Below are 72,089 nucleotides of genomic sequence, written 5' to 3' on the forward strand. Positions count from 1 at the left end.
ACAACGTTTCTTACCGGCTAAGGGCTGAATCACGCAATGTCTTGGTGAAATTTAACTAAAAACAAATTGACACAATCGTAAAAGACTGTAATTGAAAATTATCTGGACATTATAATGTACATATATAAGTAGTTTTTATACAATGCACAGATATTTATTTAAAGTTCAAAGTTATAATGACTAAATTTGTGGAACTAACTTTGTTTTCAAGAGTGATTATTCAATTTATTTGTTAGCAAGAAACAAATAAGACTGACGGCCGTAGTAGCGCAGTAGTAAAGGTGGTCGCCACGCTAATGCGACGAGAGTTCGTGAGTTCGATACCGACACGAAAATAAAAATTGTGCAATCCACATTTTTTTTTCGGGTTGATTTTACTTTGTGTCCCTCGTTTCTTTGTTAGTAGGTAATAGTCCCCGGGACAGTAAAGCAATCCTTAGTCTTATTAAATAAATAAATAATTAAAAAAACGATTTTATGGACGCGAAATTAATAGATACTTATGTCAGGCCTATCGTTTCAGTATACATTATCTCTTAAAGCGTCAGTCGCCTGACCAAGCCAGAACTGACCCTAACGTTGCTTAGAAAAGCGACGTTATAATTTAATTTCAGTTAACGTTCCAACAATGTCCCATAATCGTTGGATTTAGTATTTTAATTACGGATCATGATACAAACGCGACTCGCAACGCTCTATGAAATGGCTTTTATAATAGAATCGGATACAGGCGCGCGGCCCGGCTTCCACTGCCAAAGTGCTAACGGATATAGTGTTTAGCTTTATTTTCAGTTACTGTAAACACTATTTGAGAGTGTATTAGCACTTCAAGCTATATTCATAGTGTAGGCATGAGTATAAATTGTATATAGTGTAGTAATTTGAATTTACTATATTTACGTGAATGTGGCAAGGGAAGTTCGAAAGGTGGCGTCCTTTGTCTTTGCCTAGTCTTGTGGTATTTAATGGTGGTGTGTATTGGTGATTGTATGTAATTATTTTGATTATTGAATAAAGCAAACATCTGCCTCTGTGTTGAGGTCGGTAGTGTTTCCTAGGTCGATTCCTAGGTCCTACAGGTCTTCTATAATTTCAGTTAGATTATTCTCAATAGTAATCTGGAGTTTGGGACATGCCTATTACATTGGACTAACATTGGTAATAACGAGCACCTTCGGGTATAACAGGCGTGATATTATGTATGAATAATAGAGTAAATCAAAATTTTATCACAGTGTATATTTTAGCTCACTTTTGTAAATATATATTGTTCGACTTAATTGTGTTGTTTTAAAACTCGCTTGTAAAATTGTCTGCGAATTGTTTATTACAAAGTCCTAAGAGCCATCGGCGTGGGATTTCAAAATTAAAATTAAAAATACTTTCAAAATAATTAAAATTCATATATGAAAGTAAACATTGTGAATGAAAACTTTAAATACGTTTGAAACTTTTATTTAGTGTAAATAATTGTTAGAATAGTTAATGAAAATATAATAAAATGTTGGAGTAAGATAATAGATTGTTTTGTGAAGTGATCGAGTACTTGAATGAGTCAGACACTTGAGATCGTTCGATGATCGCTATTTGTTTCATTATTATTTATTGTATTGTATTGACCTTTCACCTTGAGGGTCTTCGGACATTTGAAATACAAAAATAGTGAAATTGAAAATAGCAATTATGTCGATACACAAATAAATATTCTTTTAAAATAATTGAAATATGTATGTGAGACAATTTTGCGTGTCGTTATGATATTAGATTGAAGGCTTTCATGATACCCACCACACAAGGTATCGTCGGGTACTTATATACGTAGATTGTTTTATGTTCAAAAATAGTTTAAGTATTTTTGTTACTAAGATATTACAGAATTGTGTACCTTTTTGTCATTTAAAAGGCATTTTTGTAGGTGCAATTTCATTTTTTCTCCTCTTACATTAAAGTTTAGTAGTTTCTGTTAGAACCAAAGGCTGATCCGTAAAAATATTTGTAAAACAATTATAATTAATCAGTAAAATAAACTTATTGTGATTACGGACGAAAAAGATTTGAACAGAATAGGGATACGTATTGATTTTTTTGTAAGTCTTTATTATTGCTTTACTACTAGTATTCAACTTATATTAAAATAATGAACCAACAGATTTTGTCATAAGATTACAAAATCATTTCCAGCCTAGCCACGGATAAGTCGTTTGTATTCTGAACACGTGTCGAATTACGTTTCAATTAATTTGCATTTCTTCGCACAACATTGTCAACTGCTGAGCTTTGTAATCTTTAACAAGATTTTAGTACAAAACATCTTGCGGGGTTTAAATCTATGGTTTTAGAAATATAGGGGTTGAAATTGGATCTTTGATTCTTTAAATTTAAATAAATTTAACGTCCCACTTTAATGTCCCACTGCTGGGCAGGGGTCTCCTCCCGTAATGAGGAAGGGGTTAGGCCTTGAGTCCACCACGCTGGCTAATTGCGGGTTTCTTTAGGGGGCTTTAATTTTCATTTTGTTTAACAGCTGAGAGTCTTGGCTTTGGTTTCCGAGTAAAACGGTATTACGATTACCCGTTTCCTTGGAAATTTTTATTCCACTTTACCCTGAATTTAAAATGTCCGTTACTTCTATATTAATTTTCAAAATAATCAACTGTTTTATACGAAATGTTTTTAAACAAAGGGTCTTAAGAAAAGAAGCATTTTTAAATTATTTTTCAACATTTGCAATAGCACTGATCGTATTGCAGGATGACTCATGTTTAAACAAAAGCATAACAATAAAATTTTGAATCCCAAAACGGTCTACACGTCCTTAATATTGTAAAAAAATATACTAGAGGCAATCTCGTTGCACGCTACATTAAGCCTAACATCGATCTAACTGTCGTAACGTCACAGTTACCTGCACTACAGAGAAATTTCGACAAACACCGCTCCACAAATTTCTACGGCAGCGCCTCCCGAGCCACAGCCGCTCCTAGCATTTGCATCTCATTTGGAATGCAACCACTCTATGTACTAGATACATAACCTGTGGATACGGTAATACACGTAATGGAACACTTTTTGGGGTGGAAAATGGGTTAGATTGGGTGAAAAGGGAGCGATGGTGGGTATTAGAGCTGAAATTATTGATAGGTGTAGGGAGAAAATGCTTTGGACTGTTATTATTTAGTTTTTAATTTTTTAATATGCTTATAAAATGCATGGATACATTCTAAAATAAATAAATGATTGCATTTATTCCTACATAGTTTGATAGTTTTCGAGAAAAAGAGGAAAGAAAGAAAATAAATGTTTGTATAAATTAACGCCTCGGTTACTTTTAGCTTATGCGAATAAAATATTTTATAAAAATAATATTTACAAAAGACGATGCCAAAAATATCAAAAGATCTTTCTTTTAAACCATAACAAATGATAAGATACCCGGCAATTTCTGTAACAATATAAATAGAATCATACCCCGGTATTCACCATAATTATTATTATAATACGGTCCACAAACACAACAACAAAAACAGTTCTGATTTACAACATCACAAAGCTACACCGTGAACAGTACGACAATAGAAACAAATTAACTACCACATCCACAAAACGGAAGCTCGTTAATGCTATTATACGTCTAGGTCGAGATTTTGCAAGCAATTTCCGCCTTAGCGACGAATGCAAATACAAATGAAATGTGTTATTTATCGCGTGAATTACAACCCGTGGTGTTAACTACTAGTAGATGCCTTTGAGTCCACATTTGCATAGCCAAATTATGGATTCGACATTGCTTCATAATGTTACGATTATGTGTGCGGCCAAGCAAGAATGAGCTTTGTGTTCTTGGCACTGCTTAGTACGTTTAGTGGATTAAACGGGTTCGGACTTTTGGAATTGATGAGTTTGGTTTTAGTTGCATTGGAACTGTTTACAGTTGCGGGTTTTATTTAAAGTCGAATGTTTGTTTTTGTGACTTACTTTTTATAATCTACTAGGCTATACTTTAACGTGTAATAAGGTAAAAGTAATGACATTCAGTAATTATGTAAATAAACTTAAGTATTATAGGATCCATCACAATTTATTAAAACGTTAGTAAACGCCACTAAAAAGCTACCAACACTGTCCGTCCCGGGTGACCTCAAGCCCTCTTGATTATGAAAAACAAACGTAGTGCTTTTGATTAAACGTAGTGCAAATTATATTCAAACCCCATTTCAAACACAATCCCCCACAATCCACACAACTACTAACATTCAACTCATAAATCTTCCACCCCGAAACATCACATGGTTGAGTTTAAAGCAACATCTTAACCGTGTCCAGCTCCTTCGGGTCGTTCCACATAATTAGGCCAAGTGGCGTGGAAAATTACACTCAGACGGGCTCGCCTAGTGTAATTGCTGAAGGGTTGGACACCAAGCTACGTGAGGGGGGTACTTGATTGATATTTTTGGGGTTGAAAAATTATTATTGGAAAATGGATCGGTAATTTTGGAAGATAACATTATGGGACACCATTTGAAGGGCGTTAATCCGTGTTCGATATTAAGATTGCGAAAGACTGTCTGCCTGTTAAATTGTCGACAAACAGCTGGACCGATTTTGTAGAAGTTTTGAAAGTAGACAGTTATTGACCCGAGTTGAAATAAAAGGCTACTAACTCTCCTAGTAGATTATATTTGTTTCGTATTTCGATAACCGTGTCAGTCGAGACTTGGGCGAGTGAATACGTCTCATGTCCCGTCGGTTTTTTTGCAACAAAGATACTAGTGAAAAAAATATTGTAAACAAAATACTACAAAAATATTATTTTTCACCGCTTAAAAAGTAAAATACAAAAGTTATCAATACATCATTAACCAATTTCTTAATGAGGTACCATCAGAAATAATTGCTATTGAAATTAAATCGTAGCAAGCAATATAAGCGTAAATATTTTCATATAAATGTTTATCAAAAGCATCTCGGCGAGAGCTTTCACTGATGTTCTAGGAAAACTGAAGTGTGCACTCAAAATTATATTTATTATTTATTTAATTGCTTAATGTCTGAGAGTTCTACAAATTACTTCAGAAAATTATTTGAGATGACAATCTGAACTTGGTCAGTGAAAACATTTCTCGTATCGGTAAAGTCGATGTATGTTTTTGTTCTGCTCTGTGGCATGGCTGGTAGTGTCAGGCGGTCGGACAAAGTGCTATTAGGTTTTTTTTTATTTATATCACATTATTCTTAATAGTAATCTGGATTTTGGTAACGTGGACGCGGTGAATGGCAATAGATTCGCTCTCTATTACATAAGGCTAACTTTGTAATGGCGAAACGCGAGTGTATTTCGTTTATTTTTACATACACTTTTGGGTATAACAGACGTAATGTTTGCTCTTCTTTCGTGTCAAAGTGACTGAAGTAAAACGAAAATAATTTGGGTTTTGGATGATAGACTAGCAGTCTGGTAGTACTAGACTTGCTTAATAGGGATGGCGGTATGGTTAAGCTACGTTTTTAGAAATATGACTACAAGAGAGGCTTTTGCCCAGCACTGGGATAGTAATGTAGGCAAAGAATATTAATTAATGATATTCTGGGAAAGGTCGTCTCTCGCTAGTCTATGTAATGTTTAATGTTTTATTACTTTCCTATATACTTAGAACTAGAAAAGCAGGTAAATAGCCCAGATAATCTATTTTAGCAGTAGTTTCCTCGTAAAAGCTAGTACATTTTTATTCTAGTTGGTTTCCAGGTAGCGTTGTGTGAGAGGTTTAATTAAAACCCTAGTAATTACTTGTAAAAGCGTCGCCTCGCGTTGTATGACAAGTGTTGGGTCGTAGCACACAGATTTACTCGGAAAAGTATAGCGGGCTAATCAAATTTGGCCTCACTTTTCACTAAATGTGAAATAATATAAGCACAAAAGAGAGATTTTCTACAAAATTTGACGGTCTAATATTAAGTACTCACTCAAGGTTTTGGATAAATAGCATACCTGCATTAACGTGAACAAGAAACAACAATTATCAAGGTAAAATACCTTGAAAATTATAATATATTAAAAATGCAACGCCGAATTTTGAAAGTTATAAATTAGGATACATTTTATTGGCCGCAGTTTACATATTACAATGAAACTGAAGATCTTTATGTTTTAACTAGGTAAGTCTCCCTGGTTACAAGCTGTTGATGAGGTAATACCTTGTCAAGTCGTTAGGTCTTCATTACAATGTAGAACAAAAAAATAAATACCAAACTGTTCGAGGTGATGCGCTTTCGCATTTACTAGTTAATATGTGTGCTGCAAGCTCTAGTTGCAAAGAGAGTATTTGACAAGATTGTAGCGTCTGTTCGTAATCAGACATCTGACCGTTTATTCAGTTTATAGCTCTTTAAAATACATGTCAAATAGAATGACTGTGTTTGTTTTAACTACTTGTATTATGATGCAAATCAACTTTTTATGTACTGTTATTTAAGTAACGAGCTTATTCTACTACTCTTTTGAAGTAGTTAAGCGAGTAGTTAAGATTTCATGAATTTCTGATGAATGATGTATGATGAATGATGAATGATGAATGATGAATGATGAATGATGAATGATGAATGATGAATGATGAATGATGAATGATGAATGATGAATGATGAATGATGAATGATGAATGATGAATGATGAATGATGAATGATGAATGATGAATGATGAATGATGAATGATGAATGATGAATGATGAATGATGAATGATGAATGATGAATGATGAATGATGAATGATGAATGATGAATGATGAATGATGAATGATGAATGATGAATGATGAATGATGAATGATGAATGATGAATGATGAATGATGAATGATGAATGATGAATGATGAATGATGAATGATGAATGATGAATGATGAATGATGAATGATGAATGATGAATGATGAATGATGAATGATGAATGATGAATGATGAATGATGAATGATGAATGATGTACGATGAACGATGAACGATGAACGATGAACGATGAAAGATGAATGATGAATGATGAATGATGAATGATGAATGACGAATGACGAATGACGAATGACGAATGACGAATGACGGATGACGGATGACGAATGACGAATGACGAATGACGAATGACGAATGACGAATGACGAATGACGAATGACGAATGACGAATGACGAATGACGAATGACGAATGACGAATGACGAATGACGAATGACGAATGACGAATGACGAATGACGAATGACGAATGACGAATGACGAATGACGAATGGCGAATGGCGAATGGCGAATGGCGAATGGCGAATGGCGAATGGCGAATGGCGAATGGCGAATGGCGAATGGCGAATGACGAATGACGAATGACGAATGACGAGTGATGAACGATGAATTATGAATGCATAATCGAATTTCAGCAAATTATGTTATATTTTCAGTAAATTATTATGCCTCTATGACTCGGTCGCGAATTATTGTGTTTGATTCCCGGTAATTTCAGTAATGAGTAGCTCTAGGCTACTAAACACTACAATAAAAATTTAAATATCACATTTTCAAAACTATATTACATATGTGCGATATGTAATATAGTTTACTTATTGCTTTCAATTATTCTACAAGCTGCTTGTAACAATACCTTTAGTAACTAAAGCCTACATTCCTGTCATGTAATGTTTAGTACCCGTATAGTCACACCATTTCGTCTGTCATATTATCTCGAGCCCCTACTACGAAATGATTTAAGGGTGGCAAACTTTCGATGGGTCGAATTAGTTACTTTTTATGATCCCTTCCGTGACCGTTTCCGTTTATGGGGCGAATCGACGCGTTAATTTGGTAATAAAGAACACGCTCTTGTGCGTTTTTGTGACTATTAACTTATATAGTTATTGCTGTTTAATTGTGAATGATATTTAAATTTGTATTTGTTTTGGTTTATATATTAGTTTTAGGGTTATGAGGAGATACAACATTAGGGTTCTATATAGTTGTTTTGAGTAATTAGGTATTTGTCAATGTAATTTGATAGTCATACTATGACTAAAACCAACTGATATACCTACTGATGAGGTATAAGATTTATTTAATAAGGAAGAAAACAGCAGCTCACCGATGATATAAGCCTATGATAATTAATTATAATAATAAAGAAAAAGAGATTACTAACTGTAACTCCATTTGGTTTTGCACCAGCTTGCCTCACATATTAAACCAACTCATGCTTCTTACTATGAATGTCTACCAGTTAGTTACTCTTTGACATCGGTCTTACTCGACCAATAATTACGAAATAAAAATAATAAATATAAGTCGGGAACAAAGCAGAAGATAGGTAAGTGTACCCTAAAACTGCTGACAAAATCTTGACTACTCCAAATACGTAATAGTGCTAATGATATTACAATTAATCCGGTAACATTTAGTGAAGGTGGTAGATCCTCGAGTAATTGCGCAGGGAGGACTCGAATGACATCTAGGATTAAACTTGCAAAGCTCTGGGGTGCATAATTCAGTGTCGGATACAGCCGCGTTGTGATTCCACTGCTACTAAATGTACTGTATCTTGCTTATTAATAGCTATTTTAGTTAGGAGATAAACGTAGATTAGGCATATATCAATTACAGTCTTGGTTACTGTTGGTTAAGGCTTGTGACGTAACAATCATGTAGAGCAAATTGATAGACTTATCAATCAAAGAGTAAATTTTCAAGTTCCTTCAAATATTTTTTTAACTTTTAAACTATTTTTATGTATTTTTCCTTTTTTTGGCGATTTTTGGTCCCTGCCTTTCTCTAAGAGAAAAAGGCGTGATATTACTTGTTTTAATATTACTCAAATGTGAGTTCTTAAAGTTGTCAAAGCCTTTGTTCTAGACTTTCGAAACTAGTCTTAAAACCACTTTTAAACTACTAAAACATGAGACCACCCTACGTGTTTTGATCCATACATTACTATTCCACACAAAAATGTGAATAAAACACAATTATAAGGAACGTAGATAATATCAGTCCCCAATAACGACAACAGAAGGGACCAGAGTCACATTATCGTATAATTATCGAAAACCTATAGTAATATCCTACACAATATCCTAAAAATCAATCAGACTCGACTCGTTGGAGCCACGGGCTACGGGAAAAAATTGGAAATCAATCTATTTCTATATCCAGGCGTCGCCCAAGTGTCCATTATCATAATGCGATGGGGACCCAATACTATAATCAGATAGCTGAAACCTTCACTGTTATGTTTTATATATGTATATTTTTATTACATAAGAGTACGAACGCGTTTCGTTTCGCAAATGCTTCGAGTATTTTTGTTAGAATTATTATTATATGTATACGGTATATGTTGATCTCGCTTTATGAATTTCATTGTCGATAACAAAAATGTATGCGACTTTTTTGTGTATTGATTTTTGTCGAGAAAAAGTTATAGGCCTCTTTTTGTAGTTAAAAATGATATTTGTCATACGTCAATGGTTAATTAGTATAATTAGAATATTTAGGATAGTATAGTACATATAGTATAGTCTTCTAAAAAAACAGGGTTCCTGTAATGTTATTATGGTTTTCTGTTCGTAGATAAATATTAAGTTAAAGGGTTTTCTGTGGCAAGTTTTGGAAATGTGTTATTTTACTTTAGGTACATCTTATTAGCATGTCTACTTTAAAACTGAATACATTAGGAAAGTTAATTTATATAATATATGAATGAATAAACATACATTTAAAAATAAATATATTTTATTTTATCGTATGGTTTGTGATTGCTACTCGTAGTGGTTCAAGCCGCCCAAAAGGCCTTTGACATGGCTTAACGACCGCTATATTAATACACAACAAGCGGGATCGACTTTTAACGTGCCCTCCAAATTAGGGAGGCACCCAGTTCAAATACCAGCGGTCGCCCATCTATGGAAAGACAGTGCGAATGGTTGCTTAACCCACAGATCGACCGACCAACTCACATACAAACATACCAGTTTTAATCAAGTTGATCCCTACACTATATCGTACCTTTTAGCCCTTTAGTTGTACGCATATACGTTTGTTCGTACCATTCGGCCAGCACCGATTAGTTAATGAAATTGTAATTGTGATTTAAGGTACGACCTTAGTTCACTTTGAATTATGAAACTTTAGAGAGTATAAATTTTGTGTGGTGTACGGATAAATGATTTCGGTCCGGTTATGTTTCTGTTTTATTAAAATTTAAAGCCTGTAGTCTGGGTTATTGTAAATTATGGAAGTATTTCAGGTTGTTGTATGAAAATACAGTCATTTTGCGGTAGTCAGTGATTCCGAGTAGCGATTTTCAATACTATTGAGTAACTATCAGAAAAAAAATTATAAATTGATCTGAAACGTAAGTTAGTTATTTAATATTAAAAAATTAAAATTTTGAAATATGTAACGCTAGTGATGCGTCCTTTTAATAATAGTTAATAGGATAATATCAAAACACTTCTTACTTTGGTGCGATGAATTATAGTAATAACATAAAAAAAAACTGCTTAAAAATACTAATTCTAACTAAACAAAAAGTTTCTCCTCGGGATAGAAAAATACTCAAAAAACTGTTCTAAAACACGAATATTCACAATTACGTATCTGTAACATAATGTTCCACAATCCAGCTGCATCAGATGGTGAGATTACTTCGCAATTGGAAATAAATAAAAACGACAATACCCACCGAGATGAGTTCCGCGGGACGTGAAATGAAACGCGCTTGGTGTGCATGCTCCGTGGATAGTGCGAGCAGATGCCGTATGCCTTCATCAACGAACAATCATGGAAGATATTTATACACTGTATCTGCTAATCGTAAAACAGTTGTTTTCTTTTTTCAAGAATATTATGATAGTTTCTTGGGTGATATGTATTCGTGCTTCTATCACATTATATGACGGGAGAAATTAGATGATAGCATGCTAGTTTTGGTCGTGTGCTCTTGAAATGAGTAAACGCTTTAATGTTTATAATTAACTAGCTGACCCGCGCAACTTCGCTTGAGTCACATAAGAGAGAACGGGTGAAATTTTTCCCCGTTTTTGTAACATTTTTCGTTGCTACTCCGCTCCTATTGGTCGTAGTGTGATGATATATAGCCTATAACCTTCCTCGATAAATGGGCTATCTAAAACTGAAAGAATTTTTCAATTCGGAACAGTAGTTCCTGAGATTAGCGCGTTCAAACAAACAAACAAACAAACAAACTCTTCAGCTTTATAATATTATATAGCCTATAACCTTCCTCGATAAATGGGCTATCTAAAACTGAAAGAATTTTTCAATTCGGAACAGTAGTTCCTGAGATTAGCGCGTTCAAACAAACAAACAAACAAACAAACTCTTCAGCTTTATAATATTAGTATAGATTAATTTAAAACATTGATACGGATTCGGCCTGATATGCTAGCTTTTGCCCAGCACTAGGAGGACACAGGCTCGTAGGTAGCATCTAGCAGATGCTCACTAAATTGTCACCAGTGTTTCGTTTCACCCGACAAATAGAAAATGTAAAGAAAAATGTACCTACAGTAAGATTTAAAATCGCAAACTTGCGAGCATAAAGATCTATTTCATCACTATCCGTCGTGACACCGTCACCTACTCTGAGACCCATCACCTATTCACATTTTTAGTCAGAATATTATTTACAGTTGCGTATACGCACACGTCACGCAACCGCCACGCACACGCCACGTCTATCCATCCCCACTCACCTTTACATGCACGTGTCTCACAATTCACTGAAATAATAACCCTAAACTATAATATTCCAAGTAACCAGCTACCACGTGCAAAGGCCGAACGAAATGGCTTGTATCCGTTTCAGCCACTTCCTGCAAGCACAGCCTTCCTTTAATATAACCACTTAAACGGCCGCGATTCAATCACTTTGAACATGCATCGACGATGTTGTAAACTAATTGTTTTTGTGCACTATATTTTGTTTAGTGTAAAATAATTTTGCTTTGTGTTGGCGAGAATTATATTAAAAATAAATTGAAATTTACTGCATATTGAATTAGAATTATACTAGTATGTTGTACGTTAACGCAACTGTTCCAATATTCTGCTTGAATTTGTTTAATTTTCTTAATGTTTTTATAGTTTTTTTCCGTACGCTGCATGCGTTAAAGGTGTTTAGCGACGGGTCTCCGAATTTTCCTGATGGATTTGTGAAATCCCCTAATCAATTGGCATGGTTGAAAATCATAATGCCTATAAGCTTTTATAATAATCATTATCGATTAATTTATGATCAGATCAAACAACTATTGTGTATCTTATTAAGGACTTACTACTATTTTAGTTTTCTGCTGTATTTCTTCATCAAAAGATAAACATATTTATTTTTGTTTTTCGTTTTATACAAAGTTATTTACATCTAGCCAGCATAAATACAGTTATCAAAATGAAATTCAAAATAGAATATCTGAGATAGCCGTGTACGCCAGCCGCAGGAACTATCCGTCATCGTGAAACTTCGTAAGATTTATAGTTGGCAATTACACTCGTAATGACGGAGAGATGTGGCCTTTCTACTTGCTATTATTATACGAATTCTGCTTTGAGGAGGAATTCTGTTATAATCTGAGACGTTTTGAGGTATTAGGGATATAGAATTAGTTACGTTTTTGAACTGTAGTGATTCTTGTATTCATATGACTGGACAAAACGACCTTTTACGCGATGAAAATTTAAGTTTACCGTCGTTTTGACTAAGTTATTTTGTTTTTTGATATATCATTTTCAGATGTTATTCATGACAATATAATATTTTTTTCAGTTAGTGCGAAAAAAATGATGTTTAGTCATTAATCGCCTGTCTGTTTAGTTAATAATTAGACTTACATAAAATCACGCCTTCTTCCCATTGGGGTAGGCAGAGACCAGAAAACGCCACTTGGTACAATATGAATGTTTAGAGCAGGAATTAAATCTACACTATAATATAAGGTTTACTAACAGTGGAGTCAAGGCCTACCCCTCCCTCATTGCGGGAGGAGTCCCTTGCCTAGAAGTGGTACCTTTATTAAGGGGTTTACTTTATTTTATTACATTCCTACACTTTAATTTAAAAAAGGACTAACAAACTCTAAAAAGCAATTCAGCAACATTGATCAGTGGGACTATCATGTATCTCAGTTGACAACTACTTGAAAGCCACCATGCTGTACATTGTTTTCTCCCTTAGATTAAAGTGATTAACACGTTATGTCAGAACAGCAATGTAGAGAATAGCGACCATCAATTTGACGTACAGTAGTTGTCAACTGAGATACGTGATAAGCCTGCTGACCTACCACAAAGTAGGAAGTGAACTACACAAGTATTGTAACGAGATGAGCTCACGAAACACTATTGTATTCAACAACCAGAATATTAACTTTCCTACTGTCTTTAAGTCCCAACTCGCAATTGGCCAGCGTGGTGGACTCAATGCCTAATTCCTCCCTCATTGCGGGAAGAGACTCTTGCCCAGCAGTGGGACTTCCCACACTTCAATTTAAAAAAGGACTATCAAACTTTAAAAATCAATTTAGCAACATCGACCCGGTCACAGTATTCAGCGATCAGCTTATAGCTATAAGTAGGAAGTGAACTACACAAGTATTGTAACGAGATGAGTTCACGAAACACTATTGTATTCAACAAGCAGAATATTAACGTTCAAGTACTGCACAATATCCAACTCTTTGTCACAGACAGATATTGCCACTTTTGTTTTATTTATTGTTGGATTCTTCCTGATTATTATGTAGGGAAGGTGTTAATGTATGAATTGCTTTTTTACTAAGTAATTACCGTACAGTAGGGTGAATTGATTAGAATTCCTAGTAATCAAACAGTGAGTAGTAACCAATAAACTATTTATAGTGTTCATAAAGTGGTGTCGTGTCTTCACATGTCTTCTTCTGAATAGGTGAAAATGATGAGATCAACAGTAGTACCACATTTTTATTATCTCAATGAATAAATAAGGATAACTTACACAGGTTCTCAACAACAATAAGCTCAATTTAAAAACGGCGGATTTTTTTGAAGATTTAAGCTAGCGTTGCAAGTTTAACAGTTATAATCACTTTTTTTTTTAATTTATTTTATTAAAAAAGACAACTCCCGCACTTAGAATTGCTCTTGTGTCGCGGGGACTTTTACAAACATACAAGCAACGGACATAATGCACAACCAGACCCGAAACAAGTTGTAGATCGCACAAATAATTGTCCTGTGTGGGAATCGAACCCACGACCTCCCGACGCAATGGTTGCGGCGTGGTGACCTAAACCACTGCGCCACGGAGGCAGTCATACTGGATAATAAGTTTCTGCGGAATAGGTACGCTTGAAACGCTGAACAGATTTTTTAACGCAATTGCTAAATTGTCAATAGTAGTAGAAAACTTCCATGTAATTTTGTATAATATCCTACAAAATCTAAAATAAGTATAACCCTTCTAAAGTAAAAAGCGATATATATGGTGCAGCACGTTTTATTCGCGAAGCTGTGTAAATCGTGCGGTTATACTGGTGAACGGTGCAACGGCTTGAGGTGATGTATGGCGACGCTACGCATTGAAGCCCAGATTCCTTTGATTTTATTACCCGTGAATATACTAGGTAACTTAGAAATAAAGTTTTATTTCGTAAAAATGAATAGTTATTTAGTTGTTAGATTTTACTTTGAGGTCATTGACCTCAATTTCTTAATACTGAACAGCGACTGATGTTTTTTGGATCCTTGCGAACTGTCATTGCGATGAAGAGGCAGATAAAAATAAAATAATAAAGTTAAATACTAAAAATAATAATGTAGTAACCAGATAAGTAACAGTATCGCTCAAAATGAGGCTCTCATTGAAAACCAGCGCTGCAATATCTTCGTGGTATTGCAGCATATAGCTGAATGAGGGCCTCATTGTTGGCAATACGTGCACATATTGTTCTCTTTTTTTTATTGTATGTATTTGTTTATTGCCAACAATAAAATTATTTTCATTTCATTTTCATTTCATTCATTTCATTTCATTTCATTCATTTAAATAGTCGATTATTATTTTACAAAAGATCAGTATTGTATTGCGCGCCCCCAAATACCGTTACGAACCTTTCGAGTTGGTGTAATTTGATGTGGTACTCCTAACTATTAATTTGTGATAATCTAGAGCTGTTAATTTTTTATTCATCCTACTCATTTTTTACTAATCCTAAAAATATCTTCATTACAGTTTTACAAATATTGGATCGATTTTGTAAAAATATTGCATGGAGATAGGTAATATAACATCTGTGTATTATTTTTCAGGAATCGTCAATCAAGCAAAACTATCACAGAATAAATATATTCATTATAAAAGTAGACTATCTAGTACAAAAAAAACCTATCTGTAAACAGACAACTCGATTATACATTTAAGCCGAGCAGCTTCCTAGAAACGTTTACTATTCTTTAGTTAATTCCTCAGTAGTGTCAGTATTGTACTGAGCACTGTTCAGTAGGAGCTGTTCCGAATTATTCAGTACTCTTATAATTAATTACTTAACTCGGGACAAGCGGCTATTGTGAAAAATTCTTAAGGAACTAGCTTCCCTTTGTGCGCTTCGTACTGATAGCTTAAAGTGTAGTATACATTTGAGTTATTGCGTATAACCGAACAATGGCGTACTTGTTATGATGACGTACAGTTTTATTGCGATTAGAGCAAATTGAACATTTATTATGGTTTTTTAATGCTAAAGTGTCGCCACAGTTCTAATTAGGTGTCACATACATATTTTAAAACAAAAATGTATGAAAAAAATAGTAGGAAGTATGTGTGAAAGATGTTCTATTCGTCCCAAAGTTTCACGCAACGTTGTGTTGCGTGAAACTTTGGTACGAATTTGGAAAAATGAAATTAAGTTTACAACGCATATTTATGAGAATGTGACTTGTAATTGCCTACGCATCCTTAATATGATGTCGAACGTAACAGCGAGCATTCGCTAAAGAGTAACTTGCAAGTCTATGTTCTAATCTGTACCTCCCTTTTAGTAGATGCTCTCGACCGAGACCTTTTAATTTGAGCTTGGATCATAGTACAGCTTTTGTTTCAATTTCGTATTTTTAATGTTTATATTTCGGTTATTATACAAGAAGATAGGTTATAATTTAGGAAAAGACTAGATTATGTATAAGCCACAAGTTTTAAATTGGCTGAGTTTTAGTAATTCCGTGATCGTTTCTGTGGTTCAACAGAAGTTGATAAAGATTACGAGATTTCAAATTCAATTTCCAAGTCTGGCAAAGCGCTGAATGCATCTTTACAATTTTTATTTAATTGTCTCAAGTGCTATGAAATATTACATTGTAAATCGGGAAGAAGTTGTTTCATTTTGACATCCTCTAGCTACGTTTTAAGCAAAAAATCAATATGATCTTACAAGTGCTTAAAATTGTTTGCACGAAGAGCTATAAAAAACTGCACGTATAACAAACGATCATATTATACATACGATTATATCTTAAATATTATTTAAAACATTACCAAATACCTAAAAAGTTGGATATAATTAACCCCTAACCTCTAAGTAGAATACGTAACATTACATTATAACCCGGATACATAATATAGGGCAACATTCCCGGCAGGTGGAGTTCACTCGTGGTACCATTTAATTCGACAGTATTACCATTGGCCACTTGGGCTCGGAAATTCGTCACTTCCGCTCTCGCTCGGAGGCTTTTCACGAGAAACGCCTGAAGATACTAATTTCCGGTTCATGAAAAGCCTACGGGGCCTTTTTGTTACTTTGTTAAAATATATATTTTTGCCCTTTTTTTCAGATTAGATAATGCTGAGTATTTTTTTCAGCAAGTTTTGTGGGAACTATCTGAGTTTATTATCTAGTTTAGGATATGAAATTTGTTTAAAAAGTAGTTGAGGAAACTAAAATTTGTTAATATTAGTAAACTTGAAGGTTTACTACTCTTTAAAGGAAAAAAATATCAGTTTTCACGGCTAAATTTTTGGGCCGATTTTGATAGAATTTTGCACAAATATAATTGAAAAGTCAATATCAAGGGATAGACCACTATTATAGATAAAAACAATTACATCAGCAGAACCGTGGGCGTAATCCAAAAACAAATTCATCCTCATTTACACTAAAACACTATTATCTGTTTGTTTATTTGCCACACTTTTGCAATATATAGGCTAGGTGACAGATATTCCTGGAAAGAAAATAGGCTTCTTAAACAAAAAATCATTCAACACAGGTGGCGTTCTAGACAACAGCTAGTATTTTAACCCAGTTTGTTGAATAGTTCCTGGAAGCATATCCCATTGCTTTACAAAGAAAGTGAAAACTAGGTTCTGTTATTGTTGAAGGAAGACCTGAATACCAGAATGTAATTGAAATAACATCACTGTGGTTAGTAGTATTTATGTAACCGCCAATAATGGTCTAGGTCCCAAGTTTCATTCCCGAGTCAGACATAGTGCTCCCAGGCATCGGACTTGTCTTCAAATATTCTTAATAGTATTCTGGAGTTTAGTAAGTATCCGTGACAAACTGAAAATCGTTGCGCGTAAGCTTGTAAAAAATGTCGAATAGTAATCTATGCAAATAATATCAGGCTGAATAGTATGTTTGTTTGAACGCGCTAATCTCAGGAACGACACTGATTCGTATTGAAAGTTTTTTTGTATTGGATAGTGTATTTATTAAGGAAACTGTAGGCTAACTAATGGGAGACGGGAATTAAAAATGGAGAGAAAGCGGGAAATCTAAAGTCAACGCGAACGAAGTCACGAGCGGTAGTTAGTTTATTTGTATAAATGGTGTATTTTATACGTACGTTATGTTTTAAGTAGTGTTTCTAACTAAACCAACTTTCAATAACTCATCTAAGTAATTACAAACTCCATAAATTATATAAAACAATGTCCTAAGTTGTCTCCTCTAAAACCTAGGTCATAAAACCATTAGCACTAAAGCACTAAGCACGAAGAACGTTAACAACAACATTTAGTCGTCTAGAAATCTAAAGCTAAACACTAAATAAGTAATAGGTTTTAACGGCTTTTTGCCGTTTTTAAAACGTCTAGGTCTTAAGTACTAGAAGAAATAAATCTAGATTTTTAAGATAAATCTAGGCGTTTTTTGTGACTAGCTATCATTTACAGTGTCTACTCATTATATCAAACACTTATGTTGTTCACACATTTTGATTTACGATCTTTTTTACTGTTTAAGTGGTGTCTTTTCTAACATATTATACTGGGCAGTACACTTATTGATATTAATTTTAGGACTACAGCAGTATATAGGGTAGGTGCTACAAACTACAATCGTAAGAAGTATAGTAGTTTAATAATTATATTAAAACTAACTAACTTCTATCGGCGACATATATGTTTGCTTATTCTTTTTCCGTAGTAAAAAATCCTTCATGTGCTATTTCTAGGTTAAAACAAGCGTTAGGTTTACCTATGGTTTGTACGCCTGTTGTGGTGATGCAGATATGGCTGGTTGAGTACAGCGTGATTTTTTATTTGCATTTTTTAGTAAGAGACGTATAAATATTCAAAAATATTTGTGAGTGATAAGTGAGCTTACATTTAACAAACTAACCATACGATGCGAGCAAGACTGTAGCGCGATTCTTGATAGTCAGCCCTATCGAGTACGTGCACCTTTACCTTTAAAATATGCTGTATAATTAGTTTCTATGGAGCCCGCTAGAGGCGCTGATCAGATTTTCATACTATATTTTTCAATAGACGGTTGTTGAAAGATAATATTGGTCGAGAATTACACTACAGGTCACTGTATTTTGACCTAATTTTAGTGTCACATATACTAATATTATATATTCTACAATTTCCATGTCAATTCCTTGAACCAAACAGCACCATTAGTTTTCTACATGTACAACTGTACATTGTAGAACATCTCAGAACTAAACGTTAAGGCTTCGCAGGAAATTAGCGCTGGGGCTCCAACGAATGGATTTCCGCTGTGAAAAGAGGCTTTATTTAACTTTTATTGTGTGAGCACTTGTTCACTTATTTTAACTGACGTTTTAATACTGGTTAGTGTGTGTTAGTATGTAAGGAATGTTGTTGTTTAATTTTATTTCTTTAGAGGGGCGATTTCTTACTATCGACTATCAATTGCCAAGTATTTCTTACTTTTAACCGTTGGTAACTGAGTAGCTATCGAGAAATTTTGTATGAAAAGCTGAAAAGCGCCTCCAGTGTTCTGCCGGAACAAATTTTGTTTGTAGATTTTAAAAATGAGATTTTTGATGTTATATCAATTTCAAAGTCTGATTTTGTTGTCTGAATATATGAATGATAAAGTTTTGTAGAATCTAATTGTGCAAAAGATAATGGATCGATTTCATTGTATTTATGCCAGCAATATATAATAATGTACATATGTATGTGCCATAATATCTTAATATCGTAAAATCGTTAATTAATTCATCACATTGCCATTTCGAACATATAACCCATATAGGAGTATAGTAAAAATGTATGTATTAACATAATAACGGTAATATAGTGGCGTGTGACGGACCGAGGTCACGGATGACGGATATACCACATAGTTTGAGGGATATCCGATATACTATAGACTGGGTAGTGGTTCCGTATAGATGGAGTATAACGTTCGTTTAGTTTTATGTAGTGTGTAGTGTTTGAATGGATATTCAAAATATGTGATTTTGTTTAAAAAATCGTGTTCTCTTTTGTGGTTAGTTAGATTGGTTTGCTGTCTAAAATATTCGGAAGGCGTTTGGCTTTGCGTGTGAATAGTATTTAAAACGAATACAGGCCTGGTGGTGGCCAAAGTCAATTCTGGGAAACACGGTTTCTATAAATACATACATAAATAAAATCACACTTTTCTCCCATAGGGGAGACTAACGATACTTAAACAAGAAACCCACTTAGTACGATCCTAACAAGCTTCCCTTGCCTCATTCACATCCATTTTCTACTAATTACTTTCCAAAAACACCATAGTATATGTACCCCTTAAAGTATGTTTTAGTTACCTACGTTTTAAATAGATTTAAGAATGTAAATCAACATATAAACGCTTGGTCTGTGTGTTGCCCAAACCAAATTCAAATATATCTAAAAATCACGACTAATCTAAAATTAAAACGCAATTACAGCTTCAAAATAAACCATTCCATACGAATAAATCTTTCACCATACGGAACCCAAGGAGCGTTGCAAACAAATTACGCAGTCGCCTCGCGTCCACTGAAAAATCTTGGCGAATTTATTTCTGTTCATCCCTTGCATTAAAATCTGTGGAACAAGCCTTTTTTGTTATTATTTGGCCTGAAAATGTTCCTGAACATTGAACGAGGCGATGAATTTTAAGTGGCAATCATATAAGGTATGTTTATTTAGTTTTTTCAGGACGGAGTTTTGATTTGTTGTGTTCAATGGGTAAATAGTTTCAGAAATAACTATAAGTTTTTTTCTGTATAGTAAATAAGTGACTTTTTACAAAATATTGTTTTAGAATATCTTATTGAGATTATAGTGGAAACATATTACACACATATTACAATATTAGAACTGTCAACGCCGGCAAAATACTGAACATCTATTTATTTAAAACTTAAATTATGATCTGATTAATAATATAATATGTATTCAAACCCGTAGGTTTGACACAAAGCATAGTTTGTTCCTTACGCCAATTGAAATTTTGCGAATTTGAACATATTGCCACGTTGGAATACATTTTTTGGTAGATAACCTTAATGTCATTTACATAAAGGAGTAACGTATTTACATTACACTGTTAGCAAAAATATGTGATTTTAATAAATCCACATTACATTTTCCGGTAGAATACACTATATGCTTGTAACAAGTGAACTGCCACTAAAAACGTTGTCTTCAACAAAAAGCAAGCAGGTTACTTTGTTTTCAAACAAATTCCTTTATAATTCAGCGACTGTTTCAAACGTATCACTTGAACACTAAATTGTACAAAGTATTGTATTACAAAGACCTGCATTGTTGGTAAGATATGTTTATACTGAGCTAACTGTTTGTGGCAAAGGTTTATATAACTTTATAATAGTGAAATTGGTGCTCTCTTAGTCTTTAAGACATTATCGAATTTTGCGCCCTGGGAATCATTGTATTTAAAGAACGCACATGACGCACAAACGCAAGCAGTGGTTTTCTCCAAAGCAGAGTGTTGAATAAAATACAGAAATAATATTATTCTTTGTGTGACATTAATATACTTCGGTAAATTTTGTAGCAAGTGACGTTCTTTGGTCTCTACCTACCCATATGATGTATCTTTAATATAATTATAGACTTTACATCCCTACTCCATGTTTGTCCTTATAGATCCTGTACATGTACAGTTAAGACAGTAAGCCACAAACAATCCGCACCACACTTACCCACCCTAACACAAAAAGGTTGTGTTCGACTGGCTGTATTTTAAATCGCATTAGAGCAAACAAAAGCACCGCCGCGGGCGTACATATGTCATAGCAGTTTTATTGCACCGCATATGGGCGGAATGTGTTTCATATTAGAGGTATTTATCTTTTGGCTGCCCACTTGAGATAGTGTTTTGGATGTAATGTACTGAGTTTCGAGGCCATTTTGAGATATATTTTGGGGTAGTTTTGCTGTGTCCCTTGGGAATTTAAGGGATTTTTTTATAGCATTTTTAAAAAATAGTGTTACTATAATACTCAACACTGTTCAACACTCAACACAATCAGTTACAACATTAGAGAGGGCTATTAAGTATCTCAGTTGGCAACTTTTTTTGAATGCCACTATGCTGTACATTGTTTTCATCCTTGCAATTTAATGAATAACGCTTTACATTAATGCAGCAATGAACTGAACCGTGACAACGAGGTACACTAGTTGTCAACTGAGATACGTGATAAGCCCTCAGATTGGCTACGTACCATTACGTGCTCTAATTACTAGCATTTTCAAAAAATCCAAATTACACGTTCCTACTCTCCTAAAATGTTATTTAAGTCTAAAAATAGCCATTTCCAACTAGAAAGTAGGTAGATATCCTAAATTACAGCTCCGATCAATTCCCTCGTTGGAACTAGTGAGGGCAACAACTAAACTTATATGTCAAGTACAAGGGCAAGTGTACCCGGGGGAATACCTTAGTGATACGAGATATATTTAACTTTATCAGACTATACGATGTGGTAATAGGTGTTTTACTGTGAATAATGTCTAATCGAGAGCTGTGATATCCCAGTAGCCTAAGCAATCACCTTTTAAAGATGCAAGTACTTTTGCTTGCTTAAACTGTGACGGAGAGTTCTTTTAACACAGTTTTTAAAGATGTGCAATGTACCTAAGACTAAGACGAACTTGGTCAGCAAGGTGGACTAAAAGCTTGCCTCATTTAGAGAGAGCACTCCTCTAGCAGTGCCGAAAGGAAAGACCAACAGCACCTCGCCTGACCCGAGACTTCATAACCAATAATAGCACTTTGTCCGACCCGAGATCTGGTGAACAGTGTCGTATAAAATTCCACTCGGACCAACGATAAATATAAATACAGATAAATACATTTATAATAAATACAGAAGCAGTTGTTTTGTTTAATAATACAGTATATATTATATTAAAACCACTTAAAACCCATAACCGAGTCTCAAAGCACCTAATATTTAAATGTACCAAATATATGGTACAAGAGATTCACTATTATATTATTCATAGTGGCACCGTACGCACGCTTGCTCGTTCCGAATACATTCCCGCGATCTCTCTTTATTGCTCACCCAAATGTGTTTATATGCGTTGTCTCAAGGAATTTCTTTTATCGTCTGTTTATAGGCCTGGATTTTGTTTTTAAATCTACTCATTTTTGTGTAAAATTAAGCGTACATGTTCATAAGTATATAACCCTGTTTGCAAGTCTGTTAGTGGGTCTGCCAGATCATAACGGAATTCAAGTTAGAATAATAAGTACTTACTTCTAGACTTTAGTGTACCCTACACTAGAGGCTGCATAAAGTTTCTGAAGACAAGGTAAATCATGTGATGAGTGCCAACTTTGTTTTTACAACAAATCTAGTTAGTTAGTATGGTTCTCCTTCGTCATTATTTCGGTTTTGTTATGAATTTTAAATGTAAATATTGGAATATTGGACGTTGCTGTCAGTCATTCTTTCTCGAAGTCAATTAACTGTGGTAATTTACATTACTAGGGCTTAAACTTGAAATAGTCCATATGTCAATAAGTACGTATTTAATAGTTTCTACAACGCAACGTTCAAATTAAAACGAAACATTAGGTACTACAACTCAATCGAAAACAATCCAATCGATTAATGCTTTTATACTAACCGAATGTACATAAATTAATTCCAGATACCTTTCCTACCCGTAGCAACAACCTTTACCTACCGCACGTCTAAAAAAAGCCTCCAAGGCTCGATATTTACCCCACACCATTCACTAGAACCTCTAAATTACACAGTACGGAGAAATCTTTGAAAGCATCCCGAGGATAATTTATACATGTAACAAGACCGGAATATTAATAAATTGTAACGATCAAATGTTTTATTTTGTGAGATCAATTTATAAACTATTTGCTTTGAAGTACTTAATATGAGTTACAGGTATAAAATTGTCTAGCTAGTAATTGGAGCTTATATTCATCTACTCGGGCAATTACGAACGTGCGAACGACGTCATAGTTAAAAGAATAATCCCAAGGAACAATGCGAGCTGCATAATGTTTTTTCAATTATTTGTGCGATACTTATAAGTACTTGAAAGGGCTTATCTCTGTGTAAGATAGTAACCTCGATTTGAAAGTTTATGGGCTTTCTATCATCACACTATATTTTTTTACATAATCATCTTTAATAATCATGTCATGCAAGGTTCTTTGACGATATTTTCCCCTAGAACTCTCTCTCTTCCTGGCTATTCTAACCATATGGTTGTGGGGTCATTGCGGGAGTTCTCTAGTCTTACCAGTTAGTGATCCCACATTTAAAGTGGCGAAGCGGACCTTCAGGTTGCCTACAGGAACTAATGTCTTTAGCCGAGCCCGTCCTTGACTCGGTAGCCCTTGCATACTTTTCGCAGATGTAGGGCGATGTGTCTGCGCGTCGTTTCGCGGCGACGCTCTATTTGTTACCGTATTTAATGTATGCCACCATTTAGCACCATGTATCTCCATTTTTCTATCAATATTTTGGCGGGTTTGGGTTTATTACCATTGCACCGATTGCCATCTGACGTACAAAAACCTGTTCTTTTGAAGCAGGAAAACCCTGGACACATGTTGTACTGATCCAAATGCATTTATATAGACTTTCAACGAAATATTTAATCCATCTATCTAGCCAAAATCAATCCAAAAAATCGAACAGTCAGGTATCTGATGTTACAGGTAGTTTAAACTCTACAGGCCGGACATATTTTTTCTTAGAACAAGTGATAATATCATTTCCAACACACAGAAAACCTGAAAGGCCATTCGTTTGTTGTCTCTGGATCTAACTCTAATACATGCGTGGGAGGCACATGCTTAGACCATTCAGCTATAGCTTTTCGATTATTCTTATCAACTACTATTCGTAGATTAACGTCGAGATATCTCAATACGCCGCGATCGATAACGTTCAGTGTAAGCGTTGAAACGTTAAACAATCCAATGAACAAAGCATAATCAAATTAATGTTCATATAGAATTATAAACATGGATAATAATGCAGCTAAATTAACATTATATCCACAATCATAACTACGTATTATGCGATTTAATACTATAAAATCAAATTATAATATTTTAATGAAACCAAACAACATCAAATTATAATATTTTAATGAAATAAAACGAAGTTTCAATTATCTAAATGTATATAGGTAACTAGCCGACCCGGGCAACTTCGCTTGCGTCACCTAAGAGAATGAGTCAAAATTTTCCCCGTTTTTAAAACATTTTTCGTTGCTACTCCGCTCTTAATGACCGTAGCGTAGCCTTCCTCGATAAATGGGCTATCTAAAACTGAAAGAATTTTTCAAATCGGACCAGTAATTCCTGAGATTAGCGCGTTCAAACAAACAAACTCTTCAGCTTTATTATATTAGTATAGATTAGTATAGATAGGTAATGTGATGTGTTTGGTACCCTAAATAACATTTTAATTTGTCCCGATTGACGGCATTAAAACAAATATTTTAAGCGTTACATATTTGTTTAAAACCTTCTGTTACTTATTACTTACTTATTATATTTTGTCTTCATTGCGGTACATCCGTCGTTGGAAACCTATTATTCAAGTTTTTATAGAGATCATATTAATAAAATAAGAAACAGGAAATCATTTTTTAATATTTGCACAGGCGGAGACGTAACCAAACCCTAGTACGCAATAATTACCAGTACATTTTAGTCAGTAGCAGAACTCAAGGCTTCAAAACTAAAAAAAGAAAGCAAAGAGATTCCGAAACGAAGTTACAGACGGCGAGTCACCTTCATTTCTCAACCGTTTCCATTCACAAGTACAACGGTTGGTTAAAAAAACTGTGTAAGTAGCACATTCTTCGGCGCCCCGTTTAAAATCCTTCCAACTTAAGGCAAGAGTTGGTTGTAGAAAAAGAGGCAAGTTCGCTACAATCCACGCCTAACGAGCTCTCTAGGTAATTAACTATTTGTTTCGAAGTCAAAGAGTAGAGTTTTGCTTCGTTCCGCATCGTGGTTTAATTTAGAAGATGGGGGTTATTTAATTTTCCTTGTGACGGATTAACGTAGCAATTGTACTTTTATAATTTGAAGTCATTATTTCGTATTTTGCGGTGTTAATTGTTCAGAGAGTAAAAGGCTCGCTGCGAATAAAGTAATGAGTCAGCATGATGACTAGACGTCACGTTGATCAACTCATACGATTTAGTTTGTAGAAACACACAGCCACTTTTGAGTGAACTGTTGAATTATGTTTAGGCTATCCATTTAAAAGCAGCTTACTTTTTATATTAACGTTATTTTGATAGACAACCTCTGGAGCCAACTTGAACGTGGACATTCAAAATTAGCCTTTGAGGGATTAACCGCAAATATACCACCAAAAACAAATTGACACTCATCTCTCTAAAAGGAATTCTTCATCATAAGACTGACTACCAAAATATCTTTTAAATATTTCTCTGATCATACTTATTCTTTAGCTTCTATAGGTAATATAATCATCTATTTTAAACAATTCACGCATGATCCCCCTCGTATTCCGTCCACTTGCACCACACGTTAATATTTCGGCCTCGAACAGGCGCGACTAGAGTTTTTAACTTGATGAAAAACACAAATGAGGTTTTTAATTGAATTTTTTAACATGCCGTCGTCCGGAAAAAGCTTTTTTGTTGACGCGTTAAATACATAGATGATAATTTTATGAAGCAATTTTTTTTCGCTTCACTTTATCTGAACTGGGGCTCGTATGGAATATTAATTTTTGTTGAGATTATGTAAAATGTTGGATTTTGATTCAATGTAAGCTGTATGGCGTCGGTGTAAGGTCTGGCTCTGATACTGCCTTGTTTACGATAGGTGAATGTTTCGTGTTACTATTGAAACTTAAGTTTGATGACAATACCTGGTGAGCTTGAGAAAAATATACCGTTTTCATTTGTCAATGCGAAGTACATAGAGTGTCTTATACAAGGTAGGTACTTATATTCAAAGGTACTTGAAGTAACTAAGTCAACATTGACTTACGCAGTTCTTGTTCTCGATTACACGTAAGACTTATCTTGTTTTTCTAATACAATCAAAACCTACGAAACAAATTTTCTTATGGTCTTTAACAACAGATACAGCAATTTTGGAGAAAGGATGATGGCGTATAATTTGATAAGATTTTGTGTAACCTGTTAAAGATGTGTAAACATATTGTCCATTAAGAGTTCGGACTGAACAAGGCTTACTAACTTTTATTTCAATTTTTCTTTTTCTTCTTATCGTATGGTTAGTGGTCAACCTAGTGTCAAAGTTGTTTAAGCCGCCCAAAGGCCTTTGACGTGGCTTAACGACTGTTATCATAATTGACAACAACCGGGACCGACTTTTTACGTGCCCTCCGAAGCACGGAGACGCCCTGTTCAAATACCACTATGAGGTCACCCATCTATAGAATGACCGCGCCAAGGTTTGCTTAATCGTTTACCAACCGGTGAGCGCAACTGGCTACGGGCGCCATTTCCATAAGAAAATCAAACTGTATTTATGAACGTATTGATAGGCCACGCATCAACAAGCTGACCAAGGTCCATGTGTCCTAGACTAACTGACGCGGGGCTAAACAACGCAAACAAAGCCTAAGTCAATGTTGAACTATACGACGCAGAGGTCTATCACGTGGTCGATATGTAGGTTTAATAGAAGGCTTTTGATTGGAGATTTCACAGTATTTATTCATGAATAGAGGTAAGATGAAAAACGTTGCAGATTCGTTTTTTAACCTATTACTGTTCCAATGCTGGGCAAGTGTGGGTTAGGTACCTTGTATGTCCTCAAGAAATGCGTTAAACAATTTAAAGGCATGCCAGATTTTATCATGATGTTTTCCTTCACCGTTGGAACAAATGATAAGCAGATAAAATATTCGATTCGTATTGGATAGGGCGCGTTATTGTTAAGTTTCTTTGATTAAACTGACTCTTGACCCACAGACACAGGGTGCACTGGCAACAGCATTCCAAAATAATAATTATTAATATTTTTCTAATTTGTGCTTCAGAGTCTATTGGGTTGTGGAAGTGCCTCATAATAATAATCAAATAGAGTGGGTAAGTAAAAAACATTAAACAAAACAAATTCTTTCAAGTTTATACACGTTTTATTTAGCGACAAAGAAGAAAATTCAAGTATTTCAAATGCGAGCAAAAATACGGAGCATATTTTTCTTTAATTCCTAGATTGGCAAAGTAACGTAAAACATTGTACACCGCCGAGTACAACGAACAAGTAAAATATGCATTTTCCAAAGGAACTTATTCTGAAATTTCAAACAGACATTCCACTTTATTTATGTCTACATTAACATCAAGAAAAATGTTGAAAATATTTGCGTAACTTCCACATTGAATGTCAGCTCTGTTTTATCATACATTTATATTATTTTCTCTGCTAGTATTACATTGGAAAGTATTTCTATTTCGTTCTAGTGATGATATTAAAACGAGCCAGAGATATTAGCTGGTATGTGTATAATATAAGAGTGCGGCCCTTTGACGCGGCTCGTGGACGGCACATTCCCATTTCGCGTTTGTTTAGTTTGCGAATAAAAATAAAAAAGCACAAAATGACGCCAACATTTTAGAAGCGAACTTTTTCGAGTGGAGAGGAGTTACAGTTAACTAAACGGTAAATTCCAACCACCATTTTTAGCGTTCACATTTTTAGGCGGTTTGTGCAAACGAAAAACGCGAACGTTTTATTATCATTCGTTCTCTAAAACTCTAAAACCAACAAGTTTATTTCATTTGACGTCGCAGTGAATTCATTTGATTTGTTTGTGGTACAAATTCGTATGTAAAATACGAGGAATAAAGCTGAATCATTCTCACATGAAAAATAATGTCGTTTTAAATTTATCATTGAAAAATCAAATCCATCCGAAACGGATCTGGTTCGTATTTACATTGGAGCCATAAAAGGCGAACGTCGCGTCGTGCTCGTTTCCATTCATAGTCGGGCGTGCGTAGCGACGTCATGAATAATGCACACCCGAACTGGGACCGAGCCGCGGTCCTTTTAATTTTGTTTTTAGATTTTGGCAGGTGGCAGGCCTGATTTTGAATGGTTGAAACGTCCTAATTGTGTAGCTGATGAAATTGTACAGGTGCGTTGAGCAACTTGAGACCGAATGATAATTGCGCCAGATGGTGCTGATGTAAGGATGAGCAAAAATATCCCGAATTATGGCGTACCTTTTTGTGCGGGGGCGGCGCAAACATTAAATGTAGGAGACAGAAATAGATAGGAAATTGTAATCATTACACAAATTTTATCCTTATAATATTCCTTCTATATGAATTTGCTCTATACAATTTATACTCGTTTTCTGTGTCATTATCTTGTAAACACAATAAACATCATGATTTTTATATGAGATTAGTTATACACCCACTATGTTATCTTTTTTTTTTTTTTTTTTTTTAATAACCCATATCTGTCCCACTGCAGGGCAAGGGTCTCCTCCCGAACGAGAGGGAGGGGTTAGGCCTTGAGTCCACCACGCTGGCCAAGTGCGGGTTGGGGACTTTGCATGCCCTCAATAAATGTATTAAACAAATTTTTAGGCATGCAAGGTTTCCTCACGATGTTTTCCTTCACCGTTAGAGCAAGTGATAATTATTTCTAATACACACATAACTTCGAAAAGTCATTGGTGTGTTGCCTCGGGTTCGAACCTGCGACCACTTGCGTGGGAGGTGCCAACTTAAACCACTCGGCTATCACTGCTCTATGTTATCTACTAGAAGAAAATAATAACCACAATACGATTCGGTAAATAATTGTGTAACATTTTGACCACCAATTACATACAACTCAAACCCCACAACAGTCAAAGATAATACCCACAAATAATCGCACAGAACTAAAAACTTAAAAACAAACGACGTTCCACCGCTATTAAGAAGTTGTGTGGGGAATTAGCTGAAATTGTTATGCACAAAGCGAAAGAAGTTGCTCCTTTGTGCCCCGGCTATTTGCATAGCCATGTCACTGGGGCCCCGAGTGTAGCGGGGCTCCGGGGGCCCTGACCGCATTTTTGATGCAACCCTCACAAGTTTACGTGAAATTGCAACTTATTTTTCTTTTAGTTGGTTTTCTTAGTTTTTATGGTCGAATGTTTGTGGTTGTGGAATTTGCTTTGGTGTTTAAATTACGGTTGGACCGTAGGATGTTAAAAAATTTTGTAATTTTTCGATTGTTTTAACTGACTTAAAAAAAGGAGAAGGTGCTCCATTCGACCGTAATAATAATAATTATTCTAGAGCCTGACTTGGCTATATAATTAAAAAATAATTTTAACACCGACCTAGATTTTGATTACCTATGTGACAAATATTTTGAACTGAAAACTACGAAACACATAACAAAATTATACACATATGTATTATATAAACGTTTTGATAAAGTAGCCATTTGCTTCTTGACGTAAAGAAGACATAAAAAATTCTATCCGCCATAAAGTTAATATAAAATTCAATATAAGTGATATGTCTATTTGCAATAGATGTTGAAAAAGGTACGCACAAACGGTCAATATGATCGAACGTCAAAAGGTAAGCCAAAGGGCAGCGTCTGATGCTAATCAGAAAACGGTAGTATGGTCCATAGTAAACAAAACAGCGATTAAACAAAATTTTAATAGGTGATGTACTCGTATTTTGTGTTGTATTTTTGCATTCTGAGCTATTTCCATTTAAATGGAAGGTATGTAGTTTTTAAGTTGTTTTTGCTTTTTTTTATTACGGCTTACTTCGCAAGACTGTGCCAATATGTGGTAGTAACTTAAACTAAAAAATAATGCAAAGATATATAAAGGTGATTAAATAGAGCATATGCTATTTCGCGTTTCCACAAAAGATTACATTCGATTATAATGAAAACACAGAAAACTGACTTATCGCGTTGTATAAATTCTGTGTTTTTTAATATAAGAGTAAATAAAAAATAAGCCCAGCTCTCTTTCCGCTTGTGTCTTGGGCAAATGTTTCTGTAGATTGAGGGTACCGTGGTCACTCCGGGATAATATCATACGGTGTTCGCAGGCCCGATTCCCAAGGGCCTTATTGTCAGAGCAAATTTAACGGAAGGTGCGCACAATTTTGTGTCGTCACGCACCGCCAACGTTTCGACGGAGGTGAACACTATTAGGTTACAGACAATTTTGTTTAGGCCTCCCTATAAATTTTATGAAATTTCTTTTCGTAGAAAATACTGATACTTGAAAAAAACTTTCTTACTGCTTCTTGAAATGTATCGGGGAGCGTGGTAAACGTGCTCTGTAGGCCTTTGTACGTGTTGACCAAGTTACGGACTAACGATTGTTTGACATTTGAAATTATATGAAGAAAATAGTTCTTGCATTCTACGCTAGGTGCGCTGAGGTAGTCCATCTAGAGTATTCTAGAGCACTCGTTCAAATAGCACCTAGCCTGACTCACCTATTTTTGACAGGTGCTCATCGTGGACTAGGTGCTATTCAAACGGGTGCTCTAGATGGACTACTTTGGTGCGCTGGTTATTTAATAGTACAGAGTTGATCGATAGTTTGCCCGATGTCGACGGTCGATAGTAATGAGTAAACAGAATGTTTAAAACTTAAGTAACAGAATAAACATCTTAAAATGAGAATTCTTTTTGTCAATACGATAAAAATTAAGTATAAAAAGAAAATCACAGTAAAATTACTTCCAAAAAACATCAGTAGAAAAATTAACACGTTTGAACAAAACAATTCCTCGTCTAATTTTCGGCTGAACATTTTTTGTTGGTACATTTCCAGCATTCCCTTGAATAGTGAATTCGTTTCGTTATTTTCATACACTATACATACGTTTGCACCTCCGAGATTGCATTTGAAAACCGAAATTCGTATGAGGCATACAAACGTTGTCATACATACAGATATTCCGCTACGGGAATTAACCTGTACACAGGGTCTGTAGATACTATGATTCGTGAAAACGAAGTTTCGTAGAATATTGAACGTGTTCGTGCATTACCATTTATTATTTTATTTTGACACCTTATACACATAATAATATTATTTTTTGGTAAGTGTCTCCTCCCGAAGCAGGGAGGGATAAGGCCATAACTCCACCGGCCAAGTGGGGGTTGGGGACTTTGCATGCCCTCAAGAAATGTATTAAACAATTTTCAGGTTTTATCAGGATGCCTTCCTTCACCGTTAGAGTAAGTGATAATTATATTATCTAATACTCGTACACACATAACTTTGAAAAGTCATTGGTGTGTTGCCTAGTTCGAACCATTGACCACTTGGGTGTGAGGTCCATTATTCGACTGACATTCTATAACGTATAGAATTGTGGTAAGGACGAAACGAAATTTCAACGAATATTCGTTTCCGATAGTAAGGCTTCAGAGCTTTGTTACGCAAAAACTATGGAGTACTAGTTCGTTCTACCTGCCTTTTGTGAAGTGAGACATAACAGTGAGAGACCAGTGGGAATAATTATTGTTTATTTCGTTTACTCTCCATTGTTTTGTTTATATGTCGCCTTTTGTTTTGTTTGATTAGGTTTGGACCGCGAGTGGACACTTCAGAATTATTGCTGGTTTATCGTACAATGTATCTTTGTAGGATTATAAGATATAATTGTTTAGATATTTTTAAATGCAAGGTCTTATCGTAATATCGTATATAGCCTCGTTTGAGATTATTTCAGGCATAATAGGCGTCTCCGATTCTTTGAGTTGTCTATCTGTCGGTTTTAGCGGCTAAACGAATGGGCTGATTTCGATATTTTTTTTGCTGGAATATGGAGTGATAGCCGAGTTGTATAAGTTGAAACCTCCCAGGCAAGTGGTCGCACGTTCAAATCCGAGGCAACACACCAATGACTTTTCGAAGTTATGTGTGTATTAGAAATAATTACCACATGTTCCAACGGTGAAGGAATTATTTATTTATTTATGGAGTAGGTTTAGGCATCTGAGCGGCCGTACCGGTTTTGATGTATTTTCGCTTGATAAATAAGTATGTTAAGGGGATATTTTTAAAAAGTTCAAGTTGGCAGTGTTGCTGGAAAATACTAATTTGATGTAAATTTTAAATTGACCCTTATTAAGATAGCACCGAAAATATGACGGCTTTAAAATTTAAACGAGAATTTCGCAGAAAATTATAATAATTTGATAGATCGCTCTTTTTGGCCTTTTGTTAATTTAATGATGTAGTTTCAAGATAATAATTTATCAGTATATAAGACCTATTCAATAAATATAAGTATAATCAAAAAAATATTATATTAAGCGAATTATAAACTAATATTCTTCAGGCAATATAATAGTTTACTCATTTAAGATTTTGCCATAAACTTAAATAAAAAAACTGAAATTACTTAGATAAAGTAGTAGCTTATGTTCGCCGTTATAATCACCTAGTTTAGTCTTTAACTATCTCTAAATTAAATTTCATCCAATTCGGTTCGGCGCTTCCGTTTTGAAAAGTAATCAAATAGTCAGGTAAACTTTCGCATTAATTAGTACAAAAGTACGAATTAGTATCAAAATCTACCCGTGAATGTAGCTGTCAGTTGCTGTAAGTTAGTCGATTAATTAAACACATTACCCTCTTTTGCGTCGCGCAGTCGGGTAATTCGCCAGTGTTGTCACTACATTACCACACCTACAGTTGCTAGTAACATTAGCAGTTTTATAATTTAAATCAACTCACTTATTTCGTCGTGTTATGAATACAAGATTAACTCGCTGCGACCAACGTTCATTAATTGCGACAAAAAATACACATTCTACCAGTTTTGCAGAGTAATATAATATTTAACCAACTACTTATTATCCTGCTTCATGGCAGGATCCTTTCGTAATTATTTATACTTGCTATATTAGCTTTTGTCTACCCCGTTGGACAAAGCAATTAAAGTTAAGGAAAGTTGCATTCCTGAAAAAGATTCGCGTGCAAGATTATCTTTCATCACAGTCTTAGCAAATTATGTTTTTACATACGTATAAATAATCTGATTTTATTTCTTGATCATATACTAGTAGGTATTTGAGTATTTCATGGCAGTAATCTGTTAAAGATTAATAATTTTATATGATTTTGTCATATTTTTTGTTAATTCATACAAAAATTACGTCTGAAGACTTAAGGAGGACTTGTTCGTACGTTTTCCTGTAAGTATTAGACATTTAGTCTATGATACGTCCTGTTTAAAGTGCATGCATATTCTTTGAACAACAGTTTTACAGCAAGAGCCTGTTTTCAGTCAGTCCTTACTAAGATCTGCGCTCAGCATGAAAAACATGTTTGACAAGCATCAAGATTTACAACCTACAAAAATTCAACTATCAGTGATATTTACTCAGTACCAAAGAGTAAAATATGTCACTCGAAAACGTCTTGAAAGCTGTTTTGTTATTTCAAGTCTTAATGAATAATGAATGTTTGTTTGTAACTTTTCTGACAGCCTTTGTGTCTATATAAAGGGGCTCGACTTAGAAAGTAACAAGTACTCACCTATTTTCTTGTAAGAAAAATAATTTTTCGCCTTAAACTGATGTTTTATATAGACTTCAAGAGCCAATGGACACGTTTTAGGGATCCAAATTTTACAAAAGAATTTTCAAATTTATTTAATTTTGTTGTGTAGATTTATTTACAGCGTTCATTAATCTTAGTACTCTTATAAATAACGGACATTAATTTTAATAAAATTATTTTATTCTACGTCTTTTTGAATGACAAGTCCAATATTTTGTGATACATAGGACTATTGTAAAATTTAACAAAAGTTCATAGTTTTTGTTAAATTATAACTAAATAACGTTGAATATTGTTTACGTTTTAGAACATAAATATTAAAACAACAATCACCAATTGACATTTTGACCATACGAGATACATTGCCGCAAAAATGTCATAGCACTTCAGAATTCAGAGAAAATTTTTAACAAAATTATAAAACCTTTAAAAATGAAAATTATACGTTAATACTACGGAATCCTATATTCTAAGGGACCCCAAGCACACTTGCTCAAGGTTTTATAAAAGGTTTAGCAATAAAACACAGCCTCTCGAGGCTTAAAAATAAGATTGTATTCAGTGTGACGTCACTCAAATCTGTCTCAAGAGTAATACGCAATTGTTCTGTTTATTTATCGCTTGAATTATATCTGTTAGTTTAATAATTACGGTACATATTTTACTTAATAAAATTTAAAAAGTTTAGTTGCAGTTGAACTTGCTATGTTAAAAATGTTGTAAAGGTTTGTACTAAATTTGTGTTTGCAAAATATTGTTTGTTGCTAATGATTGATTTAGAAAGTAAAATGAAATACGATATTATTAATCTTTTATTTTCCAGATCTGAATGCCTAACGAAAGTAGTAAAATGTTTTATCTTTTGTGGTGAAATATTATTTTTGATAGTATCGAAAAGAAATAGTACGTTTTACCAAAATGCCTCAAGGCCAACCACACAAGTAGTACTAATAACACGACGGGAGGCAAAAAGGCTTTTGAAATAAGCCTAGCCTAGTCATGTATGACGTCATAATAGTTGTTCAAGGTTGTGACGTCACTGAAAATAATATTTTCAACTTACAAGGATGTAGTTCAGATTAAGTTTGTTGTCTATTTACATAATGGTTTAGAGCAAGAAGTGACAACTATTTTTTATCCTTAATTCTTAATTCATACGTCAAATCTCATAACAATTGTAATCTTAAATGAACCCTACTCAATGAACTCCTTAGATATTAATACACTCACACAATCTAAGATCAATATTCATTAATTATTTAATCGTTCGGTCACCATAGCAACGGTAATTATCAGCACCAAAATTGACTTTATTAATTTCCGAAAATTCCGTGAAAATAAATTGTTAACTGATAAACGAAAGGACTGATATCGTCTTTACGGAAAACCAATTTTCCCGTAAGATCAAATCGGATTTTGGGAGTCAATTATATGCCTTGTACATTGGGACCAGGGGCGAATAGCTACTAATAAAATTATTTGAGTTGGGACCTTTTTGTCGATGTTATTTTTAGCCAGTGTGTAACCATGTGAACGTTTGACTCAGTTGTTTAGCGGTTAAATGGGTTGCTTTATGAAATGGTAAATTAGACTAAAATAATAAATGGAATTGAGTTTGTTTAACGTTGGGCTCGCTTTACGCAATTTATATGTATGCCTGATTAAATTGAGGTACATTTTGTAAATGGAAAATAGAAACATCTATGAAATACTCTGCGTACATTTTCCACTGATCTTATTGGCTTGTGAAAATGCATTTATTTTTGTGGCGGCTTGTTTTTCGATATGACCGAACTTTGTGACCTTGTATCTTAGGATTGAAGTGCGTTTAAGATTGTCTTTAAAAAAAAAAAAAAAAAGAAAAAAAGAAACATTTAGATAGATATTTAGAGCTTATGTTTGGTTACGAATCTTCGACTGTCACAATGCATCATTACACCAAATAGGTTCAGTAGTTTTTACCCGAAACAGTAGCAAATATACATACATCTTTAAACTTTTTTTAAAACCCATTTCGGTTCCACTGCTGGGCTAGGTTCTCCTTCCAAGGAGGACAGACGCCTTGAGTCCACAACGCTGGCCAACATACGATAACTTTTTATAATATTAGTATAGATTAAACTGGGTAAACATAGTATGGATGATTACACAAGCAATTCGGCGTCAGTGAAACAATAGTGTAATAAACGAGGTGGCAATGATTTCTGATTGAACATCAATGTGTCAGCCATAATGTGTTCATGCATTGATTTGTAAACGTTTGTTAGTATACTTGTTTTCATTTTTATTGGTTTTTGACCTGAATTAGTAATGTTTACTAACGTTTAAAAAAACATTAGTGTGAACTAAAGGGTCTTGAGTCGATTTCCGGGACGGGTAAATTAATTTATTACATTTTTTTGCACTCCTGCCTACATTATGTTTTCTCGCGAAAGGAGGTAAGCATTGAATGCATCACGCTGGTCTAAAGTAACTTGAGAAATTTACATACCTTTATGAATGATCGCATAAAATATGATGATATCGAATAAATCTTTATGAATGATTTACTCAAATTTTTTATGTTTTTTTACTGGCTACCAAATATTTTTTTGACAAAGGTCATTTTGTATCATAATGGTATTTTCATTCGATTTAGCTGGAAAAAAAATACAATTTTACAATAAAGAAATCCGCCATTTTCATTCCGTTAAAATACACTCGATTATTTCACAATATTTTATATCACGCCTTCATTATCACTTACTAAAATACCCAAACACCCAACAATCTTAAACTCCAATATTCAAATCTACTTAATATTCATTGTAGCCACTCCATAAAGTAACAAAACAGCCGCAACAGGGGTAAAAAGCCTAGTTCAGTGGTAAGTAATCGAGTAACGCGATGTAATATCATAGATAAGGTGCACGTGGCCGATGGAACGATACGAAAGGCTCCGAGCTGTTTATAAGGTTTACACCTAATCGCTTTGAAACAGTGTGGTTTAAAGGGAATATATGTTTTCTTAACTTAAGATTAAGTAAAAGAAAAGACTGTTAGCTTAACTTGTTATTGGAGACAGATTTCCTTTGTAATTTAAGTGGTAGTGTAACTGCTGTTGACGAGGTTTTGAATTTGATTCATACATTGAGCATGGCCGTTTATTCTAGTATCTTTTGTTTTGTTGCTCAAAGTTTTTGTGTGATCTGTAAATAGTTATTTAGGTATGGGGAATGGGGATATTATTTTATTTTTTGGCAACTTTCTGATCCATATTTCTATACTTGTCTCTTTGATAAACTCGTGTTGGTTAATTCATAACGTCAAAGAAGCAATGGATTGTATATTGGCTATCAAAGTGACGCACACTAGCTGGCAACAGAGATACACAATACGCAAGTTTGTAGTCATTTTTGTCCGTAATCGGTATGTTTCTTATAGTTATTACAAAATTGAATAGTTAAGATATTTCTTAATACAAAAATCTTGAATTGATCTACAAACTGAGTCCCTATATTATGTAAAAAACCTGTCTTAATTCATTAATTCCTATATAAAGTATCACCTAACTCAGGCAGTACTGCTAGTATTAATTACAGTCGTTACTGTACAACTCGATAACGCTCCCTACATCACACGCATTACACACGATCACTCAAACTCCCACACTTGGTACTGAACTCTTCAGATTGCACTGATTTATGAACAACATACGCTTTTTGTGTAAGAAGGATAGGTGAGGTCATGATGTAAGTATATTGTAATATTAGGATGACCCACTTTTTTGACACTCAGGTGAAAGGTTTTTTTGGAAATTGTCAAGACTGCTTGTAATGAGAAGAAAATCTGACTTGTTATATGAAGCGAATTTGTAATATGTGATAGTAATCATAATAATTCAAACAAAGATGTAAAGTTCCTATCCGCAAAGAGAAATATTTTAAATAGAAAGCTTAAAGGCCTGATACTTGGGACTTTACAAAATATCAAGTAGGAATAATTAATATTTTCTAAATTTCAGCATGAAACTCTCACTATCCCACAATTAACTAAATAATTGCTTTTGTACTTTAAAATTCTAGCCAACCTCACACAAGCTTATAAAAACATTCATTTACAAAATAGTACATAAAACCGTTTTCCAAAAAGAAATAAACATAAAAAGTATAATAAATAGTGTAGTATGACGTAACACGCTGACGTCACTGTACACACCGTGACACAAACAAAACGTGTCGCTAAAGAGCTTAGTTAATGAGCTATGAAACGTCATCAGGCTTGCAGGTAATAACGTTGTTCAATGCAACTAATCAGTGTGGAGTTTATGAAGCCTTATAGTTTGTATACTGTGACGTCATTTAACGTAAAGGAATTAAGATTGATTGCTTTAGGGAAAAATTGTTTTTATAATTACCTTAGGTAATTCTATAATAAGAAAATTTAAGGAAAAAGGTCTCAAATCCATGTACTTTAAATGAGAATCAAGAAATTGTGGAATTAATCCACAATTTCTTGATTCTTGTTCTGATCTAGATTATTGTGAGGTAGTCCATCTAAAGCAGGGGTTCCCAACCTTTTCTTAGTCCGGGACCACTTTTATATTATTCTTGTTAGCAAGGACCACTATGTAAGCATATTAAGAAGAAAGTGTAACAATCATCCTTAAAATTTAAAATTTTAATGACTTTGCGGACCATATTTTGACTTCTGCGGACCACTGGTGGTCCACGGGCCACTGGTTGGGAACCACTGATCTAGAGCAACCGTTTGAGTAGCACCTTGTCTAGTCCACAAAGAGAACCTGTCAAATATAAGTGAGTCAGGCTAAGTGCTATTCAAACGGGTGCTCTAGATGGACTGCCTCATTTTTGTGATTAACAATGACCTAGGCCTAATAGCATACCATTTTTTAGTAATGACCAGTTTTTATTTATTTTGCCTAATATCAGAGATTATTGGATTGCCTTCAAACTATCGAAGATAATTTTTTACAAGTAACATAGTTATAGGAAAGCTGATAAGCGCCCTTAGCGGACTTCTTAAGAACCAATTTGTGTCAAATTAATTATTTCAGAAAAGTACTACGTTAACAGTCGCGCTGTTCAAGCATTTACATGATTTCTAAGAAAAAGCTGTTCCGCTTCAGACGAATTTTACTCGACAAAAAACGTATTTCAATATAAACTAGTAAGCCAATCTCTATAAAACTAACCCATTTAGAGTGCTAGCAAAAAGTGGTGTGCATCCATAACCCAGTGATTTGCGGTGACAATGTCTGTTAGGTTCGGTGCACACGGACAAAATGTTGGTAATAGCCGTGCGGTGGACAGCGCGGTGTTTGTTAGCGACTAGTGACGTCAACGCGTGTGTACCATGCTTTAAGTGGACCAAGATTATTCTGGGGTACAGAAGAGATATATGAATAAAAAAAAAACGAATACTGCCTTCATATCAGACGAACGATTTCTTGCCACTATCAGCGACTGAATTGCTTGCTTGAATTTTTTTTATAAAAATCTAATCAGCCACTTTGGAATATTCAGCTATAACTATTTTCTGATCGCGACTTCATAGCAAAGAGTAAAATCGCACAACAGAATGAGTTTACGCATGCTTTCATCTTTCTTAAACTTAATAAACCATGCATACAATTATAGTAATGAAATCTATTTCATTCCAACGTATTTTTATTTCTTTTGCGGTACGATACTAATATCAGTCACTGCTTTCATCAACAAAACTATTTTACGTTGTATTTGCAGCAAAATTAGATTAAATTTCGTTGTCCGTACCTCACAGAGGCTTCAAGCTGAAAACTACAAACCTCCCGGCAGCTTTACTACCTATCTAAAAGCCAGTATATGTGATAGTCGTTGTACAAACAATCACGGACTGTAACGGTTTATAGCTCGCGCAAACACACCGCCCATTATTAACTTTCAGCTTTACGCTACCCTCCTCTATGTGTCATACTAAAAACTACCTACTAGAGGAAGTTTTAAACTGAGAGAGGCTTTAAAATAACTGATTGGATTGATAGTGAAACGAAGCCTATTTCTGGCCCCGTAACAGGCGCATGGTTCTTTTTGATGACGTTTAAGTCAGACCCTCTATGAGTTTTCATAAACAAATGGATATTCTTAATTATTGGAGATACCTGGTTCTTTTATTGAGAAAAACAAGCTTTGAATACAATCGAAATAAAATAGTAATAAATTGAACGAACAAACTATTTTATTGGAATAGCATGTAGACGAAGCCATTTAGTCTCTCTGCGATTATCAGACAACAAAATGATCCGTAACATAACAATCAGAGTTTCCGTATATAATTCGAAAATCATAACTTTTCACTTGAACCGAGTCACGAAACCCAATTAAATTATAAGGATTTCTAAATTTGCACTTACGTCGTTATTCATCGAGCGTGCGGCGTAGAGTTTCACTCGAGATCTCTTCCCACAAATTAACCTTAGGACTGGTGAGGGGCCCCATTCATAGGGGAGCATCTACTAAATTATTTAGCTTCAAAACGTACGAGCTTGCAGGATTTCCGAATTCTGTCGAATATTAACTCGGCACGGTTTGGTTTAAAACAATTTATGATGAATGTTAAATTGAGAACTTACGCTATGAAGATTATAATATGATATATCTTAATCAAGATTGCTTACAAAATAGAGATAACATTCCTACTACGTTATTTTTTGAATTTATATAATAATATCTTTTACAGATTAGTTGACAGAAGATTTGCAATAATTTAGCTCAGTAAATACAAAAAATAACTAGAAATTAGAGTGCTAATAGTCGAATACTTTAAAAATTACCCTTAAACACTGTCTTATACAGTATGACTGGTGTGATACCTTCAATATTTGAGGACGTGATAGTATGCGAACATATATCATGAAATAAAATAACATAAAAACTAAATATTAAATAACTTCTTAGTAAACTTCGTACACAGTACACCAAGAGTCCAGTATTTAACTGCGGAATTTGACATTTGAATTGGACACCGCGCGCGCATTGCGCTATCAACACAGAATACATGGGCGAGTCCATTTTTGACAGCTTGTCGCTTAGCAACAAAACTAGTAAAGCGTGTCGTGAGTATAATTTACAAATTTCACTTATTTTTAGACAAAATTTCGATAAAAAATTGAGCTTCTATTTTTTTTATATCAAGTTAACGAGAATCGAGTACCGAGTACTCTCCATAAGTATTAGAGGTATCTCACCAGTCATACTGTATATCCAAATATCTGTCTGTCTATCATGATTCTCCTATCGAAATTTTAGCACAGGCAATTTTTTTATCAAATAAATTTCCATTTACTATAAAAAAAATCACATAAGAAAATGCCTCTGACAAGTCCGCCTTTATACAGTTTTGTGTAATAAGTTCTTCACACAACCGTACGAACAAAAAGCATCAATAAAATAAAGTTATATTACAACTGCAGTACCACCTTACAATTCACATGTAACGAGCACCATCACGCTATAGAAACGGGTAGGTAGTATTAATTCAAGCGAGCCTCAACTTAGTACTTGTCTGAGCTTTCATTCTATCTTCATGTAACTGTGCGCTTTATCAGACCTCATTAGGCTTTGAATAGTTATTGCCTATGTTGGAAAATAGCAGGTATATTTTACACTAGCTGACCCGCGCAACTTCGCTTGCGTCACATAAAAGAGAAGGGGTCAATTTTCCCCGTTTTTGTAACTTTTTTTATTGGTACTCTGCTCTTATTGCTCCTAGCGTGATGATATATAGCCTATAGCCTTCCTCGATAGTCGTTCCTGAGATTAGCGCGTTCAAACAAACAAACAAACAAACTCTTCAGCTTTATAATATAGTAGATAGTAGATAATAAACAACAGGCGTTAGCCTGTTATACCGAAAGTTAATAGTCAAAAGTGTATGAGATACACCTACGTTTTGACATTAACAATGTTAGTCCCATGTAGGGGGGTGAGCCTATTTTACCTGGTACGTTAGGAAACTCCGGTTCACTATTGAGTATCATTCTAATATAAATCAGAAAATACTAATAATAGCCTTTTGCCAACTTTTACCCGGGTAGTAAACCCGAAAATTCATGATCAGCAGTCGAATACACTACACACAATATTTTAAATGTAAAAGTCTACTTGTCAGTAAAACTTTTATGACTTAAACGTTTAGCATGGAGGCGGTTTAAACCCCGGGAACAAATATAGAACCCAACACATTTTCAAAAATCAACCCGTGGAGGGATAAATTTGGGGTAAAAGTTTGTACCTTTATTTTTGCCCAACTGCGCAACTCAAGGGTTGGTAATGCGTTTGTTGATTTGTGCAAAAAAAGCCCTGTTATTGATACCTGAATATTATTTGAGAGGAATAAAGAATAAAATCAGATTTTGCGCATTTCATGTTTGTTTTGATTTTTACAACACAAATATTTTTTAGTATTAAACAGTGCACTTTCATTCTGGGAGGAGATCGTTGCCCAGCAGTGGCAAGTAACGTGCTGGAAAAAAAGAAACAAGACAAAAATCTAACCGTCCAAATGTCAATGCCCTGTAGTTTTTTTTACGCCTGACGACATAGCTTATCAATATCAAAATCAAAAAACAGTAAGACTAAAATAAAAATCGATTTGAAATTGCACTGCATTAGATCAGTCTACAGATAAACTCAAAACAGATAAAGAAGCACACAGACGGGCAAGCGTAGCAATACTATTTAGTGTAAAAGTAGATAGTAATCTTATAAACTACGAGCATTGAACACGCGACCCTTATCTAAAGGAATCTCATCTTGGCAACTATTAACCACGTTTAGCCTTTATTGCAGGGATTACTTTACTAAATATTCACGAAACTAACGCTAACTTCTCGCTTGCTCAGACACCTTGGAGTTTTAAAGAAACAGGTTTATGCAAAGTTGAAACTTTAAGTTTAACACCTGGAACTTAAGACGTTAGGATGAAGATATTACCGTATTTTGGTCAGTTAAAATATATTAGCAGTATTTTTTTATTAATGTTTTTGGCTATTAAAATCCATAATTATTTTAGCAGTATTTTATTCTAAGTTATTAACTTTCGTGAGTGATGAAAGGTGTATTAGACGGTTTAGGTCAATAATTTCTTTTCAAGACACTTTATTTAATTCAAACAAGTACTTAATAATTTAATAAATTTTTTGTACTATTTATTAAATATATTTCCGAAAAATATAAAGCTGTTTTAAATACAGCGGTGTTAAAAACCATTCATGGATATAATTGATTTCAGTAAAATTACAACTTTAGCTAATTTCTGGAAGCAAAATTCAATCATGACGCAAAACAATTGGGCGGGCGAAATTCAATTCCAGGCAATTTTCAGCTCGATCCTAAGTCAAAAACTTATTCGAGGAATAACAGGCTTGCCGGTTATATCATTATTGAAATGTAACAAAATTAAGAAAGATATTCCTCTAAGAAAATAATCCACATTCATTTTTTATTGAAAATTGATCTCGGAGTGAAAGCAGAAAGATCTTTATAGAAACATCTCAGTCCGGAATTTAATAGCCGCCAATAATAACCGGATGAGGTCTAAAAATTATCATAAACCTAACACTGAAGTCGTCCTTAGGGAAAATATAAGCAATGATAAATTTGCACGCCGAGACTTAAAAAACCACTCTTATTGCAATGTCATAAGGTGTATTACAAGTGCAGCGAAAAGGTTGTATCTGGAAATAGGACAAGCAAATGTAGAAGCTGGTGTAGTTGAAAATGAACTCTGTGTTCCTGTAGTAAAGTTCATGTTCGATGCAGAAAGTAATTTTGCAGTCGACAGCCTGCGTATATCGATAGGCAGTGAAAGGATCGACGGACCTGCTTTATGTATTATTCATAGCCCGAATTGGTGTTTGTTTAAATTTGATGTACAATATCTTACACGGATTGAAATTTTGTTCAAACTCTTTATTTGACATGTAAATAATAAGGTCGATTAAAGTTTTGAAAGCATTTATCTTGTTATATGAAGTTACTTGAAAATTCTGAACTTCATGTTTTATAATGAAAATATTGATAGCCGGTTGTCGATATACTATAACATTTTTGTTCCCGCTCCAATTTCTTTACAGCAATAACTTACTTGCTATAATTATTACAAGTATTGAATTATAGGTAATATCATAAAGCAGGTTGAACGCTTTAAAAAATGTATGTGAATATTCCATTAACGCAATAACCCCATGAAAATATTCTCTGCATCATTTTCGTAAGCTAAAGTATGATTTACGTGAAAATACATTTTAAATATTAACTGCTGCCATAAACCTGAAACAGAATTTAAAATGAAAATGTATTAATCCCACACTCGTTGCAGAATTATTTTTAAACTTTCAAAAGACACGTCAAAGTGTTTAAATCTTTTGATCTTTAACGAAGTTTATCAGATTGTTGGCATTATTCTGAACAAACATTTACAAACTCTAGTACAAGAAGCTTACTCAGGATTCTCAGAATACTGTCGCGTAACCAGCCTTTCGGCATCCTATCCAAAAAATCCGGTACAACACTGTGAATAGCTTCTGCAAAATTCGTTTTCTCATTCCATTCCTCATCTTTTTCATCGTTGAAGTCTTGCTTCGGTTGCAAAACAGCGATGGAATCAAAAATGTGTCGAGTATCGTCGTTGGCGTCTTGGTAAAGGTCTCCCTGATCAGATTGACGGGCATTTATTTTATTTATCACTGGCTCAGCGAGCGTCAGTGCCCGCTCTGCGACTTTTATTGCGCCTCCCGCGAGCAAAGTGAATTTTGATGCGGCCCTTTATGTATTTCAATGAAACGTTTACAGTTTTTTTTTGTTTCTTTGTTTCTCTCTTGTTTTGGTGTTGCTACTTTCTTTAAGCTGTTAATTTGAAGGTCTATTTGATGGTGGTTGTGGAGATTTTGAATTGAATACAACGTGGGGGAGATGTGAAGTGTGAATGACGTTTTATTTTTTGCTTTTTGAATAGGTCTTGTTAATTGAATTATTTTGTAAATAAAGTAAAATTTGACATCATTCACATAGCATGACATTATAATTAAAGCTCATGTTAGAGAATGTTACTTTTGCTGATGGATAAGTTCACGTTTTCCGTCATAGATTCATATAAACATAAAATCACGCCTTCTTCCCAAAGGGGCAGGCATAGACCGGTGAACCTCACTTGGTACGATCCTTACAAACTTCCTTTACTTTATAGATATTCACAACCATACCTCTTGTCATATAAGATTTGATTTGATTGATTTCATCTTGTTAGACAATTTCAAAAAATTCAATCATCAATGCAGTGACATCAGCACAGACATAGTAAAATTGAGACCAGAATACAGGGTCTTTGAGGCACCATAAACACAACATTCTAATCCATATCTAACACAAAACAATTTCTACCCGCATGCCGTTTACATTGTCTTCTTTTTTCCACGAGTGACCCAAATACTGATGACGAGGACTCATGCAGTCCGATGGAAAAACATATTGAAATTAAATTCCACGTGGAAGCGTCGAGAAATGGCCGCCAATCACAATGGACTGTGTTTTTGGCAGGTACCGCCGCGCGATCAACCTTGTATGGCAGTATTTATGAAATTTTATTGAAACTTAGTTGAGTTGAAGGTGTAATTATGAAACATGTTACAAGCTTTTTACTGAAGTTTTTAGTACATGTTTGTACGTACAATAAAATTTGATTAAAAGTAAATTAAGCAAGTTGGTGTTAAATACTATACAACCAAATCTTTTCTAATATCTAAGAGGCAAGTTATGATATTATTATAAAGTGTACAGTTTAACCCACAACTAACTGCTCTACTGATTAGCACTAGTGCCTGGAGTAATGAGAGGAGTAAGGGCCACTCTGACCAAGTGTGGTACTAGTAAGTCTCTTTCAGACTTAAATTAATTAGTTTTAAGAACAATAATAAGCTCCATAATCTTTTTAAAGACAATTAAAAAAAAGCTAAATTTAAAGTACCTAAGCAAAAAAAATATTGTTGGACCCGGAAATCAAACCTGAGACCTGTCATTAGAAGTCTTATGTACTATCACTAATGTACTAAATACAATATACAAATATCATCCCTCGCATGTAGTGTGTTTGATACAAATGTGGCCGAAGGGATGTTTGTTCCCGCTGTTCCGTTTTTGTAAAAGGTCACGTTGATATTGTGTTACGTAACTGACGTGCTCTAACTTATTGTGATAAGATTTTCTTTGTGTTTATTCAATTCATTTGTCTTTTTAAGGATAGGTTTTGCCGTGACTTCGCTCCGATTTGTGTACAAAAATTACTTAAGAATAGTTAATTTAGTAATAGATCCCATGCAAAAATTTATTTAAATGAACATTATACAGCTCAACAAATTAGTAAGAAGCTTTGCCATTGACGATATATCTTGATTACAATTAATTTTCTGTATTTATATTTTTAGTAAAAAAATCTATGCATTTCCCAACTAGAGCAGTTGTATCAATGATGCCATCGTCGAGGCCCAAGTCACTAAATTTTGAATTTTGAAAATCTTCGCTAACCGCGAACTATGCATAAAGGCTCTCAAGTCAATTGTTATAATATAGACTAGGTTTTGTTTTTCATTTATTTCTTCCCGTAACTAGTTGACGCGAAAAGAAAATTTTGATACAATTATATTTCAAAATTCCCTCAAAAATATTCACTACATTTCAAAAAGTCTTAGAAGCTGTCCGTTATGCTCGCAGCTTCGTATCTGTTTGAGAAAGGCTCTATTTTTGCATACAACTAACGAGTGAGGCGAAGTGGTGCGGGCCGTCGTAACGAACGGACCGGAACGGACACTGTTTGTTGTACTCATTGAGAAACACACTGAGAGACTCTGTTATATTTTTACTGTAAAATTTTGGTGGAAAATTATTTAGAAATAGTGCTGAATGATAGTTATCTATCACTTACAAATTCCAGTAAGTGATAGATAAGGCTCTAGGGCACCAACTATCAAAATAAAGAGTTTATTGATTTAGAAACTAAACTTTCAAGAACTAAAAATGCTTTTATAAAACTCAATTTATACAGATGTTAGTATCAAAGTTCTATTGGCTAAAAGGCTCGATGACTGATTGATGGTTTACATTAAGGTGCAAAATGACTATTTTTTAACCATAAAAAATAACTACATCGACTTGAATCGAGGTTTCCGTACCATTATTTCCATTATTGCATTGTCGTAGTAATTATAATTGCCGCATAAGAGAGTTAACATTATGGCAAACACTAATGAGATCTTGAAATCATAACACCCTCCTTTAAAAGAAATATAACCTCAAAAATTGCAAAACCATCTTATACCTTGTTAATCATGTAAGTAATAAAAGTAAATTGACGGAAACGGGTTGATATGGTGTCTCTAGGGACGTGCCCAAGGGTCATGTGAGGTCATAAAGTCAGTGAGGTCGATTGGGGTCATTAAACACGACTCGTTACGACACTAAGTTTGTTTTAAGTGGAAGTGCAACGGTTTAAGTTCAGTCTTTAGTTTTTACTTGACCAGAAACGGCTCTTGAGGAAAACTGGTTCAGGAATTTTCCTAGGTATTGTTAGCGAGGAAAATAATTTCCAAGAATCATGTTAATTTTAGTAGTTATGATAAATTTTAACATAATTACCTCAAGAATAACAATAGTTCTAACTATGCATATACTAGACGAAAAAAAACAGTCACTCATAAATTTAGGATTTTACAAAACCCAATAGATACCATTTTTTACAAATATTATAATCAAATCCAAGACTTTTTTCCCAGCAATACCCATACAATCGTTTCAAGCATAAACGCTTTTCTCCCCTCAGTATGTAAATATTTGTCAAAACATTAAAATAAAAAATAACAGCAAGTAATCCCAAAGGCGCTATAACTTTGCAACCCCACGATATCCTCGGTCCCCCAAATTTAAATTTCTTTATTGATATTACTCTACACTCTCGGTCCACTGTAGACAAGATATACACGACGGCACAAAGAATCAATCGGACAGTGGGGAAGCTGTTTTCTTTTTCAATCAGTGGACGTCCTTTGAGAATTCACGCGTACATTTGTAATGCAAGCCACATCCAACGCCACAGCCTAACAAAACATCAAACAAAAAATTTTTACACTGTTGGTTTTGTATTCAATCTTAGATACTTTTTCTACACTGTGGTCTCGAGTGCTCATCTCTGTACGAGTACCCTGTGTAGTTGTTAGAAAATAAATTGAATATTGGAGAGTGGCTGAGATCCCTTCGCATTTCGCTTCCAGATTGAGCGTGGCTTTATTTTAACTCGGCACATCGTAAATGTTAAAGTAAGGTGAAATTATGGGCAGTGGGCAATAAATACGTGCCGGATAATGGAAGGAGGGAAACATTGACGTGTTTTACGAGCTAACCTGAGTACTGTGTGGAAACGGCCTATTAATGTCGTATTATTGTGAGCAGGTATGCGATTGAGACTGCGTAGATAAATGACAGTCGTTTAGATTGGACGCCGAGTGATCTTTCTTCATTAAATGCGTGTATTTTGGGAGTGTTATGTGTGAATGCCAATGGTAAGGTTATAGTCTTGATTTTTAGAAGAAAATGTATAAAGGCAAAGGAAACTGGGACACACACATAAAATCTTTATACTTATTTCTTTAATCTACTACCCCTCATCTTTTTATCTCTGCATCACCCGAAAGTTGATTGCGAGAGAAAGCCGTCTGGCATTAAGTCTACCTTGTAAATGGAGTATGTAAGAAGGTTTTAAACAAATGAAGTCCCACTTTGATCCTATGGAAGTTATCAGAGACCAGTCACAACTTGCTACTGTAGCCTAATAGTCAGGAAGCCAAAGAGTTGTTCAGTTTCATGTCTCTTTACGGCTGCGTTATAAAGTAAGGATTAATTTAGATTTTAGTGATGGGTTTGCCATATATTAAATGTAAAAAAACCCTAACCCACACTTGGCCAGCGTGGTGGACTGAAGGCCTAACCCCTCCCTCATTACGGGAAGAAACCCTTGCTCAGCATGGGACATGAGTTCAATTTTTTTTTTAAACTCTTTAAAATTAAGATAAAACCTACTGCAGTCACTGTCATATACAGCTCCTATGCGTCCAAGATCTAAACATCTGATGATTATTGTTCGTAATTACGTATATTATGCCAGTTATACTCCACGTACAGTTACACGTGTGTTTCTATTACAAGTTTGGGGTTAGTTTACAAAGTAAAGTTTCTATACATAGATGCCACGTGTGAAAATATTAGTTTGAGGATGTTGAGGGATAAAAGGCTTTCAAAATATTGTTTTTAGATGCGATCGAACGATTTAAGTTAGGAAAACAGTATTTATTATTAAGATTATTAATAAACGTTAATTCAAAGTTAATTTTTGATCACTATGTATGTATCTGATTTCAACCTAGCAGTGCATTCTCCAAGTGCCCTGAACTATTTTCAGTTTCATATCTTTTAGTAGCAGTTCGAAAGTGCCTTGTTCTAAATAATAATATATACATGCGTAAATAATTTGTGGCGTATATTTAGACTGTATTACAATGATTCTAAAAAGTCCTAAAATAATATACAACCACTATATCATCTCATATTCAGTCATAGATACAAAAATCAACTAGACCAGCCCTCCATCAATAAGCGATCACGAGAGCACCAACAAATATTTTATTCATGTCTATCCGTATCGAAGACGGTACAGACAAATACAGATTTTGTGTTTACATACCACTAGTGTTTGTCCCGGATTTACTTGCGCTTTCCAACTGTTTGTTTAAAGAACAAACTTTGCATAAGAAACACGACTCCCGGGATGTGTAGGAAAGGTAAAGAATAGAGGTTCCTGTTGTTCCCAAGTGTTTTAAACAAAGATGGTGTGCTTCATTCTTATTATAGAAGTTTTACAAAGATATAAATTTATCAATATTAATAATTCGTATGAAAAGCCTAAGCTGCTATGAATGAAAATGAAAACCCATTTATTTAGTAACACCAAACAAAATAAAAACATTAGTTATATTTTTTATATTACAATTACGGGAATTATTTTACGTATTGCTATGGTAATAGTATCTACGCGTTCCGTGATCCATCTACTAGGCAAGCCTGCATCTAAGTTTCCTACATCAATTTGGATGATTCAGCACTGTGTTACATTTTTATTTATTTTTAATCAGAGAAAGGTAGGTACTGGTTCCATTTAAATCACAATTTGACCTGAAGAATAAGCACACCCTGTATCCCAATAGCTAACTTTCTATTTAACTATAATATTCTTAATTTAGGTTTCGTAACATTAATTAATTAGGACAAGCTTTTTTAAGACACCACTCAAAATAGATCGGCCTAAATGAATTCCTGTGGGATCATTAAAACCAAGTAACTAATTGAGGTCGATTGGACGGAAGAGTCCTTTGTGACTCGCAGTTTTACCTGTCGTGACCACGAGACTAATAAGAAATTGTTATTTATTTACAAAATGTTTTTTGTTATACTCTCTGTTTAGCTAAAAAATACAATAAAGCCTTTAAACAAGCTCTTTGATGTGATTCTTGCAACACCAGTAGCGTTACTCAATCAAGATTTGAGTACTTAACATTCAAAATCTACGCGGGAAATTAGTTCTTTCGAAATACGCTGATCAGGATTTCACATTGTTACAATTTCGCTGTTAAAAACTAAAAAAGGCTTTATATACGCTCACAAACGATGCCTAAAATGATGTAACGGTGAAACCTAGATAAAACTACAAGTGAGCAGACAAAAATATGCTAAACGAAGACAACGTACGCATACTAGATAGTTTTATTGTAAGGAATAAGTGAACCAAAAAGCTATGATAGTAAGTTCCTAGTCAAAACATTCATCTTGTATACAAAACTTTATACAAGAATATCTTCCATACATAGTAATATAAATCATGCGTAACATATTTCGCAAAGAAAGCTAAACTCTTTTCAAAGCAATCTCGTACTCACATTGAGTAACAACGTGACCCACTTTCCTCCTAGATCCTACAAGTGTCGTCAACGGTACAACATCCCATTTTCCGCAACAATTAAAAATATAATAAATCTTTCAAACTGTAACAGAGACAAGTGGAGCCGAAAGTCGAAATAAAGCGGGGCACACACGAGACATAATAAACACGGCCATAAAACCGCGGCCGTGGCCCCGACAAAAGTAAACAGGACATCCGCTTTAAAAACAATGCAAAGTGTACAGAGTACCGACGAAAAAAAATGAATATTTGTTCAGCAAACGAATTTCGCGCAGTCCAAACAAAGTTTTTGAACAGAAACCGCGTGGAAACGCGAACCGGAGGAGCGCAACGTGAAACGGATGGGTTTTCGAACCGGATTTTTTTACGAAACGGTTTTTAGAACTTTTTATTTTGCAGCGAGATAATTCAGTTTAAATTTCGACGCGGAGAGCGTTGGCAGTACAAGTGATAGTTGTAGTAAAAATATTGTTTTTTATAAAATGTGCGTCGCCGCCGGCACATCTGCTGGCCGTACTAAAATAATTTAACAGTTTTTGTGTGACCGCAAAAAATATTTTGTGAGCCTGAAATACTGTTATTCATTTATGTTGAAACTAGCTGACCCGTGCGGCTCCGCTCGGGTGAATTTCGTACTGTTGCTTATTCGTTTGAGCACGCGAATTGCGAAGCACTCGATACACCTACACATAAAAATGTTAACAACTCTTTTGTCATCTAATGGTTATTTACGAAAGGGACCCGAAAGGCACACAATGTGACACAGGCTCAGGCAGGCCTGATTTCCTGTGGTTACCTTCTTTTCCGCTCTCGTCTGTATCCGTAGCAGTTTACAGTGTAAAATATAATACCTTATAATAGACTGACCATTGCTTACCCGTCTGGATTCAGAATATTATTATAGGTCCTATCTGCGCCGGAGCTCTTCAGACGCGTAATAATGTATACTTGCGATGATACGTCCGAAACCGCGTAACCCGTAACTATTTTTTATACTTATATCATCCGTTGTTTATTTTTTAAAACTTACCACATAGTCTGTTTCATAGCTATCCAATTTATTTCCTTAATGAAACCAATTAATTTGGTTATTAAATATTATGTGATTCGAACAACAACGCCATCTGTCAGTTGCGGCGAACAACGACAACAAACGAAATTACTCGGTTTGCCATCTAGGATATCCCGATCGCACCGGACCCACGTAAACCAACATTTTTGTGTAATATATCATACAACATTTATGTTTAAAAATCTTATAAATGTATAGCATGTTTCAAAGGTATTTTTTTACAATAAAGCCATCAAAATAAATTAATTAGAAAAAACATGCTCTGTTGCGGTTTATAACGCCATCTATTGGTTGGTGCGAACAACAGGTATCGATACGGCGGGCGCCGCGTTAACTATGCGAATGTTGTGAAATGGATTGTAACGCCATCTATGGTCTCTATAGGGAAACGCAGGTTCAAACGATTTCTACGTATTTTTTTCAATTTTCTAAAAATCTTTGAAATTTTATGCTATAAAAAGTATCCTAGAAATTGCTCCACTACTTATTCTATGCATATACCAAATTTCAGTGCACTCTGTCCGGTAGTTTTTACGTGATAGCGACGGAGGACAGACAGACAGACAGACAGAAAAGAAAATTATAAATTGCAGATTCGGTATCAGTATCCGTTACTAAACATCCCCCATTGGTTTTTTTTTAAATATATTCAATGTACAGAATTGACCTCTCTACAGATTTATTATAAGTATAGATAGGAAACTGCGATAAATCGGACTTTATGAATCAAGTGCATTTATTTTTGTAGCAACCAGCTGTTTTTTATGGATAAAATGCTTTAGGTTTTAGACCCCAAAAAATATAATGTTTTGTTTGAAACATTGTGAAAACGTAAATTAATCATGGTTACAAATATAACATATACTTACCTTAAAATTATGAATACTATTATACCATAACAGATACCAATTTTTAAAAATACTTTATTAAATTTTTCCATATAAAATTACATTTGAACCTTTCAATAAAAAAATACTTGCCCGCTACTTCAAATTGCCACTTTGCAACAGGATCAATTAGCTCACTCGTCAAACCATACGCTCGACTACGGACGTGTATCCACTGTACACGGCACGAGTTATTTTATTCGCGTTTGGCGCGGCCATAGCCGCTGCACGGTGACATTATGAGTTCGAAAAAACTCATATTGAACGAATTATTGGCGTTCCTTGTCCATGCAATTGATTACATGGATGAGGTGAGCATATTGCAAATATGCCGATCCAACTTCAAGGAGGAAGATGTCAGCAGCGCAAAGCTGCTACTGTTCCAGTCTCTTGGAAAACTGGACCAGATGCCGTCTCGTCGCAGAGAGGGCTCCGAGAAGAGTCTTCAAGATATAATTGATATGTTGAAGAAGACCGACCCAGACGACGTGCCTGACTTCGTGGCGAAAGAGCTCAGTAAACTGCCTCCCGTCACGTTCGATCACGTCGATGTAACTAGACTGCTGAAGGACATCACGTCGTTAAAAACTGAGATGACTAAGATGCAGTCCAGACTAGAGGCCTCAGACACTATCATTGCTGAGCTGCGTGCAGAAATTACATCATTGCACAACGTTGGTTCAGTAATTAGGTCACCAGAGGCCTCAAAGGTGAACACTTGCCGCGGACCGCAGACTGCCTCCATAAGCAGTTTTGCATCGGCGAACTCAAGTGCGTCACCAGCTGCCGATATCGCTGACGAAGCTTTGCTCGCCGCCGTCGTCGCATGCGCCTCTACACCGGCCACTGTGACATCACGCGTAGGTACAACGACCCCTGCACGTGCCTACGCCGATATAGTCGCTAAGAAAACACCTGCAGCGCAGACAAAGCGACAAATTATAAAAGGGGTTAAACAGAAGAGCTGCCTATCCACCCAGAAGGACAACACAGAGCAACCGAAGGAACAGGCCGACAAGGATGGCTTCATCATGGTACAGAAGAAGAAAAAGAAGCCGAACCAAAACAAGTGCGGCACTGGACCGACCGGACCGAATTTCTTGCTGCGTCCCGCTGTACCAGTGACGCCGCTGTACGTGTCCAGACTGCATTACTCTACAAAGGTTGAAGAGATTGTAGAGTACATACAGACGAAAACGAAGTGGACTTTGAGAGTTCAGAGGTTGGAATCACGTCACAATGTGGGTTTTAATGCCTTCGTGGTGAGAGTGCCAACTGAGCATCTCACAAAGTTCATGGAGCCAGAATTTTGGCCGAAAGGTGTTGTTTTCCGGCGATTCCGTGGCCGGATACCCGATACTGCGCGATACACGACGCCGACGCTGCACAATAGTAGTAATCGTGTATAATTATAAGTTATATTAATTATGTATGTATTAGTATATTTATATTTTTAATTTGTAATTTGTTTATTGTATTTTCTATGGGCCTCAGTTGCCTGAAATAAATGAATAAATAAAAAAATAAAAAAATAAAAATAAAAATAAAAATAAAAAATAAGCCGAAGCCAGTCAAAAGGCGCGAGGTGTAAAGCCGTTAGCCGCGAGTTCGTCACAAGACGTTGTAGGTAATGCAACTTAACATCGTCTCGGCTGGCACGAGGCCAGGGGACTGACGATTTGTAACCCTGGGTTACGGATACTGATGTGTTATAGAAAGAAAGATATTGCTTATCTTTTGCTGCAGAGATAATTCTTTAATTTTAATTACAATAAACCGTATTAATTATAATCTATACTAATATTATAAAGCTGAAGAGTTTGTTTGTTTGATTGTTTGTTTGTTTGAACGCGCTTATCTCAGGAACTACTGGTCCGATTTGAAAAATTATTTCAGTGTTGGATAGCCCATTTATCGAAAAAGGCTTTAGGCTATATAACATCACGCTACGGTCATTAGGAGCGGAGTAGCAACGAAAAATGTTACAAAAAGGGGGAATTTTTTGAACTATTCTCTTAGGTGACGCAAGCGAAGTTGCGCGGGTCAGCTAGTAAAAATAATAAATTTAATTATAATAAACCGTACCGGTTTACTGTAATAAAAAAAAGAAAATATATTATTATTAAAGGTCAAATCAAGATTTCTGCAATAATTAAAATTAAGACGACTTTCGATTAAAAAGATACATTTGCGTCTAAAATAAGTGGTTGTAAATCATATGCAATTTCAGTCTTCTTTTATGCATTGCCTGTGAGTAGGCTATTCTGTTAGTCAAAACCTCAGTCACAGAATAACCACTGTCGCCATTAAAGTCGTACGGCTTTAAACTTCTACATACGAAAATTAAAAATTATAATACTAAATTGATATACCCATTTTAGGGTTAAATAACCAACTTTCGTGTTAAGTCAAGACATCAATAACACAGAAACTAGCAATATTAAAACGAAATACTAACCAAGTAAACTGCAAGTCGATCTTTACATAACTATTTCAGCTTCCTAGCTCAAGACGGGAACGTTCCGTCAACGTCGCGTCTCCAATTTAATAACATTTCCCGTGGGAGCGCAAACTTTATTAGCTACCCATAAAACTGAATGTAGACCGCTAGCCAGAAGTCAGGGAAACTACCGCCGGAGCCCCTCCATCATATTTTACTGGTTCTTACATCACTTCGCCAGCGATATTAAGTATTGAGTGGGTACGAGAATGTTTCAAAGCTATTTGGATTGGATTCCACGAATTTCTGCAGTTTTATATAGTTATGGTGAATGTTGTTAAGTTCTTATGGGTTTTAATATTGTTTTGTGATACTAGAACGTTTTGCGAAATATTCATGTTTAGAAATTGACCGACAGATAATAATTTTAGGTTCCATTCCATTAGACTGCCTCCGTAGCGCAGTGGTTTAGGTCGCCATACCGAAACCATTGAGTCGTAGGTTCGATTCCCACAAGCAATTATTTGTGCGATCCACAAATAATTGTTTCGGGTCTGGTTGTTCTATGTGTCCGTTGTTTGTATATTTGTAAAAGTCCCCGCGACACAAGAGCCATTGTTAGTGCGGGAGTTGTCTTTAAAAAAATCTTTACCTCTGTATTTGAATCATTGCTTGACGTTATTTGTCACTGTTTTTTCTAATTTTAGCACTTTTGATCGACTTTGACATTATTCCCAAACATTATTTTCGGTTTAACGATCTATTGATAGCAAATAAATAAAGCCTGATACGTCTCTTACTCATTGAAGCAAGCATTTAGAAATACTTTCACTGAGTCTGCACTTAACTTTGAGAGCTAAGTTTCAGTAGTACTTGCAAAATTGCTTAATGTAATAAATTCTAGAATTAAATCCCTTCAGATTTATCTCTTTAAGCGTTTTTTAAACGGTTGTTTGTAATGATAAATGGATTATAAGTTTTATTGCTTTTTGCACAGAGGTTAAATGATTAATTTTAGAAATTGTATCTACAATTATTTTTGTGTTCAATTTATGAAATTGATTCTGAAGATAAATTGAAGTTTTAGGTCACCTTACAATATTGTTTTTATTTACCGATAGCTTTGCAACAGATTTTATTTAGTGTTTGTTGATTATTTACTTTTGCTATGTCATCATCATCATCATCATCTCAGCCGGGAATCGTCCACTGCTGGACAAAGGCCTCCCCCATCGAGCGCCATTAGGACCGGTCCTGGGCCGCCCTCATCCATCGGACTCCGGCAACCCCTACCAGGTCGTCGGTCCATCTTGTGGGGGGGCCTGCCAACACTACGTTTCCCGGTTCGTGGTCGCCACTCCAGAACCTTTCTGCCCCAACGGCCGTCGGTTCTGCGAGCTATGTGCCCTGCCCACTGCCACTTGAGGTTCGCAACTCTTAGGGCTATATCGGTTTCTTTGGTTCTCCTGCGGACCTCCTCATTTCTGATTCGATCTCGCAGGGAAACTCCGAGCATAGCCCTCTCCATTGCCCTCTGGGTGACTTTGAGCCTTCTGATAAGGCGATAGGCATAGTGAGCGACCACTTTTGCAATGTATTCGTAAAATATAGAATAACAGCAAAGTTGGAATATATTTTTGAATACCGACCATTGAGTGCAGGTTGTCCAAAACGTTCGATCGTATTTAATATTTGTATGACGATAGAAGAAAAAAATCGCTATACAAGTTGAAAAATACACTTTGATAGTTTCTTTAAACTGGGTTTCTCTACTTAAAGGCAGCTAGAGAGTTTCGGCAATGCTGAAATGGAACCACACGAATGTAATCTTTTTTTTGTTTTAAGATGATAGTAATTTGACTCTAAAGGTTAAGAATAATTATGGCGTGAGTGTTACTAAAATTGCTGAAATATATTGACAGAAAATTGTTGTAAAAACACACAAAACAGAAAACAAATCTCGTGAGCTTTCTCTTCAATAAACAGTACATTGGTAGCTGCAAGTAAATAATATTAGCATAAAATTTACGAGCTATCATCCCGTTGTCAAAGTTTTACTGCCATTCAAGTGTTTCACTGTGTCTTGCCAAGATATTTGAATAACAACATGTCGTAAAAACAAACAAAAATAACTACGAGACAAAAGAGAAAGTTCTAAACTCATTTCTCTATGTTTATCAAATTATAACTAGTTTATTTAATTATATTCTTATTCTTTTGCATAGGAAATAATCCTTCTTTAATTGCCTACACAGGCTAGCAACTATTAAAATCATTTATTTAGTAAACTGCACTTTTCCAGCTTGTGAATCATTACTCCGCGCAGTAGAACAATAATAGGCCTTTTATATTACGTTTTGTGCTTTCAATCTGTCCATAATATTAACACACGTACAAGACTGGGCAAAACACTTTTATTTTTCTAATTTCTAAATAAAAAAAACAAAAATGTAGATGTTAGATGTACATTTTCATGACAAGACACAAATTTCACCTGCATTTGCTGAATCAAGGCTCACCCATCTAAATCTACACATCAACTCCATTGCTTACTATTACTGAAACACCAGACTCTCTACTACAAGGCCGTCCATTAGAAACCATATACATTATGTATTCGAACCGTGTACTCTGTATCTCTGTGATGTGCCTCATATTGCTCTCGTTGTAAAATTAAATAACTCGAGACCTTATTTAAATATATAAATAATAAATTAAATAATTAATTAATAATTAATTATTAATTTATAATATTAAATTATTAACTGCACGTTTGGCGCAGTGGTTTAAGCGGTCACCTCGCCGCAACAACCGTAGCGCCGCGTGTGGTGGGTTCGAATCCCACCCGGGACAAATATTTGTGTGATGAGCACGAGTATTTGTTCTGAGCCTGGATGTCAATTTATCTATATAAGTATGTATTTAGAAGTATATAAGTATGTTTATCAGTTATTTGGTTACCATAGTACAAGCTCTGCTTAGTTTGGAATCTAATAACCGTGTGTGAGTTGTCCAATGATATTTATTTATTTATTTATTTATTTGTACAAACGAGGTCTGTGACGTATTGCTGACGTCACAGATGAAAGGTCATTGGATTTTAAGATGAAAAGTTGTGATTAGAAGGCGTGGTCGAGTTCATTAAGGCTGAGTCTATATTTTTAAGGAAGAGTGGTGGTTTGGTTACTGTAATTAGTTAAAAAGAACTATATCGCGATTCCCTACTACTAAATATTATCGACAACTGATTAGTTATTAAGAATTTTGTATCCAAATGTCATCTGTACCTCTAGCGGGTGCTATAGGAACTAATGGTTCAAGACGTTTTCAATGTCAAATTCTCGATACTTGTTAGTACCGACTGTAAGCCTAGCAATTAGTATTGTTGAACTAAATAAATTGATGAAAATATCTTTGCCTAGACACAAAAACAATTAAATTAAAATTCTAAATTCACATTACTTGAAATTTTACTCGCCTTCTTTGTACTTCATCATCTTCTATATTTGCAATTTGACACGAGTTAGATCATAAATTACAAGGTTAAACTTTAATATAATATAAAATCTATGTCACGAATGTTATGAGGAAAGTGAATTTCATCACCGCTTTTCCCCAATTCCATCCAAACCCAATAAAACTTGAAATAAAATATATACCTACTTCCCAAATTTTACTCAACCATTAAATTATGTTAACACAATCATCACTATTCGTTGACATAAAACAAAAATCCTTGATATCAATTCTCCTAAGATCCATCTAAGTTCTAACAAAATCTTCTGGGCTCATAAACTTTACTGCTGACTCTAATCTTTTCGCTCTGTAAGCGTTTCAATCAAATCAAAATGAGTAGTAAAGCCGAGTGTGGCTCATAATTGGGGTAAAGACATATAAAATCGTTCGGCTTCGCTCGTAAAAATGCGGTAGGTGAAGTTAGGATGGCGTGTTACGGTCTCGAGTTAGTTGAGAATCACTTTATACAAGTCTGCGCTTAGGTAGGCACTTAGGTATTCTTACCAGGGATTATTTGCGTGTAGGTTTTACTGTTTCTTGTATGTAAAGTGCTTACGGTTGTTTTGTGGTGCTTGTTTGTCGGCTTAGGACTAGACTGGCTACTGTTTGTGGGTTTCTAGTCTTGTAGAGATACTAGGAGTGTTATTAGAGTAATAAACATACAAGTTACCTCAAAATATTAACATTGTGAATATGAAGTCTCACTATTAAAATTTGCACACAACAATATTCTCGATTTTACAAACAAGAAAAAAATAACAAACAATAATATTTATCTAATAAACACAGCTTACAACAAAACCTTTTGATTAAAACCAAACAAAAACCAATTGTATTCGTGCAAGGAAGCTTCAGCCATTCAGACGGTACTCATAAACTCATTTCATTTTTCAACGTCTCAAAACGCATAATTTCATAGGGAGAGGAAACACCAACCCCTCAGACTACCTTCACATCTCCGTGCACATAAATCGCGATTTAAAAAAATAAAACAGCAGAGCTCTGCCAAGAAAGCTTTCACCGCAAGCATTTCTGAACATGGTTTAAATCGGTCCTTTGAGATCTTCTACACATACAGTGTAAAAACAACTTTAGCACGTTTTAATAAGGTAGATATTTCAATGATGGGAGGTATTCTACTTCATATGACATACGCAAGGAAATCCCAACTTTATATAAAACGCGGAATGTGTATTTTCGGTGGAAGGTCGCGTGGAGTAGTCCCGGTTGTCACAGGTCCCAGTAGTGGGCTCCAGCTAGAACATGTCGTATAGTCAACTTGTTTATTGTCAAGAATTGGTTAAAGTAGTGACATTTTCCGCATTCCTTTGATTCCCTTATATTCTGTATGGAAAGTTTGTAAATTGAGTTTTTGAAGTGTACTGCGTTGTTTTAGAACACGTTGTTTCGTTCGTACGTTATAAATGGCATTGAAATAACTAGAGTACTCCCATTTCATATTTGAGAATGTAGTTGTCTTTTTGGACGAATAATGTTTTGTATTTTAAAACTACTGTTGTGCATTTCAAATTGAGAGCAGAATTCTCTTTATGTTCTGCATAAATACATGTTTGTTTATCGCAAGATTTTATTTTGAATAAATGTACTGTTTGTTTATTGAATCTAATACAGGATTTCATACGAACTTTTAGCATAATAGAAAACTTCATTGTACTGTTTTTTTTTAATTCATGACGTGACATTGCGAAGACTCTTTAGCAGGTGTCCTGACCTATGAATCACTGGTGAACACGCCAATGGTTTATCTAATGTCTGTTAAAAATACTGCAAATAGAATTTAACTAAATTAACACGTGAAAGCGTATTTCTCTTAATAGCTGTACAGGGTAGAGTAGCACTCAAATAGCTTCAAGTATCTCCAGTATAAAGCTAGAACAACATAACAAGACAAACTTATAAATTGACTATTTTTTTGAACGCCGATCAGCAAGCAGGCATCTTTTATTATGTATCCGACGCGAGTAATACTAAAATTTTATACACTTACTTGCTGACCCGCGTGGTTTCGCTCGCGTATATAGTTTCAACTACAACTACAGCCTTCAAGACTAATTGACTCTATATGTATATGTATAATGTATTTTTCGACTATCTATATGCAAAATTTTATCGAAATTAATTGTTAAGTATTAATTGGATTATTCATTTAAGCGTGAAAACGTGACAGACAAACAGACATTCTCATTTATAATACTAGTATAGACCATGTGCTTTGATTTCTCCGAAATATTTCACCATAATCGGTTCCACTGTTTAGCCGTGAAAACAAACAGACAAACGGAATTTCACATTTATAATATTAGTACCTATCTGCTATCTGCTTGGATATTAAGAGAGCAGTTTTAATAGGTTATTCTGCACTTTACCGCCGATACGCGTAATAACCGGCCAATGTGCACTAGTTTGAGCGTAAGTGTTGCGTTATTTACTTTTTCATTAAAACTAGGACAGAGAATTGTTATAAGTGGAAATATTTGTGGACTTTTTCCCTTTTTTTGGGGAAACTTTTTATATTGTTTACAGGAAGTGAGACGTTAAATGGACAAATATTTTTTTGGGTTTGTTGTGTTTTGTTTTACTATAGGTAGGTGTTAGAAGTAGAAATAGGACATAAACAGTTTTATTTTGAGTATATTGGGGTCAAATCTTGTTTATGATTAAAATTGTTTTTATTACCTTCGCTATATACTGTTTTCTTCCATTTTCATACAAACATATAAGTATAGTAAATTTCCTATACTCGGAGGTGTAGCTATGTATTATGTACGAAATATTGCCAGTTTTCACTATTAACAATTTTAATTTTATGTTCAAGGCGCGAGCCTATTGCCATATGCTAGGCACGTGGTATTGAACCCGAGACCTTATGAACAGCGGTCGTATACACTGCCGACCTCGCTGCAGAGGCAGTCAGAGGTGTTTTCTTCCATTTAGGTAAAGCTATCGTTTAACAAGCGATAAAAAGTAGTTTTTCTTTTTTAAATAAGACGGTAAGATGGGCTTTTCCAATTGTCCTCTTAAGTAGGGACAGCTGTTACGGGCAAATGGAACAGCCCTGTATACTACTTATATAATACGAAAATTGTTATGTGGTATCTGCATTTGGTATGTCTGTTGTATGTATACATATTATTTGCGTCTTGTGGGTCTTGAACATGTAATTCTTAATTACATAGCGTAATGCTTAGCTTAACCATTAAACTACTGAAGTCGTGAAAAGATTGTTTCACATAAATGAAACTAAAGCTTACAAAAGTAATACAGACAGAATCACCGGATAAGTAAGCATAAACCTGGCGTGTCCACTGCGCCGTATCGCCGGGCCATTAGCGCTGAGCTCCTTTTGAGCCGGTGATGTATTGCGCGCTTGATTTATGTTCGTCTACAGCATCGTTTTGTGTAAGAATCTTTCAGTGTCCGAGCTGTACTTTGTACCCGTGTTTGTGTCAAGTTTATTGTTAGTCGATGGTACCTGAGCTTCTGTATTTTTGAGGTTGTTTATTTTTGGAGTCCTTTTGTTATTATATAAAAGATAGGTATGCTGTTTTCAAGTAGTTAGGAACTTTATTTTGATCACCTCAATAAACAATTGCGTAACACAACATTTTTTTATGCTGATAGTGCAAATAAAAACGGTTTCTAAAGGGACGCTATGTTGTCAACGCACACTAGACGAGTGAACTCAAGGCCTAACTTATATTATTGAATACGGGAATTAACACTAACACGCATTTTACCTTACAATGCCTAACGTTACACTGGCCGTGGGTGCAGGCTGACAGTCTGTCTACAAATTGCATAAACATAGTAAAGCAAATGATTAAAACTTATGATTAAGGCCTGATCCTAGCTTTAACTTATTTATTATCTTCATTTCTATACATCTATACTAATATTATAAAGCTGAAGAGTTTGTTTGTTTGATTGATTGTTTGTTTGTTTGTTTGAACGCGCTAATCTCAGTAACTACTGATCCGATATGAAAAATTATTTCAGTGTTAGATTGCCTATTTATTGAGGAAGGCTTTAGGCTATATATTATCACGCTACGACCAATAGGAGCGGAGTAGCAACGAGAAATGTTACAAAAACGGGGAAAATTATGACGCATTCTCTCTTATATGACGCAAGCGAAGTTGCGCGGGTCAGCTAGTAAACTATACAACCCAACATCGATATTTGTAATCATTTTTCTTTATCAATAGCTATTCTAGAAACTGAACTCGCTATACACCGTACAATAGCATATGTAATTCAACTATTTTATCTACTACACTATCCCCTCCATAACAACAAAAGTGAACACACCACAGAACACTGCAAATCGCTCTCAAATATTTGTGGATAGCGAAAAGAAATGCTCTTTGTATGAGAGTGGCAAACAGAAACGGCTGCGCTATTGATATGGTAATGTTTCTATCGCCTAGTGATTGATCGACTGCTGGCTAGTTTATTTATCTGTGTTATAGCTTTTATACATGTGTAGCAATGGATATGTTAGATGGAGGTTTAGGAATTAGCTTTATTATTTGGGACTCATCTGTAATCATAAAGACCAAGAACTCATTAAAGATTTGATTTTGTATTATTGCACTGCGCGCTATATATACAAAAAGCTTTCTTTAATTTGTTTTTTTTTTGTGATTTGTCGTCGATAGACTATGATAGGTTTATGATTTTGTGCATTTGAGATTGTGACATAAAGCAAGACGCACTTGAATCATAAGAGAACTCTTATTATTTACTTACTTTCATATACACGAGTGTGCTATCACATTTGAACTATCATTATAAAGTATTTATAAATCTTAGCCTGTGTTTTCACAAGAACCAACCCTAAACTCGGTACTCTCTCTTATTACGTAGGAGAACCGTGCATAACAGTAAGAGAGAGCATTGGGCAAGTTTTTTATAAGAATAACCTAGAAATATCACACTGCTATCACCTTTTACACTAATACCAAGAACGAAATAGCGATAAAACCTTGGTCCTAATAGTAACTGCAGTAATAAGGTATAAGATCAAGTAAATACGTGATTGGTGTAACGTTACATAATGGCGGGATAGGTCGTAACTCACTAACATACACGCGGCTCGTAATTGTCGCCGATGTCCGCATACTTGCGTGTGTGGTGCAAGTGGACAGGCTGAGGGGAAAATAAAAGAGTTTATTGATATAGATATATATCCTATCTTTAGGTCATGTAAATTAAGAGGCTGGGTAGAACTGACTCGTATATAAGAGAATAATAATAAAATTAGTAGATAGATGAATATGTATGTAGATTTCAGATCATTATGAAAATCGGGTCTATTTGTCCTTCAAGGTAACAAAATCATATAATAATATAATATTGTCAGTCTATTTTGAAAGAAGTACCATATAATTATACTCACACCTTGGTAATGTTTTATCTATACTAGCTATTTTATTTCTATTTTTTTCTATTTTCTAGCTTATTCTATTTTTTTATCTATAAAGCTGAAGAGTTTGTTTGTTTGTTTGTTTGAACGCGCTAATCTCAGTAACTACGGGACCGATTTGAAAAATTCTTTCAGTGTTAGATAGTCCATTTATCGAGGAAGGCTATAGGCGTATCATCACGCTACGGCCAATAGGAGCAGAGTAGTAATAAAAAATGTTACAGAAACGGGGAATATTTTGACCCATTCTCTCTAATGTGACGCAAGCGAAGTTGCGCGGGTCAGCTAGTCGTCTACTATTCTGAATCGTGGCCAAAATATTTTTTAAATATCGAAAGCTTTTTTCTGAACATAAGAAGAGTGGTTGATGTGGTTATATCTTCATACGGATTCCGACTTAGTCGCAGCCTAATTTAAATCATGATTGAAATTGAAATATCAAATAATTATATTACAAAGTAAACTCAGTTATCTCAATAGAGTATTACAAATCTATCTTCCTAGTAAAATAGCCTTATGAAAACCTTCCTCTAAAAAATTGCCGTACTAAATTATTTATTATTTTAGCGTCTCAATATTCTCTTCTACACCTTGTGCCATCACCCAATACTTAATATATGAGGAAAGGGCAGCGGCGTCAATAATGAACGCATTAGTCTACCGCCACGGCGTTAATGCGCTCCCATAATAAGCCCACAACCGTGCTATTAATTCAATCACTATTGCCCACTAATAGTGTGTCTGTCTAATTACTACTCATACAAATTGTGTTTCAATGGGAACCAATTCGTTCGGTTTTGATGTTTGATGTTACTGAGTAATGTATAATTGGAATTTATGTTGCTTTAACGAATCTGTGTTAGGTCAAATTATATAAAAAAATACCTAGTTTGCAAGCGCACGCTAGACATGTAACTTCCAAAACTAGTTATTAAAGTTTGGCAATAGGAAAGCAAAAAAAATTGAGGTGTATATATGTTACTGTAAAAGCCCGAACGGTGGTAAATCCTAAGATTTTCCGGTATAACCTAAGATTAACCAACTCACAATGGTAAAAGTCCGAACAATTCTTTTATTTAGAACTTTTATCTATATTCACTTGATGATGTCGAGATGTCGCCGGAGCCCCGCTTCGCGGGGCTCCTCCTTCTGGGTGGTTAAAAAAAAATAACCACGAAGGCTAAGGTGGGAGCGAGCGTAGCGAAGCTCCCACCTTAGCCTTCTAACCTAACCTACCCATGTCGCTTTGCCCAAAACTCCTTCTTTATAAGTATGTCACAGTATATAATTATACCGTGAAATAGTTATAAACATAGTTTATGAAGGAGGATTTTTTTATATATCGTAACATAGTATTTAAACTCTGGCTTGTTCGGACTTTTACCATTAAGAGTTGGTAAATCTTAGGTTTTACCGGAAAATCTTAGGATTTGCCACAGTTCGGGGTTTTACAGTAACACATATAAGACAGATCGACTAAACGTTTGAAGGGATAAATGGATTATGGCATGTTTGCGTTACTCTTTTTTGTTACTTAAAACCTTTGTCCACTCACTCATTTATTTACTTAAGAATAATGTAATATCTAGTTACATAAAACATAGAATATTGGTTATTGAAGCAACCTATCAAGCAAAGCAAAATCTCGGAGCTTGTTGCGGCCGTAATTTTCTCGTAAAAGAAAATATTTAAAAAACTGAGCAAAAGGTTGATGACTCCTGAAAGATCTGACTTAATTCTCAACACAAAAATTATATATACGATATCTAAAATTCCAGTAAAACGTTTCTAATAAAAGGCTAACTACAGTCCAATAAATAGTACAAATAGCAGCACATTAGCACTTCCCGTTGTTGTCGCGAGCTCCAGCGATAAAACTCCATCTTTTTATAGCAAACCTTCGTTACGTCATCAAATGGTCTCATGTACTGGCATTTCTTATACCTTTACAAGATTAGGCTGTTTGCTAAAGAATTTCATTTAAAGATTTTTGGGTATGTATTTCCAAAGTCTTCAGTATCTTTCTAACCTAAGTAGAAGTACTAACGTGCTATTGTTTAAGATAGTTCATAAAATTCCCTCTATATTTAGGATAGTGACGGCTGACTTGTTAACACATTGTCCTCTTGTACAAGTTTTTGAGAATTTGAGCTCAAAGAGACCAACCCGTAAATAGCTTTTTAGGCACTGTTCCTTAAAATAGTTCTTACAAAGCCCTCAACTAGCACTTGCCCAGTGTGATAGAACGAGACCTATCCCTATTTCTATACTAGCTGACCCGGCAAACGTTGTTTTGCCATAAAAATTAAAAAAAACGTGTCACTTAGGGGCATGAAAAATAGATGTTGGCCGATTCTCAGACCTACTCAATATGCTTATAAAGTTTCGTGAGAGTCGGTCAAGCCGTTTCGGAGGAGTACGGTAACGAAAACTGTGATGACGCCAGAATTTTATATATTAGAGTTACGTATGACTACTCATTTTATTAAAAGAAGCCTTACTTAAATACTATACCTTATTCTATACCAGTTTACTACAGACATCTTTGAAGCAAAATGTACTAACTACGGCATAAATTTAAGCTCATTCCATTGCCATAAATGTACCAGCAATAAAAACCTTCCTAAAGCTATTTAACGCAATGAAATTCAAATTAGTTTAGTTTATACATAAGCCTTACCATGTGCGAATACCCTAACGGTATCTGTCGTAAAATATTTACGATTTGAGCACAATTTGCTTTCATTGTGTATAAGGTGATATAGGTTGTATACGCTCACTGGGCCGTATGGTATACAATTATGGTTCATATTGTAATTGATTAAAGGCGTTAATTGCTTGTGAGGTATTTCGTCTTATTGATTGACGTGTATAGAGATCCGTTAGTTATATGTTGCGGGTAGATTGTGAAGTTCTTGAGAATGTGTTTCTACTAATGAAGGTGTTTAAGTACTAAAGAAAAGGTAGACATTTTTGTGTCCTTGGAGGGGTTTTTACACAGTAGGAAATAAGATCCATGTGAGATTACCGAGTAAAGAGCTTTAATTTTGTGCTCTATATGGTAGATCAAAGTTTAGTTATTTGATTCGTAGATGTCTAGTGTTTTCATTACAGTGCAGCAGTGATTCTTTTTACCTTGGTCTCTAAAACTATTGGTCATTATTCATACTCTTCCGAAATACTAATCAATTTGACAGACATAATCAAGCTTAACTATTCATTTGAATTATTAGTTTATTTCACACATCTTTCTATATCCTCATAGCACGTATAACTTTATATTAACTAACATGTACTACAAATAAAGTTTTCTAAATAATTTTGATGTTAGAGTCTACCCGTTGCACAAATATGTGTATAATAACATGTATGTATGTTTGTATATTGGTATGTTAATCGAATTAGTGAAAGGGCTCAGTGTGGTGTGCGCTGTTGTTCTTATTAAGCCAATAAGCTGGACAGTGTCCATTATCGCCGCATTATCGATATTACGTCTAATCCGGTTAACGGATTTGCATGTCGTTTTTGTAAGTACTCTTGCACTCTCCTTTTGTCTGATTGTGGCTTGAGAACTATGTTATGTTTAGTATTAATTTATTTTTTATGTACCAGAGGTTACAACTACAACACTTTTTGATAAATTTGGGTTTTGAAAATATTATCTCGTGCTTCAGTCAATACATGCATTATAATCAGAATATTTTCCATAGGGGTAGGCAGAAACCAAATATTCATCAAGATTAATTAGAATTTCATTAAATTTCCACTTTTAAATCCTATGTTTTATTGTACAAATACTTGTACACTCGTGTTAAAAATTTAGACGCTAAAGTATCATAAAGCATGTTATTTGGTTGCAAATGATAGAAAAACTACGCAACGACAAACCTTCCCAAACCGTTGTATAAACAAGACCTTACTCATCCAAAAGTTTGAAGATTTACAAAAAAAAGCCGCGAATATTATGAATTGTTTTGGAAAAGATTAATCATTGAAGTTCCCGATATGAAATTAGAAGGGACTGTCAAAGGGCGCGGGCAAAGTTGCCGATGTTATCGGGCAAAGTTAAATTGATACATTTTTAACAAGTTTCCCTGAGCCCTTCGCTGGCTCAAGTCACGGCTTGATGTTCTCAATGATACTTTCTTTTATTTCACTGTACTTGTTCAGTTTGGGTTTGGTTTGAGTGGCGTGAAGTAAATATTGCTACATGTGTCTTATAATAAAATATTTTATTTACTTAAAAGCAATGTATATTTTCTGCTTTCAGATGCACAACTGAATGTAGGATAAATAATAAATATGTTTCAGTAATATAGTATACCAGAAACAGTAAAGTTAAAAATCATTTGTATCTTTAAAACGAAAAATATAATATATGTCGTTTTCAATCCAAAACCGAATTACTTATCTTTATACTGATACTAAAAGTATACTTTTCCCCCATTTTTTTATTCCCAGAAGTATTGCACTTTAATGTTTAAACGAGACCCGTTTTGTGCAAATCATGACAGCTTTAACCACAGATACACTGCCATTTGATAATGGTATATACTTATTTAAAATACATACAAGAACTAGTGGTACACCAAAACACAAAACAAAAAAAAAACAGCCCAGAAGCGAACACGAAAACAGCAAAAGATAAGCGCATACAACACGCCATAGCGTTACGTAAACACGCTCATTCAATCACAATAATCGGCCGGTCCTATCGGAACCCTTCAATAACTTTGATAATATTTTCATATCGGTTCGCTGACTTCTCTCCCTTGGGTTACAGCGCCGGGTTATGGCCCTCGCAAGGTTTTTTTTCATAAGTTTTAATCAAAATATTCGTCCCGTCATACCGTGACGAGGTACTGTTTATATTAACATAATGCCGCCTTATTTCAAGTCTATTGTTTATGCGTTATTTGTTTGAGGGATTTTCGTATATGAGGGTGGAAATAATTAGTTAATAACTGGTGATAATTATTATGTAGACTTATGTTGGTTCTGTATGAGGACCAAAATCATGACAAATTTATAAAATTTTGTGTAAATTTCGCCTTTTAAAGAGTCAAAAGATCTAGTTTTATTTATTTATTAACTTCATATACAAAAGTTTTATAATGGCGGACTTAATGCCAATGGCATTCTCTACCAGTCAACCTACGGGTGATGCAGAGATAAGAAGAAGTAATTAACTGGTATCTTATTAACATGTTCCATTGTAGCCCATTAACTATGGGGCGCGTGACGCCTTAACGCCTTGACTTCGAGATTTTTATATACACTCAATCAGTTTCCACAATAGTGTAAAAATATATAGACCACTAAGCATAAAATCGTACACAAACTCGTACACAGTAGTGTGATGTCAGTAAGTAAATCTCGGTAATCTCTCAAAGGAGACACTTGAGCTACTTTATAGCGCGCTACTGATCTTCAGTAAGGCTCCGGTGGGAAGTCTTATAACAAGCTTATAAGTCTATAAGTTGGGTGCATTTTCTATAGAAGGTAAGTACTAGTTTTACCGCTTGCATATAACAATTTTGAGCACCTACTATAACTCAACGAAAGTTCTGTTTTGTGATGTGATTTTTACAACGATTTCATTCGTTTCCAAGTTTCAAATGGAAAACATTTCTTCGAGAGCTTCGCGAAAGTAAAAAATCAAAAATCTATTGAGGAACGTAATAGTTATCGAATATCGTAATGGTAAAGAAACGCCGGATTAACGAAACAGATACGCCTACAGACATGCCTACGAAGCGTAGAAGGTCTACGAATCGTAGAGCGTCTACGAAATGTAGACAGCCTACGAAACGTAGAAGTTCTACGTAATGTAGAATGCCTACAGCTGTCAGATAGTGACTATAGTTGGTCGATGTTGTAGTATGTATTCGACCGCGGATAATCAGAATAGTTAATTGATTTCTTAATCGAATCAATTAAAAGAGATTTGACACAGTTAATGTTAGTATTACAAGCATAGACGAATATGTAACCTGCGCTGAAACGTCAAGAAATGAATAGTAAAATGCATATCTACTTTGATTCTCATATTATTTTCTCTGGTCTCCGCCTACCCCTGAAGGCGTGTTTTTATGTATGTATGCATGTATCATATTAGAAAATAAACATGCAACGCGTAATTTAAAAAGGAATGTGAGCAAAAGCTAACTAAATACGTAATAAAAATAACATAAACGATTCCCTCATTGCACTAAAACACAATGAACTGAATTGATAACAGCTTTTTATCTCGACCATCAAATAGCAATCAGTGACGTAGGAAGCGGCTTTATCCTTTGATCTAGGTTGCTTTGTGCGCCGCCGACAGACTTTTTACCGGCCGATCTAATGGATGTGGATTTTAAAACGGTTTTTTTGACGTATTGCTCGTTTTGTGCGCTTGGCGACTTTGAGTTTACGTTTTAGGACGAATAGAGTGGAAACGTGAGGCTCCTTTGAGGTTATTTCTCTTTAGAAGAGTATGGCCGTGTGACTGGTAGGACTTTGCTATTGGAAATCATTTATGAGTTTTCATAGGTCTGTAAGAGCAGAAATAGAAAAAAATATCCGACAATCTAATTAAAAGTATAATTTCAGGTTCCGAAACTTGTCCAAACATATATTCGGTTCGAAATCTTGCCAGATAATGTTAGTTCTCATACTAAATAAACCGTGTTGTAAAAGAAAAACTTAAGGGATTCGTTTTCCAATACGCAGCAGGCCAAAATATATTTCAACAATTGTTAATCTTAAAAAAGGAAATTGGTTAACTAATTCTGTATACTTACTACCAAACGTAAAACATTTTTTCCAAAAATAAATAAACAAATCAAAAACCAAAACAAAAACGAACTCCGTCAAAATTTCACGTCAGGTAATTATCGAAATCGCTTCGACAGAGTCGAACACGAAGCGACAATCATCTTCGTAACACTGTAACAGACAAGCAGGAAAGTTTTCGATACGATTTATCGACACAAACACAGCCGCTGAGTGAGTGAAATCGAAAAATAACTTAGTATTGTCGCTTGGGTTCGGTGCGAACGAAAATTGGGAGATACACGAAAACTGTGAAGTTTGGGAGAATTATAGGTTGATGAATACGCAATATAAATGATAATCCAGACTTATTTAAGTGACATTACTCAAGTGAAATGACGTATATGTCTGATAACGACAATATTACAAAAAAATGGACAAACGATCTAACATATATAAACATACATCGTATTTTATTCGATTATTATGAATAGATCATATATAATTTAATTCCTAAAGAAACGAAAATAGAGTAAAATTATTCAACAATGGTATATTTTTACGTACCCATATGATAGTTTGGAACCGATAAATTCTAGCATTATTTAAAAGCTCATAAAT

The 72,089-nt window shown here is 34.8% G+C and overlaps 1 pseudogene; it reads left to right on the plus strand.

Moving 5' to 3' along the window:
• The first annotated feature begins 30,322 nt into the window (after window positions 1-30,322).
• LOC142979070 (uncharacterized) lies at window positions 30,323-54,899 on the plus strand (annotated as a pseudogene).
• The last annotated feature ends 17,190 nt before the right edge of the window (window positions 54,900-72,089 follow it).

The sequence above is a fragment of the Anticarsia gemmatalis genome, chromosome 15 (genome assembly GCF_050436995.1).
Source record: "Anticarsia gemmatalis isolate Benzon Research Colony breed Stoneville strain chromosome 15, ilAntGemm2 primary, whole genome shotgun sequence".
Classification (NCBI taxonomy): Eukaryota; Metazoa; Arthropoda; class Insecta; order Lepidoptera; family Erebidae; genus Anticarsia; species Anticarsia gemmatalis.